Source organism: Silene latifolia, chromosome Y, assembly GCF_048544455.1.
Source record: "Silene latifolia isolate original U9 population chromosome Y, ASM4854445v1, whole genome shotgun sequence".
In the NCBI taxonomy this organism is placed as follows: Eukaryota; Viridiplantae; Streptophyta; class Magnoliopsida; order Caryophyllales; family Caryophyllaceae; genus Silene; species Silene latifolia.
This window is the reverse complement of record NC_133538.1, coordinates 311,279,311-311,351,399: the sequence shown is the minus strand read 5'-3', so window position 1 is coordinate 311,351,399 and position 72,089 is coordinate 311,279,311. Positions and strand designations below refer to the sequence as shown.

Here is a 72,089-nt window from a genome sequence, read left to right as displayed (position 1 = left end):
CCCATGAACTGCACTCCCTTCTCGTACAGACCGAGAAGGACATGAAGTTCAGTGGGAGCATGAAACAAGATGTTCTCGTTGTGTCAAATAAAGGAAAGGGTAAGGGCAAAGCTCAGGCAAACCTAGCAGTAGGTAAGGCGAAGTTCAAGAAGTCGGGCTCAGGTAAGAGTGGTCCTGGTGAGTCGAGTAACTCATCAGGCGCGACAAAGAGCAAGAAAGATAACATGGAATGCCATCACCGCCACATGACTGGGCATTGAGACGCACATGTCCTGTTTATCATGAGGACTTAAAGGCAGGTCGTGTTAAACCCGTTGGTATGTCTTCTTCTTCTACTTTTATTCATATGATTGAGATTAACCACGCAAGTTACGTAACTTGGGTACTTGATACTGGTTGTGGTTCTCATCTGTGTAATCATGTGCAGGGGCTCCGAAACATCGAACCCCTCGTAAAGGGTGAGGTGGACCTGCGTGTTGGGAATGGAGCAAGAGTAGCTGCCATCTCCAAGGGGACATATGTGATCCAGCTTCCTAGCGGATTTGAGTTGTCATTATATGATCGCTATTATGTACCTAGTCTTTCCAAAAACATTATTTCGTTTTGCGCTTGATAAACTTGGTTTTTCATTTGTAATAGAAAATAATGCTTGCATTTTCTCATTACACGATATGATTTACGGCAAGGCAGTCTCCATGAACGGAATTTATGTTTTAGATCAGACCACGGAAATATTACACGTAATGAATAAAAGGTTAAAGGTTGGTGACAAAGATCAAACGTATCTATGGCAATCGCCGTATGGGACACATCAATGAGAAACTCGTAAAACACTCATCAAACATGGAGCTATCTCGGCCTTTGATTTTCAATCATTTGGCACGTGTGAATCATGTCTCATCGGTAAGATGACTCGTATTTCCTTCAAAGGTGTTGGAATGCGCGCTGCTGACCTATTAGGACTCGTACACACGGATGTATGTGGCCCTATGTCAATCACCGCACGAGAAGGCTATAGATATTTCATCACTTTCACGGACGATTTGAGTAGATATGGCTATGTCTACTTAATGAAGCACAAAAGTGAATCCTTTGAGAAATTCAAGGAATACCAAAATAGGGTACAGAACCTATTAGGTAGAAAGATTAAAACACTACGTTCAGATCGTGGTGGCGAGTATCTTTCTCACCGGTTTGATCAACACCTCAAAGACTCGTGGGATTGCCTTACGCTTAACTCCACCTGAACACCTCAATGAATGGTGTGTCCGAACGGAGAAATCGAACACTACTTGATATGGTTCGATCCATGATGAGTCACACGATATTACCTGATTCATTATGGGGTTATGCTCTTATGTCGACCGCTCTAATACTTAAATCAAGTCCGTCTAAAGTCATTGACAAGACTCCATATGAATTATGGAAGGGAACGGTCCCTAACTTGTCCTTTATACGGGTTTGGGGCTGCGAGGCTTATGTCATGTGGAGACACGAGGATAAGCTCGGCCCGCGATCGGTCAAGACATACTTTATAGGTTATCCTAAAGGAACACGTGGTCATTACTTCTATTCGCCAACCGAACAACGCGTTTTTGTTGCGGCTAGTGCGACATTCTTAGAGAAGGAATTTCTCGAGAATGCAAAGAGTGATAGAACCTTCGACCTGTCGGAGATTCCAGAACCAAACACCGAGCAACCATTGGAGGAACCTGTTCCTTCAATCCCGGCTGCGGTGAATATTCCTGAGGAACCTAGGAGGTCGGGAAGAGTCTCTATTCCTCCGGACAGATACATTGGTATGGTCGAGGAACACGACATAGATGACGTTCTACTCTTAACGAGTAGTGAACCCGCAACCTATAAAGGTGCCATGACTAGTTTCGACTCAAAGCTATGGCTTGAGGCCATGCAATCCGAGATGGACTCCATGTATGAGAACAACGTGTGGGATCTTGTTGACTTACCCGCTAAGGTTCGTCCCCTTCAATGCAAATGGCTTTACAAGATAAAGCATTCTGTGGAAGGTCAGCAAGATATCTACAAAGCACGACTAGTTGCTAAAGGCTTCACCCAAGTGCCAGGTTTGCACTACGATGAGATCTTTGCACCCGTAGTCATGCTGCGTTCCATTCGGATTATCTTAGCGATTGCCGCTTTTCATGACTATGAAATTTGGCAAATGGACGTGAAAACCGCCTTCTTAAACGGCTTTTTGGAGGAAGAGTTGTACATGGTACAACCCGAAGGTTTCATCGATCCAAAGACATCCTAAGAAAGTGTGCAAGCTTAAGCGTTCCATTTATGGACTTAAGCAAGCATCAAGGAGTTGGAATCATCGCTTCGACCAAGTGATAAAAGACAATGGATTTACTCGATCGGTCGAGGAACCATGTCTATATATCAAGTCGAGTGGGAGCAAGACTGTCTTCCTAATATTGTATGTTGACGACATACTCCCGATTGGGAATGACATACCTCTCTTAACTTCGGTGAAAGTATGGTTGAAAAACCATTTCCAGATGAAAGATCCGGGAGAGGCACAAAGAATTCTAGGCATCCGTATCTATCGAGATAGATCACGACGGATGTTATCTCTCGATCGAGAGTCTTACATAGACAAAGTCCTAGAGAGATTCGATATGACTAACTCCAAGAAAGGGTTCCTTCCTATGGCTCCAGGGGTGCATTTGAGCCGTCTCGAGCACCAGAGACACCGGAAGAGAAAGAGCGCATGACACGGATTCCTTATGCTTCGGCTATAGGATCAATCATGTATGCCATGATATGTACACGTCCGGACGTGGCATATGCATTGAGTATGACAAGTCGATTCCAACAAAGATCCGGGTGAACCACATTGGTTGGCTGTCAAGAACATTCTTAAGTACCTACGGAAGACTAAAGATTGGGCATTGACTTATGGAGGCTCTCAAACGCTATGCGCAACCGTTATTCTGCAGATGCTAGCTTCCAAACGGATCGAGATGACTCGAAATCTCGGTCTGATTCGTTTTTACTCTTAATGGCGCTGCGATCACCGGAAGAGTTCAAACAAATCTGTTACTGAGAGATTCTACGACGAGTCCGAGTACTATGCCGCGTCCGAAGCTACAAAGGAAGCGATATGGATGCGTCAATTCTTACATGGGCTATCTGTAGTGCCCGGTTCGAATGACCCGATCACCATCTATTGCGACAATAGTGGTGCCATCTTCCAAGCTAAGGAGCCAAAGTCTAGCAGCAAGTCTAGACATGTACAACGGAAAGCTCATCTAATCCGGGATTACGTGGAGCAAAAGGAAGTAGTGATAGAAAAGATTGCTACAGATGATAACATAGCAGATCCTCTCACTAAAGCATTACGACAAGATAAGCATGAAGGGCACGTTAATTCCATGGGAATTAAACGTGTTCCTAAGTTGTAGTACTCTTTTATGGATCAGATTCATTCTCTCTTGTACTCTATACGACATCATCGTTTTGATATTTTATATATATATTTTGTTTGTCATGTGGATTTGTACGACAAATTTTGAACGCCACAAAGTGAACTGAACGAACATTATATCTTTTTCGTCCTTAATTGCCCACATGAGCTGATAACTCGGCAATTATTTTGTGACGTTGGTTGATGGTGGGTTCAACGAGCCATAAGTCAACCGGTTGACCAACCAATCACGAGGCGATTTATACGGATATTTCGTAGGACACAATTGTGACATCGACGTGGAGTCCTAAATGTTCTATAACATTCGGTGCCCGGTCGTGGATAGGACCTCCATGGTGATCCTAAGAGTCGATTCTTTTGACTATCGACTGTCTCTTGAGACTACGGCCGATTTTGGGTGACTTTGGTTTCTTTCTCACGGTCATCCGTAACAGGGGGCCAAGTAGATTTTTTCTGGGTCATTTCATGCTGTGCTTAGATCGGAAGGAGTCGAGTTGAAGGAAATATTCAGCCTTTATCAGGTACTCGATATTTCTCAGGGCCACTCGAGGAGTCAGAATCGAAATGCATGGCCATGCTCGGATACGGATTCGTTTTATCAGTTGAGTTACTCTCTAGTCGGGGAAACCACTCTAGATACAGATCGATTGTAAAATACGACCTTTGTGGATCCGGATCTGCAAATTGTTTTACATTGAGTGGGAGAAATTTTAAATGAATATGAGAATCGGTTATCGCACATACACTTGTACGGACAAGTGGGAGTTTGTTGGAGCTTGTGTCCTCCAGTTAGTGCGGATAACGTCATTGCACATACACTTGTACGGACAAGTGGGAGCTTGTTGGGGTTGGTGTCCTTAACAGTTAGTGCAAGGACTTATAAACCTCTAAAAGGATCAAAGGGCATACTTTTGGTATTATTATCAGTTGATCCACGTTTATCAATAACGGTTGGCTTGCTAGATAAGTTTGACGTTATTGTCATACAGATGGCGGTGATCAACTGGTCCCTAAAAGTCACACCTATAGGATACGTTCGAGAGATGTGACGGTATGAAAATACAGTCATGTAGATGCCAAATCTGACTAATCAGTTAGTCCGAGTTATTTGACTAGTAATTAGTCAAATATGTGATGTTGAGATATTATATTTAATACGGATTAAATATCATGGGCTAAGGCGAATTAACCAGTTAATTCGTAAAATTAAATATAAGCGTTTTATATTTAATTAAATGTATATTGAATATAATTATACAATATTGTTTTGTCGGACACGTATTAATAATTCAGCTAACCTGTATTATTAGCTGATGCCTTAATTTCCGATAACCGATAACAGTTTATAATACAAACCCGTCATATACATTTTAGCATTTTGGCGAACTGGACTTCGAGCTAAAATTAAGAGGAAGTGGAAGCCCACTTCCCCATGCAAACCGTCGGTCCAGCCGAACCAAACAAAAGGAGAGACTCCCTCTCCTTTTGACCTAGACAATTCATTTTACAGAAAACTAGGGTTTTGGAGACACTTTCTCTCTGAAACTCAGATCTCACATCTCGAAAACCTCACAACAAGTTCTCCCAATATTGCAAGGCAATCGGAGAACACGTTCTAGCACAAGGGCATATCTCGGACAAGTCTTGGGTGCAACAATTAGGAGGGAATCTCATTTGATTTCTGTTCTTTACGCCGTGCATCAAAGGACCCGAGGTTATTTCTTGTTCCTTATCGTTTCTATTGTATTTATGTTTTATGACCATAATCACATGTTTAAATTTACGTTATAGTCCTAAATTTAAAGGGTATTATACGGATGTATACCCACAGTTAGACCATGATCCAGACGGTCTATTGCTCGCATAACTCTGTGCCGGCCCCTGAGAATAGCTCCCCTGAGCTGATCTCTTAAAAGCTCCAGGTACACTCGTACACTCATGTCTCTTGTGGCCTACACCGCCACAGCCATAGCAGGTCATTCCCCAACTACCACTACCACTCATACGGCCACGCCCAAAGGAAGCCCCAGCACTGAACCCTAACCCAGAAGAAAACGCTCTAGCCTGATTGTGGGTGCCTTTCTTGTGGCTAGATTGGCTACCACCTTCACTCTCAGCCTTTCTTTTCTCAACCACTCTCTCCTGAGCCATCTCCACCAACCTCTCAGCTCTACCAGCCCTCTCATACGCTTCCTTAACATCGGTAAGGACTCCCACAGGTAACTTGTCCATGATCTTGGGGGTCAACCCTCTCTCAAATCTCAGCGCTAGGTTCTTCTCACTCAAACCCATGTCCTCAGCATACCTAGACTTCTCATTAAACTGCTTGTAGTACTCAGCAACTGACATATCAGATGTCATCCTAAACCCATTAAACTCCTCGCTGAGCTTACTCCTCACATGCTCAGGTACAAACTCTTTCCTCATAGCCCTCCGAAACTCTTCCCAAGGTATAGCAGGTAAGCCCTGCTTCGTATACATCTCTCTAGCACTCACTTTTACCTTGTCCCACCACTCACCAGCTGCTTCCCTCAAGTAGAACGCAGCTTGTTCCACTCTCATCTCATCAGGACAGTGTACCAGGTCTAGTATGTTCTCCATCTCACGATGCCAGTTGTCAAGAAGGTTTGGTTCCCCGGTCCCCTTATGCTCTTTTGGGTTAAACCTCGCTATATAAAGGCTGATCTTGGAGTGATCAACCTCCTTATCCTTTCCCACTCTCTTTAGGGCCTCCGTAAGAGCATCCTGATGCTCCGACATCTTAACGACATCATTGATGTTCATGCTCTCAGCTCTCGCATACAAAGCGTTTCTCTTGGGCGGCATCTTGAAACTATATAAGAAAGGGGTAGATATAAACATACGCACTATAACCCCAAAACACGAAAACAGACTGCCCAGAACACACTCGATCGAGTGCCTAAACCTACTCGATCGAGTAGAGGCTACTCGATCGAGTGACCCCCTACTCGATCGAGTGCCCTATGTACTCGATCGAGTACCCAAAAACACGATTCTGGTTATAAAAACGTCAAATACCCACTCGATCGAGTCAGACCCACTCGACCGAGTACCTCACCTACTCGATCGAGTACCCCCTACTCGATCGAGTCATGCTGACTCGTATATACTACCCGCATGTTATCTCTCATATCCCATCATACTGTACAACTCTATAAACTCAACATTATAATCTAGCTACGCATGCAATTCTACACAACTCCTCATTCAATCATCAAAACAACTATTTCATGTTATCAAATGCCACGTAATAAACAACCATCATGGTTCTTATACAAACAACATATATATATATATATATATATATATATATATATATATATATATATATATATATATTTATATATATATATATAGAGAGAGGCAAGTTCTAATGAGTCCACCTAAAATGGTGAGTCCACTAAGTCCTAATCCTAGCCATTGATCTCTAAAATTGATGGTTGAGATTTTACAATTCTAAGATGAAAACTTTAATGTTTTATAACTGAAACTTTAATTTATTAGTTTAACTTTAATTCTTTACAATTATAAGTTTAACTTTTATGAATGAAATTTTAATGCTAAAAGTTAAAACTTTAATGTTTTTGGCCAATTTCTAATATTAAAATTTGAATTTATTTAATTTTACAGATTTATAAATGTAACTTTAATATTTTACGAATGAAACTTTAATGCTAAAAATTGAAACTTTAATTTTTTTAACTAATTTTTAATATTAAACTTTGAATTTATTTATTTTTACAGATTTATAAATATAACTTTAATGTTTTACGAATGAAACTTTAATGCTAAAAATTGAAACTTTAATTTTTTTAACTAATTTTTAATATTAAACTTTAAATTTATTTATTTTTACAGATTTATAAATATAACTTTAATGTTTTACGAATGAAACTTTAATGCTAAAAATTGAAACTTTAATTTTTTAGACAATATAAAATATAAAAATTTGAATTTAGTTAATTTTACTGGTTTATAATTTTTTTAAATTGTCATTTTTTGAATATAACTTTAATGTTTTAGGACTGAAACTTTAATGCTAAAATGTGTAACTTTAATTTTTTTAGACCATTTTTTAATATAAAAATTTGTTTTTATGAAATAATGTACTTGGGACTAATATTTATTTAATTTAATTTCATTAATTTATGAATATAACTTTAATGTTATAGGAGTGAAACTTTAATGATAAAAATTGAAACTTTATTGTTTTTTGCCATTTGTAATTTTAATGGTTATGTAACTTTAATGCCTGATCATGAAACGTTATTCTTTTACGAATGAAACTTTAATCCGTGACTGATTTTTTATATTAAAAATAGGGTGATTTTGGATATGTTAATTTGAATTTACATAAATTTAGTCCGTTAAAAATTTAATTTAAGTCCTTATCCATGTAATTTCAGTCCATATCGTTGAAACTCTAATCTTAACCACCCCGCCTTTCACTAATAATTAACAACCACCACCTTTACCACTGCCACCACCGTACCCTGCAACATAGATTTGTAAAAAAAAAAAAAAAAAAAAAAAAAAAAAGGGAGAGGACGACAGCCTTCCACGACATCACCGCCACCATCCCAGCAAATGACCCACCACCAACAACCACTTTAGATCTGATAAAAAAAAAAAAAAGACAGAAGGGATAGAGGCGGCAGCCACAACCGCAACCAAAACCTCGACAAACCACCAGAGTACATCGACAACCACCACCGTAACTGAAAAAAAAAACGGAGAAGCGAGAGAGGCGGACGCTCACACCGAGGCCACCACCACAACCACAACCCACGGCCACCGATAACAATAACCACCAATGAAAAAAAATAAAAACCAAACCTCACGGCCACCACCACAACCAAACCTCACGGCCACCACCACCGGTTCTGAAAAAAAAAAAAAAAATAAAAAAAAAAAAGGGAAATGCCGAAAATGACACCAACACAAACAACAAGCAACCACCACCCTACGCACATACCAAATCTGGAAAAAAAAAAAAGAAAAAAGGGAAGGAGGGGCGGCCGACGGCAGAACTGGAGACAGTGAGTAGATGAAGCAGGGGAAGCCGGGTGGTGGCATTGTCCGTGGGGGTATGGCGGGTGGTGGTAGAAAAATGGGAGAGAAGATGAAGAAAAGGAGGAAAGGAGGTGGAGGCGCGGGTCTGGTGGTGCGTATGGTGTCGGCGGGGGCAGTGGTAGGTGGCGGACGGAGGGAGTTGTCGGGGTTGGTGAGATGAGACGGAGAGAGAAAGGGAGGAAGAGAGGGAAAGGGAGGAAGAGAGAGAAGTTGCAGGAATGAAATGAAAAAATTAGGGTTTTTGTGTTTATATAGGGCTTTTATTTTCAGATTCAATCTTAGCCCTTGATTTTGTTCTAATCTAACGGCTTAGATTAGGACTTATGGACTCATCAAAGGATGGTGGACTCATTTGATCCTACTTCTATATATATATATATATATATATATATATATATATATAGAAGAAGGATCAAGTGAGTCCACCCAAATTCATTGAGTCCATGAGTCCTCTTAAGGGCCATTGAAAAGATAGGATGGAGGGTTGAGATTGAAGAGGAAAAGGGAGGGATTAATGCTAAATGGAAGGGATTGAAGCTAATTAATAACTTTCCCTCACTACCATCACTAATCCATCCCATAATTTCACTATATAACCCTTCTTTTTCCACTCACTTCTCTCTCCTATTACACAAAATATCATCCTTCCATCTCTCTAAAAACCAAAAAAAAATAATAAAACAAAAAATCTTAAAAAATTCAAAAAACCCAAAAAAATAAATTCCCTCCTCTATACTCACCACCCCACCCAACCCTGACCTACCATCCGCCCCTACCACAACCCCGACCTCCCTCACCAGCCCACCACCTCCCTCACCAGCCCACCCCACGACCACCACTCAAACCCACGACCACTTATCACCAGCCCACCACCTCCACACTTGCTGCCGCCCTCCATCACCACCATAACATCCTCCTATTTTTTCCACCATACAAACACCCGACTTGCTGGCGCCCTCCACCCTATAAACACGTTTTAAAAAAAAAAAAAATGCAGATCTAACTGGGTTTGCGTGATGGTGTTTGTATGATGGTGGCCGGAAGTAGCTCGTTTTTTGTATGCTTGTTGTTGGTAACGGTGGAGGTGGTGCTGTTGCTCATATCTCTTTTTAATTTTTTTTTTTCTTTTCTTTCTTTCATGTCGGCTGTGTTGTTCTTTCCCTTTTTTTTTTTTTCTTTTCTTTCTTTCATGTCGGCTGCGTTGTTCTTTCCTTTTTTTTTTTGGTATATTTTTGGTATATGTCATATTGTTTGTTTTGGTTTTAATTTTTGTTTAACACGATTTGTGTTTTATTTTTTCTTTTTCCTTTCAAATCTCGTCTTATAATAAGTCGTCTTGTTGTATATTGTTTTTAGATTTATGTTTCAGATCTGGTTTGTTGGGTTCTTTTTTCATTTACACTCTTTTTTATTGTTGTCGTTGGTGTTGATGGTGATTCATATTGTTTTTTGTTTTTCATTGTTGTCCTGCATTTCATGTTTGTGTCGTTTTTTTTTTTTTTTTTTTTTTTTTTTTTTTTTTTTTGGAAAAGTGGTGTTTTAATAATATAAAAAGGTGGTGTTTTGTATTCGTGTACATTTACACTCACATTTCTTAACATTTACACTCATATTTCTTTACATTTACACTCGTAAATCTTAACATTTACACTTGTATTTGTGTACATTTACACTCATATTTCTTAACATTTACACTCAGATTTCTTTACATTTACACTCGTAAATCTTAACATTTACACTTGTATTTGTGTACATTTACACTCATATTTCTTAACATTTACACTCATATTTCTTTACATTTACACTCGTATATCTGAACATTTATACTCGTTAAATTTATATATATTTGCACTCATATTTTCGTGGATATGAGTTGGTGGTGGAGGACGGTGTTGGTGGTGTTTGTTGGTAGTCGGACTAAAGTTTTAATCGTAAAAGGACCAAAGTTACACTTATAAAGGACAAAGTCACACTCAAAGGACCAAATTTACACTCTAAAACCTTCAAATTTACACTTAAAATACTACATTTACACTCGAACATCACATTTACACTCGTAAAATGTTAAAATTATATAAATTCAAAATTTCCGTCACAAAAAATCAAATTTACACTCTTAAAATGTTACATTTACACTCGGAAAACATCACATTTACACTTGTAAAATGTTAAAATTATATAAATTCAAAATTTCCGTCACAAAAAATCAAATTTACACTCTTAAAATGTTACATTTACACTCGTAAAACATCACATTTACACTTGTAAAATGTTAAAATTATATAAATTCAAAATTTCCGTCACAAAAAATTAAATTTACACTCTTAAAATGTTACATTTACACTCGTAAAACATCACATTTACACTTGTAAAATGTTAAAATTATATAAATTCAAAATTTCCGTCACAAAAAATTAAATTTACACTCTTAAAATGTTACATTTACACTCGTAAAACATCACATTTACACTTGTAAAATGTTAAAATTATATAAATTCAAAATTTCCGTCACAAAAAATTAAATTTACACTCTTAAAATGTTACATTTACACTCGTAAAACATCACATTTACACTTGTAAAATGTTAAAATTATATAAACGTCACATTTACACTTGTAAAACTCATACAACATTACATTTACACTTCTGAAATCTAAAACTCAAAACTGATTAATTAGGGGCTATAGAGAGAAAGAAAAATTAATTAGTGTATAGAAATTTGATTAATGGTAATTTTTTTTGGTAATTTTCAATCTCAACCATCCATCTCAATCCAACCATCCACATTTTTTTCCTTTTCTTTTTAATGGCCTTTAATCAAATTCATCTCAACCATTCATTAAGGCCATCCAATGGCCCTTAGAGGGACTTATGGACTCAATGACACATGTTGGACTCATTAGAACTCCTCTCTCTCTCTCTCTCTCTCTCTCTATATATATATATATATATATATATATATATATATATATATATATATATATATATATATAGAGGTAAGATCTAATGAGTCCACCACTTCCATTGAGTCCATAAGTCCCTCTAAGGGCCATTGGATGGACTAAATGGAAGGTTGAGATGAATTTGATTAAAGGCCATTAAAAAGAAAAGGAAAAAAATGTGGATGGTTGGATTGAGATGGATGGTTGAGATTGAAAATTACCAAAAAAATTACCACTAATCAAATTTCTACACACTAATTAATTTTTCTTTCTCTCTCTAGCCCCTAATTAATCGGTTTTGAGTTTTAGATTTCAGAAGTATAAATGTAATGTTGTATGAGTTTTACAAGTGTAAATGTGACTAAAATATAATTTTAACATTTTACAAGTGTATATGTGAGGTTTTACGAGTGTAAATGTAACATTTTAAAAGTGTAAATTTGATTTTTTGTGACGGAAATTTTGAATTTATATAATTTTAACATTTTACAAGTGTAAATGTGAGGTTTTACGAGTGTAAATGTAACATTTTAAGAGTGTAAATTTATTTTTTTGTAACGGAAATTTTGAATTTATATAATTTTAACACTTTACAAGTGTAAATGTGAGGTTTTACGAGTGTAAATGTAACATTTTAAGAGTGTAAATTTATTTTTTTTGTAACGGAAATTTTGAATTTATATAATTTTAACACTTTACAAGTGTAAATGTGAGGTTTTACGAGTGTAAATGTAACATTTTAAGAGTGTAAATTTGTTTTTTTGTGACGGAAATTTTGAATTTATATAATTTTAACAGTTTACAAGTGTAAATGTGAGGTTTTACGAGTGTAAATGTAACATTTTAAGAGTGTAAATTTGATTTTTTGTGACGGAAATTTTGAATTTATATAATTTTAACATTTTACAAGTGTAAATGTGAGGTTTTACGAGTGTAAATGTAACATTTTAAGAGTGTAAATTTGATTTTTTTGTGACGGAAATTTTGAATTTATATAATTTTAACATTTTACAAGTGTAAATGTGAGGTTTTACGAGTGTAAATGTAACATTTTAAGAGTGTAAATTTGTTTTTTTGTGACGGAAATTTTGAATTTACATAATTTTAACATTTTACAAGTGTAAATGTGAGGTTTTACGAGTGTAAATGTAATATTTTAAGAGTGTAAATTTTATTTTTTGTGACTGAAATTTTGAATTTACATAATTTTTACATTTTACAAGTGTAAATGTGATGTTTTACGAGTGTAAATGTAGTATTTAAGAGTGTAAATTTCATTTTTTGTGACGGAAATTTTGAATTTATATAATTTTAACATTTTACAAGTGTAAATGTGATGTTTTTCGAGTGTAAATGTAGTATTTTAAGTGTAAATGTGAAGGTTTAAGAGTGTAAATTTGGTCCTTTGAGTGTGACTTTGGTCCTTTATAAGTGTAACTTTGGTCCTTTTACGACTAAAACTTTAGTCCGACTCCCAACAAACACCACCAACGCCGTCCTCCACCACCAACTCATATCCACGAAAATATGAGTGCAAATATATATAAATTTAACGAGTGTAAATGTTCAGATATACGAGTGTAAATGTAAAGAAATATGAGTGTAAATGTTAAGAAATATGAGTGTAAATGTACACAAATACAAGTGTAAATGTTAAGATTTACCAGTGTAAATGTAAAGAAATATGAGTGTAAATGTAAAGAAATATGAGTGTAAATGTTAAGAAATATGAGTGTAAATGTACACAAATACAAGTGTAAATGTTAAGATTTACGAGTGTAAATGTAAAGAAATATGAGTGTAAATGTGAGGAAATACGAGTGTAAATGTAATGATTTACGAGTGTAAATGTAGAGAATTTTGAAGAAATGAGTTTAATTTTAATAGAGTATAGGTGTAAATCTAAAAAATGAATGTAAATCTAATAAAATAATAGAGTAAAAGTGTAAATCTGAAAAAAAAAGTATATAAAATAAAATCTAAATAACAATAATAAACCACCAACAATATAGATCTAATATTAAATAAAAGTCGGTCAAATAAAAATGAGATTATAAAACAAAGTAAAAAAGATTGGTTGGTGGACTATGATTTAAACTCCCACATCAATAATGTACGAATCTGACTGCAGGGCCACCACAACTTTATTGTTTCCAAACTTTTTCAGACACTCAATCTTCAAACCACGAGAATGCCTAACAAGAGTAACAACAAACAAATCGTCGAAAACGAAAAAGTCTAAATATTTTCTAGATCTCGTGATGTACAAATAAGAACAACAAAAAATCAAAAAGGTGATAAAAAAAAGAACTCGTAAAATAAATAAACAAAACAAAAAAAAAATAAGAAAAAGAAAAAAAAATGCATGCGCGATGGACGGGAGGCGGCAGTAGAAGAGAGGCGGCAGAGGAGGGTGGGTGGTTGTCGGTGGTGTGGATCTGAAAACTTGGTGGTTTGTGGTAGTGGTGGTGGTGCGTGGTGGCAGATATGGTAAGAGGGGAGATGGTGGTGGTCGTGGGGAAAGGTGGCGTGAGGGTGGTGTCGGGTTGTGGTGGTGACGTGCGACAGATCTGAAAAAAAAAAAGGGTGGTGTCGGGTTGTGGTGCGTGGTTGGTGGTGGGTGGTTGGAGGGTTGGTGGTGTCGGGTTGTGGTGCGTGGTTGGTGGTGTCGAGTGCAGGGAGGTGGTGGTGGGTTGCTGTTGCGGCTGGGTTAGAGGAGGGAATTTATTTTTTGAATTTTGCTGTGGTGGTGTCGGGAAATGGCAGGCGTGGTGTCGAGGTGGTGGTCTCAGATCTGGAAAAAAGGAGAAGGGGAAGGAGGTGGATGTGGATGTGGTCGTTTGGTGGGTGGTTGGAGGGTGATGCGGGTGATGAAGGGAAGGGTGATGCGGGTTGTGGTTGTTTGTTGTGGTGGTGGGGTGGTGGTGGCGGACAGGTCGGGGTATGGTGGGGTTCTCTCGGTGGTGGTGAGGATGAGAGGAGGGAACTTTTTTTGGGTGTGTTTTTTGAATTTTTTGGATTTTTTGGTTTATAGAGAGATGAGAGAAATGGTATTTGTGTGATAGGAGAGAGAAGTGGGTGGAAAAAGAAAGGTTATATAGTGAAATTAAGGGTTGATTAGTGAGGTAGTGAGAGAGTGTGTTTTACATTAGTATTAATCCCTTATTTTAGCCTTAATCCTCCACTTTTTGCCTTCAATCTCAGCCCTTCATCCCATCTTTTCAAGGGTCCTAAATAGGACTTATGGACTCAATGTAAAAGGGTGGACTCACTTGATCTCTTCTCTATATATATATATATATATATATATATATATATATATATATATATATACTAACTTTTCAATCACCATATCAATCTTCTACTCCCAACATCCATCAATTCACAACATATATCGTCACATTCACATACAAGCTAACAAACACCACATATGACCTTGACATATACCCCCCAGGTGACCGGTTCAAAATTGTAGGACGAGTTCGCGACTTTAGGACGTCTCCCAAGTCTTTGCATTAGCTCCTACAATCTTTACCCCGGGTTCATTTTAATTGGCTCCCTATATTCATTAGATTCATTGGTTACAGGTTTCAGGATCGTCGCTCTGATACCATTTTGTAACACCCCCATACTCCAAGTGCCTTACCAGGACCACTCAGGTATAAAGATGTTACCATCTCGATTGCCCGAGGCAATGATAATCATAACACAATAACGAAACAGTATTTAAATAGTATAAAGTTAAGTGAAAGGTTACAATCCAAAACCAAATACCAAAATACGGTTACATGTTCTCAAAACTAACTGTCTACTCAACTAATGAAATGTTTGACAACTACTCAGGCTACAGCGGAAGACTCTATCATTAGAAAGTGGCACATCCCAGCTATCCCATGTAACTCGACTCATACCTGCTCAACAACTTCTCACCATCCCCGAATGGATCACCACAGTTTTTAAAACAATAAATGGGGTCAGTACTAATCACACAATTTATATAATCCAACAGTACAACAAACAACACAGCTCAATCGTCACAGATATACTCCAAACTCCATCCCCAACTCCTCAATACTGACTACACACTAAAGTGTGTAGCCCTGCCAGAGTGCCCATCGCAACAGGTCACTCCACGCCGCCAGTGGGGGACCGCAGCCGTTCCCACCTAATCCCCGCTCATCTCCGTTGACCGATAAACCCAAATTCCTTAATGTGCACATCCCTTCTGTGGCGGGTTCCACATAAGGCGAATAATGGGCATGAAGCCTGTAACACCCGAAGTTACTGAGAGTAAGGTTGTCCCACATCGGGGAATTGAGGAGGTTGTGATATGTTTATAAAGGATTCCACCCACCACTTAGTAACAAGGCCTTGTGCTTTTGGGCTTAAGTGAGGACAAATATGGGCCCAAAGGTGCACACCCATCTTATTGGGTTGTGTTACGACGGTGGTGGGTCGGGTTGTTATAAAGCCACTCCCGCAAGTGACTCCACTCAGCCAGGGACGCGCCCCGAAGAACACAGACAAATGCAAATAATCACAACTACTAAACAGCAATCAACACCAACAACCGTCACAATACTCGTATGATAACAATCAACAAACACAAATCACCACCAACACATTATGGGATTAACACTGAGTAGGGAAACCCTACCTGGAAAGAAATACATCAGACGATCTCAATAGTTGTTATTAAAAGGCCTCTTCTACGAATCCTCCTCCTAACATACAATCATACAATTACTACCAAATAAGAAATACAACAAAACCCCCAAATCCTCAAATTAGGGTTTAACTAACTTTAACGAAATACCATAAAAACAGTACGTAGATCTTACCCTCGACGCAAGGATTAAAAAGGTATAAAGAAAGACGAATTCCGACCTTCCAAGTTCCGGGATTTGCCAACAATGCGATTGATGCGAAGAACGTAGATTGTTTTCTCTTTTGAAAGTAATTAGGTTTGTAAAAGTGTCTTAAGAAAGTGACAGAAGTGATTATATATTAAATCGCATTATTAACAAAACCCGACAAATCATCCCCCCGTAAACCGGCTACTCGATCGAGTAGCTGACATACTCGATCGAGTGCCGCCTACTCGATCGAGTATCGAGGTTACTCGATCGAGTACCCAACAGGTAAGAAACTGTTTTAAATCGCAAAGCACCCTTACTCGACAGAGTAAGGCCCACTCGATAGAGTACCCAGAGGCTCATAAAACCGTAGTATTATATAAACTTAAGGACACTGTAAATCAGAAATGGCAGAAGACAGAAACAGAAACAATACCTGGTGTCTGATGGAGGATCTGATCTGTAGTTTGGCTGCTTTCTTGACAGGAAGCTGACTTTTCCTAAATATCGACGTGCCGAAAACAGATTTCTTAAGATGATCAGATTGCTGAACTATTATCATATGGGGTGAAAAGGAAATTTGTGATGCCATTGAATCTACTTCACTAAAATCAGGAAATAAATAAGGATGAATACACGATGAATCAGTAAAAGCTGTAAGAAAACTAAGAAGACGAGAATGTTGTCCCTAAGGTCTTTTATAATAGAAAATTGTATCCCGAAAAAACCGTCTCACAGAAGATTTAGTGACTTGTAACTTCTATAGTATGACCGACCTTATAGGAGACTTAATGACTCAACTTCGTCAAGTGATAGATTAAACACAAATTCAATTCGTTTTAAACCAGAATTTGACAAATCCGTCTTAAACAATAACCGGGTTAAATAGATGGATGAGACAAAAAACAGAATGCCTAGTAAATAACAAATTGTCATTCCATGCACCTAAATGAGATATTTTTAATCTATTTTACACTTAAAACGGATATAACCGTCTTAAAAAATACATGCAGAATCATTAAGAGCCTAATTACAGTCCATTATGTGGGGTAAGGGGGGCCCACATGGATTATCTTGTACTGTGTGCACACAAGAGTCTTCATTGGTTGGTTAAGTACTTAAGTTGGATAGTTCTTAATGCAATTGATTGGTCTAGTAGCTCTTGCTCTTTCTAATTCTTAAGAAAATAGTTGTATAGTGTATAAGATGTGTCACTATCCTTATCTCAATCTACTATTATAATCATACTAAAGATTTTTGAACACATTTAATAGAAGTAATGTTAGATGGCCTACTTATTTGGTAATATTCCTAAAAAAAAGAGTATATTAAACTAAAGTTAAGATAAAAGGTACTCCTTCCCATTCACTCCAAAAAAAAAATTGGTTTTATCACAGTTTTTTTTTTTTTTTTTTTTGATAAGGTAAAGAAACTAGATTGATCGAAATCAATCTATAATATCCTTGCAGATAAGAATGGTAAAAGAAAATCAATGATTTTCAAAATTACCAGGAATCAAGCATAGTAAAAGGGCATCAAAGAGGAAAACTCTTAAAAGAAATTTCACTTTTAATTGCCCAACAAAGAATTAAAGAATAAAATAAAATAAATATACTTAAAAAAATTACTACGAAATGCAAATAATTCTAAAGGGGGGCAAAAGGAGCCCAAACTGTGTTGGAAAACTCTCAGATTTCAGAAGCAACAAAATTCAAGATTCCATTAGAAATCGAAAAATTAAGTGCTATAATTTCCAACCACATAATCTGATAATCATGTACATACATTTCTATAATCAACAATGATATTAGATACAAAAAAAAATTCTTGTAATATTGCTTTTAATTCCTTGATCTAAACTTCTTTAATCTAAGACATATGACTAAAATATGGTTTTATCACACTTCTTTAGTTATACATTATTTAAAATTATAAGAATTTGATATTATTGTAATATTTATGTTGATAAATCAAATAAGATCTCGTATGACTATATTGTCTTTTATAGATTACAATGAATTAATGATAAGAAAGATTCTCTACTACCATAAATAATGCCAAAAACTAAATGTTATCTTTGAAGTGGATGAGAGAAAGTATATCTTAAAACTTTGAACTTTATGTGTGTCTAGCAAAGGTTTTCGAGGTATCTTATTTGTAACTGTTCCAAGACTATACAACTGGATGTACAATGAGCATTGTATATCCAAGGTTATTTTAGTCTCTTTTTTAAATAATTTTGCAAAAAAAAAAAAAGTAACTAATTCAATTTTCAATCTAATCCTCATTCTCTCTCTGACTGTTTCCATATTTTTCTAACTTCTCTTCATCTTCCTCCATCATCCAGTTAATGAATCATCTTCTCCCTTAAATTATTATAATTAATTGATTATGCGGAACTGAGCACATCTTGAAAGAAGTTTTTTATCCAAAATTTATAATGCATGAAAATAGTTGAAGCTCGTATTATTTTTACATTAGCTCGTATTTTTATCTGAATATCTCGTATTCTTATGTGCTCGTATTTTAAAGCTCATGATCATTTTAAGCTTGTATTCTTTTTACGTTAGCTCGTATTCTTATCTTAATAGCTCGTATTCTTATGTACTCGTATTTTTAAGTTTGTGATACTTTTAAGCTCGTGTTCTTTTTTACTTTAGCTTGTATTCTTATCTTAATAGTTTGTATGCTTATGTGCTCGTTTTTTTAAGTTCGTGATCCTTTTAAGCTCGTATTCTTTTTACATTAGCTCATATTCTTATCTTAATAGCTCGTATTCTTAGGTGCTCGTATTTTTTAGTTCGTATTCTTTTAATAATAGTTCGTATGATTGCTGTAGAAATTTACCTCAAAGTATTGTTAGATGCAATTTTCCTTTCTGATGATGATATAAATTGCTTCTCGTTCACGAAATATTGTTAGATGCATTTTTCCTCCTTGATGATAATGTAAATTGCTTCCCTTTCACCATTTTAGAATCAAAATTATGGAGAAGAGAGATTTGTCGACTGTCGTTTAAGAGAAATTTAGATAACAGAAGGAAGAGGGTTTGTCGACTGAAGAGAAATCGGAATTAGGGAAAAAGAAGATGCGTAGAATTTATTTTTATTTTTGTTGGGCTTAGATAGATATATAAAATATATGGGCCTGTTGTACAATGCTACTGTACAACAGGATGTAGGATCCTATTTGTGTATTTGTAAGTGTTTTAGGCGTTTTTGTAAGTTTGGTTTTCATTTGAATGCAATGGGCGACGACAAGATAATTATTGTAAAGTCACCGTATACGGTATGCCAGATTGACTTAGAGGATCTGTTCTTTTACACAAAATTTCAGCTTATTTTAGTTCAGTTCAGCTCTATTCAGTTCAGTTCGAATTTCTTCAGTTCAATTCAGCTCATCTCTTCACAAATTAACTCATACTTTAATTTAACTCAATTCAGTTCAGCAGTTTTCAGCTTGAAAAAAAAATGGCTTAGTTAAAGATTAAAAATTAGTGGGGAAAATCATAGTTGTCTATCTAATAAGCCTAATTTCTGGTAGAGCAAATGTTGGATACTTTGAGCATAACTATGATTAAACCTAATCATAGGATTTTTTGGGCTAAGCAATAAATCTACTTCTTGGAAATTTGAGCTATGCAATAAACTCTAATGAACCTTTTTTTTTTGAAGAAAATTAATTTGGGCTACATTCATTTTTTTCTCATTGTCATCATCAACTCAACAAAAACTATCATAAAGTTTTAACACAAATGGTATTAGAATAAGTGTCCTCCGATAATAATGCGATCACAAATGTCGATCATAATGATCACATGTTTAAATCTCATATTTAAGAAAACATGTGGGAAGTAATATTTTACAGTCAACTGGTCCACACATATCGGTAATGATTGGCTGACTAGAGTTTGACATTATTGTCGTGCGACGGTGGTGATCAATTGATCCCCTTAGGTCATACCTATATGGAAATACTCTTAATTGATTATTTAATTAATCGTATGCCGATACGAGTTAATTAAATTGCTTAAAATTGACGGATGATTTTGTGAGTAAAATTAACCTGTCTCATTGTAATTCGATTAAATAAAATACGTACTAAGTAATCAAATTGTTTTACTACTTAGATAAAATTATTGTTTACGAAACAATTGAAATTGAATGAATAATTTATTATAAATACAAGACGTTGTAATTTATAATTTGATAAACCATTTTGGTACAAGTAATCAAGAATTACTAGTTAAATTTTGTATGTTACATATTTTATTAATATGTTGATTTTTAATATGTTAAAAAATACATTATAGTGTAACATGTCATGTAACATGCGACACATGACAAAATTGACAAATGACAATATAAAATGGACCTTCCATTTTATGTTGTGTGTGCTGAAATGGAGGGAGTATTAGAGTTAAATTGTGTTGATTATTTTAAATAAGGGAAACACAATGATTGTACTCTAGTTGTAGTCATGCAACCCTATTACTTTTGAGAAGAGCAATTTTTCCATGCATTGGCCACAATACTTCCCCCAACCGGTTTTTAGCATGAAAAATGGCAAAAGTTTTTCATATAATTATTCACTACTTCATCATCTATTTTTCTAGTGTTAGAAAAATTAATCAACTCTCTACTTTTGTGAAAAATTTTAAAGAAATAAAACTCACAAAATTCTTCTCTCTTGGCCGAAAATACAAGAGAACAAAATACCATTTTTGTGTCCAAATTTTAAGTAAGATTAGTATTATTACTAGTTCATAATAATATTAGTTATTAAGGGTGTTCCTTGGGTATAAACTTTTGGGAGAGATTCTAATTTGAATCTTAGTTCATCCGTTGTTGGAAAGCTCAAGAACTAACAAGTAGGAGATCTTGTTGGTGCCCAAAATCCGAAACACCAATGTAAGAAGTGACGATTTCTTCTCTACTTTGTTTTATGTTTGCATGCATAAGATCTTGTATTTATTTTATGACCAAATAAATTAATTCATATATGAATATATATACTAATGAGATTAATTAATCCCAAAAAGTGGTATCAAGAGCCTTTGGTTGTTTGCATGCAAATCGGTTTATTGTTTTTCCGAGTTAATCTTATTAACAAATAAAACTTGTAATTTTGTGTTTATTATGATATATCACGAAATCACTTTGCATGTTAAAGTTTCTGGTCCTAAAATGTATTTGGGATATTTTGGTTCATTTATGGATTTTATTGTTTATTTTATATATTATTGGCATTAAAATGTGCTTTTTATGATAAAAATGTCATTTTTGGACGAAAAATAGCTAATCTTCGAATTTTTCAGTGGTTTTTGGATATATTTTCACATATATTATCTACTGATGGCATGTTAAATCTCGTGATAAACTAAGTTATTTTGCATGAAATATGGATTTTATAAGCTTAAATCGAATTTAAAGGGTTTATTAGGTTAATATGAGTTATATTTCGAATATGGTCATGGAAATTTAATATGTTGTCACATGCATTTTTACTCAGTGCGTGTAAAAATATTAGAGGTATTGGACTCCTTTAGCATGATTTATGAATTTTTGAGTAAAAATTAAATAAATAGTGACCAATGTTGTCAGGATCGGGATTCTACTTTGGATCGATGGGGAGGGTAGGATCGAATCGATAAAATCAGATCGTAGAATCGTAAGATTCTACAAACTCACTAAATATAATTTTTTATTTAGTAAAAACATATAATTGAAAATCAAAACTCTTATTTATTAATATTTATTCATAAAATAAATATTGGTAATTAATGATTTTTGTATCATTGTATGAACAATTTACACGAAATTTGGGTGTTACGGTGTCATTATAAAAATATATATTAATTTTTTTTATAATGGAATCGGATCGTAGGATCGTAAAATCGTAGGATCGTATTATGATCCCATCTCTAGAAAGTTTCAAATTAATAGGATCGTAAGATTCTACAACTATGATAGAATCGTATGATCCAAGATCGGTCAAGCATTTTTGGATCGTAAAATCGTAGAATCGTTGGATCGAATCGCGATTCTAACAACAATGATAGTGACTTTATTTAGTATATAATGCTAAAACATATTTCATGACTAAATAAAAATGTCACATGTTGCATTTTATCATATATTTCAGATCAAAAAATGAAAAGTTGATGAAAATAAATTTTCTCATATTTTAATGGTCATATTCGTTAAAAACGATAAACCGCAACATTGTTTTTCTCGATATTTTTCAAAATATTTAACCTAAGTTTTGAACATTATGAGTGTCATGGTATTTTTCCAGAATGTTCATGAGTTTAAATTTCAAATTTTGGAATTATTTAAAATTTTTATAATTTAATTTGAAGTTTATAACATAATTTTGTATTTTTGGTCCATAATGAACAATATTAAGAAATCAGGTTGAGTTATTGTCAAAATATTAGTGAAGACTAAGTTTTGAGTCCTAAGATGGTTAGGGTAATTAACTTGTACATAAATATGAATTTATGTAATTATTGTGATTTTAATAAGTTAAATCACGCAAATCCATAAAAACCGATAAAATATTCGATATTGGCTCTTAAAAGGCGATTTAGCATAAAATTAAGCATGTTCATACATATTATAATGCTGCATTTTATTTATAATTGTCATATTTTTATTTTATATAGTTTTTGAATTATGTAATTTTACTTAGTATGGCCTTAGTTTTTAATTGGTATTACCCGAAATGTATGGGAATATCGATTCGGTTGTAATTATTGTGATCTCGTATCACCGTTTTGTAATTTAATAGATTTAATTTTTATTACAAATGTACAATAGAAAATTATGTATTTTTTATTTATTAATTGTAATTTTCCCGGAGTTTCCATGAAGAAGGTGTTACCTCGAGATGCGTGCCCAGACCGAAGATCAAGAGACCAAAGGAGTTGGTTTCCGAATTTGTAATAGTTTATTAAATTTACTATTTTAGGAAGGTCATACTAGGATTTTATTTTTATGCTTTGCATTTTATTTATATGTTGCATGCATCGCTAAATCGCCATAACTAAACATGCATTTTATATCGAGTTTATCGACTATGTCAATTACAATTATCGTAGTTCACCGCATTAGTTCACTTAAAACGTGATAGATAATAAATTGACATGACCTATCGCTAAATAAACAATTGAGTCTTAGCCTTACCAAAAATTAGAAACCATGAAAACCTATTTCGTGAGGGAGTGCGCTCGGCCAAACCGGGGTACAAACCTTGTTACGTAGGGGAAGTGGGTGATAAATGTCTATCCACCGAATTCATGTTGATGAGGGTTGTATCGCCAAAGCGTGCCCAAGTTAATGTGAATTTGGATCATGGACACATTTATTCGAAATTTGGGTTGTACTCAACAAAAGTATTCTCGACCATAGCCGGATGTGTTTTGGGCTAAAGATAAAAATTAATAATAGCCAGCACCCTCCAAGATCTAAAATTGACTTTTCACCGTCTACAGACTGTAGAAATAAAAGCCCTACTGAGTATAATACTGTACAACATTGACTTGGCTTGATATATCACAAGTACGGTCAGCCAAGACTACAGTTTGTGAGTTGCAATGGTAATACAGTCACAATCATAGTAAGGCCAGTAGAACCTAGAATAAGCAGAGACTACTTTTAGTAGTTGTATCTTGATAATTTAGTCCGAGTTTTATCCGAATCTTGAGGATAATAAGCACTTTGATAGCAAACATTTTCAAATACTGGCTATCAAAACCGACTTGCTTCATGATCCTGAACTCTTTGGAGTATGTGTTGCAATCATTTCAAGATGTGATCCATTGTTTTCTACTTTCTGGTTGGTCATTGAAAGCCTTGATATTTATAAAAGTCTCAGATGAGTTCTTACATTTAATCATTCAGTATTGATGTCAGTGTTAAATGAGGTCCTATATATTGTGGTATTGGTCGCGATCGCAAATCACAATCACGCACTATGATGCAATGGTGCAATCAAGTGTCATGGTTTATCACAAGTTCACAACTTGTTACTGTATAAGTCATGTTAGCTGCATCGGTCTAGTATCAGCAACATTCGTCTAAAACCAGATTATCAATCAAATATCGGCTAAAAAACTGGCGATAGAAGGCAGCCTCTTTATACAATGCCTACAGAGATGACAACACTAACAAATACAAGTACAAATCTTTGAAAGAGGACATAAATTGATATACACACTGCTAATCAATGCTGCAGTCAAATTTTGTGAAACTAAGAAGCAGTCCTAGTATTTCCTAACAATGTATGTGGAAAGATACATTCTCAGTTGTTGTAGAACCCGACTAAGAATGACAATAAACCAATTAGAAGACTGTTATACTTAAGCGAGCAAAACATTGGTCACGCGAAGAGGAGTTAAGAAGAGTAGATCAGATATTTGAGGATTAAGCTTGGCCACTTTGTTAAGGCATCCGTGAAAAGTCAGATTTTGCTGTTCGCAGTTGAATGAGCCTGAGCCCTGAGATCATTCATCAATCTATATTTACACATACCCAACTGCAGCTCTAGTTTTCATCAATAAAACTAGGCTTCTGTCTTTCTCAGAGGAAGTGTCTATCCAGAATCAAAATTTCTAACTTTGATTTCATGAAACACGATGACAGGAAAAAAATAAAAAACCATAAAATCATAGTTCAGGCGACTTACGGTACAACCGAGCGGCTTCGGACAATCTTCAAAATACATCAATGTCTTGGTCAACTTTTTGCCATTTTGACCAGCAGATCCATGGCCCTCGAAACATTTCTCCACATGAAAATGGTCACAATAGCCCATCTTTTGTGCCGAGAGGTGGTCGATAGAGGGAACTATTTGAGCTCCTGTACAACGAGCTATGCGCTCAAGAAGAGGTCTCTTGATGTTGAGGACAAGAGATATGTCCTTTGCAAGAATGTACTCTTGCGCATATCGGGAAACCGACTTCTCCACTAAGAGGAGATTAGGGCGGTGAGCATCTATCTTTGCCACTGCCATCTTTAAATGATCCATTTCCTGTTTAAAAGGGTAAGCTCAACATTATAGGATCACTAAGAGTATATCAAAATTTTCAAGAAACCATTATTTTGCCTCCGAGTCCTCCGTCCAAGCCAATAGTGTATTTTTTCTTTTGGGTCAGTTTCTTATGAAAACACATGCAAGTAGGCTATGGAATCTCACCCTCATTCTCCACCAGATAAAACATGTATAAAAACACAACGTAAACTATTGGGCAAGACAAACCAAAATGGAACATGCGATTGCAAACTATTGGCTGGGATCAAGGGATGGGACAGATACAGCCAATTTAGAGGACTGTAATAAAATAAAAATAAGGTGACCAAGTACCTGTTGTAAGAGAGTATCAAAACTTGACAAAAGATTAGAAACCCGCTGATATTCCAGGGCTCCGCTAAGGATCATAACACGAGGTTTCTCTATTCTTGTTGTCATTCGTCTATGAGCCACATTTTTCTTGCACACTATTCCTTTGATAACCACACTAACACAAACAATACCAAAGTTTCAGGAAAGGTAACAATTCTAGAAATGAGAGCAAAACTTTCTAAAGATTCTGACCACAATATAAATACACTAATGACTCACCTCTCTGAACGACGCCCACTGGCTAGGCACTTGACCTTGACATAGCCACCAGGATCCATACCCCCGCCTCTGCTTGTGTCAGGCTTCAGAAGTGTAGCAGCCTCCCAAGAAAGAGCAGTAATAATTTCTAACCAACTCTCTCTAACATCATCATCACTAACTGGAATGTTCTCAACCTGCAAAAGTTGAGAAACCAGGGCCCTAAAATGGCCATCAACAATGTTCTTCACAACCTTCTTCTGCTCGTCACCAGACCTGTCCTTACCATGATCGCTACTGCTACCAAAACTGCTAGAGGAGCGTAACTGGCCCCAACCTTCTGCTGCATCACCATCTTCATCATCGTCAAACAACCCACTTTCTCTGTCATCCTCTTCGTTTTCGGGTTCCGGTGGAAGCCACAGAAGTCCATTGTTCTCAAAATCAACGGGCTCAATATTAACGTCTTCTGCAGCACAATAAGATGAAGGTGCTTCAGATTCGTCATCAGCGTTGTGAACATCTGTCTTTTCAACCTGTTGGAGTGCATCATTCTGGGCATCATAATTGTCCTGGAAACCATAACTGCTCAAGCCTTTTGCATCAGCATTTTCCATATCAGGAACAAAATTATGTGACTCAAAGTTACTTTGCATGCCACTGAATTCAACAGGGTCATAGTAGTCATTAGCTTGAGAGCTACTTTTAGCTTTGGAATCTGATTGATATACACTATAGGCTTCATCATCGTCGTCGTCACTCCTGACATTGCTGAATACATCCATAATATCAGTGAAATTATGTCCGTAACATGAATAGAATTATGGTAGTTTCACACAGCTCAGGATAAGCTAACATGCAGGTCATCATACAGGAAACGGAAAGAGGATAGTAAGTTTTCAAGGGACTGTGTCATACTCCATACTAACAATAATCTGAGTGAAACCAAGTTTCCAACCATGTTATATAACCCCTACCCCTATGGCCCTATTACCATTAGCGCACCAACAAAGACAAAAGGAAGTCACTATCATTATAAGGGTCGGTTCAGTCTCATGATACATCAGACAGTCTCAAAAACGAATTTTTGTTAAGGAAAAGGTAAGCATCAAACAATTCCAAGCAAAGGCATGTGAATTACAAACAGAAACTCCAATAAAATATTGAAAAATTGCTTAACCCGAAAGGAGAAGAGATGAACCTGTTTGTGCCTGACCCATATTGATTTACAGATGAGTCATCAGCATATGTAACCAAAATATTGCTCTTTCCTGGTCCTTCCCCACCCTGAACATCCATAGAAGGATCCATCACTGCCGACTCATACGGACTAATGGAAAGATTCTCAGAGATTTGTTCACATAGACCAAACGACATTGAACAAATAGTAATAGTGCTACCATAAGCAGTGCAACTGGATTTTGAACTGGCGATGCTAGCCTCTGAGGGAGACCGACAAATACCATCAGTGGTACTATCTCCAACACGAGCTACACCTTGTTGCCATTGCTTAAAGCAGAAGTTGCAAACCCGAACCTTCTCCCATTCATCCCGTAAGTAACTCGAGTTATCAGTATTTGCTGGGACCCAATTGGCTGTACATTTTCCACAGAAGATCCGACCACAAAGTCGACAATGGTGTCTACGGTTGAATAAAGTAAACTGAGCATCACAATCATAGCATACCCTACAACTATCATCTGGCATCCAAAAATCCCTTGACACATTCGCAGATTCTGACCGCCATGGCATCCATGTTTTCAGAATGCCAAATAAATCGAAACTCTTATTATTTGCTTGGTCCATCAAATAACAATCCTCCTTCCCCACTCATTGTGCACTGTTCATTTGGCTGCACAATAACCTTAAGGTAACCTCACACCAAAATGCAAGCCCTTAAAGTAGGGGGGTGGGGTGGGGGGGAGGAGTAACCCTAATTCCCTCGAAAAATTCCTAAACCTTAACAACAATAAATCCGATAAAGAATCTAACTTTCACAAATACGAGTCACACTTCCCGCATCAGAAAGGGCTGCTATCATCCTACAATTACACTCCACTAGCTTACTCCTTCATTCTTTTCCTCACAGCCTACAATTACAATGACAGAACAAAACAAATTCAAAACCCGAAATCCGAATCACTCAAATTAAATCAACTGAAACTTCAATCTCCTGCAATATCAGTATGAACCCAAAACTTAAGAAAACTGATCAAAGATTATCAGATTTCTGAAAAAGATAATCACTCAAAACTCAATTCACTAGTAAACTAAATTAACAATCTATCTATCTATCTATCTATATCTATATTATTAAAGGAAGCTTTTTTCGAGCGATTACCAAGAATCCAAATCGTACGAACTTCTTAAATTTAAAATAAATATAAAAATTTAACAAAAGATATAGTTTCAAATACTCTTATCATGTTAACGTACAATTTAATTGAAACTGCAACTCTAATAATCTAATGCTATTATAATCATCACCTTATATATACCTTGCGTTGTGCACCAAAAAAATACACCTTGCGTTGTGTTGGGAAAAACTCGTATTTTCCTCTTTGTGTAATTACGGGAAAAATAAATAAAGTGAGTAATTAAATTGAGACAAAGACACAATAGAATTTTTGGTTACGTGAAAAACCCAAATAGGTAAACAACCGCGGGACGAGTAGTCCAATTCTTCCACTATAATATTTGTAGTAGGATTACAAGTCGTCACCTTAATACGGTGGATATCTCTCACTATTAATAGTGGCTTTCTTCTCTCACAAAACTCTCACAATAATAATACTAATTATTGTGGATTAATAATATATGTTTTGTATTTTTGATTGATTAAATGAACTCTCTAATCTCACGTATATATAGGTGATCATGAGGAGAGAGTTACTACTTCCTTAAAAGCTTAAATGAATGTTTCACACATTCATTCGATGATGGCGTTTTGAGCATTGAAGAAAACAATGCATCTAACTCACACATTCAATAGATGAGTTTCATCTCATATGAAACATCTTAGATTTAATTGTTGTGTAAATTCCCTCAATTAAAGAGAGAATAACCCAACAAATCTCCCCCTTCTCGACTTAATTGGAGGGCATCACCACACCGGAACCATCACAACAATCATCGAACTTCTTTGTTGATATGGTTTTGGTCATCATGTCGGACCAATTGTCATCAGTGTGAACTTTATCAAGTTGAAGCTTCTTTTTTTCTAACACATCTCAAATCCAATGATATCGAACATCGATGTGTTTGGATCTTGAATGGTGGGTTGGATTTTTAGCTAAGTGAATAGCGCTTTGACTATCACAAAGTAGAACATATTTTTCTTGCTTTTGACCAAGTTCTAACAAGAAATTCTCCAGCCATAACATTTCCTTACAAGCTTCAGCGGCTGCAATATACTCGGCCTCGGTAGTTGATAACGCAACACATTTTTGCAGTTTAGACTGCCAAGATACAGCTCCCCCTGCAAAAGTAGTCAAATAACCTGATGTCGATTTTCTGGAGTCGACATCGCCTGCCATGTCTGCATCACAATAACCTTTTAGCAAAGGTTCACCTTTACCAAAACATAAGCATCTATTGCTCGTTCCCCGGAGATATCTAAATATCAATTTCACAGCGGACCAATGTTCCTTTCCGGGATTAGATAAATGGCGACTAACTACTTCGACTGCATAAGCAATGTCGGGTCTTGTACATATCATGGCATACATTAGACTGCCAACAGCGGAAGAATAAGGGACATTCTGCATCTCGAGCCTTTCATTCTCACTAACTGGACTTTGCTTCTTACTGAGTTTGATATGTCCAGGAAGTGGCATACTAACCGGCTTGGCATTGTTCATCTTGAATTTCTCAAGGACTTTCACAATATATCTCTCTTGGGATAGCCATAAGAGTTTCTTCTCTCGGTCACGAATAACTTTTATCCCAAGGATTTGTCTCGCCGGTCCCAAATCTTTCATAGCAAATGATTTGCTTAGAGCTTTCTTGAGCGATGCAATTTTCAGCTTATCTTGCCCAACAATTAACATATCATCAACATATAACAATAGTATGATGAAATCACCACTTGCGTACCTCTTCATGAAAACACAATGATCAGTCTGTGTTTTGTTAAAACCGTGCTCGGTCATGAAGGAATCAAATTTCTTATACCATTGTCGTGGTGCTTGCTTCAAACCATAAAGACTTTTGTTAAGATGACAGACGAGATTTTCTTTACCTGACTTTTCGAATCCCTCGGGTTGCTCCATATAAATCTCCTCGTCAAGATCTCCATGTAAGAATGCAGTTTTCACATCGAGTTGCTCAATCTCCAAATCTAGACTAGCAGCTAGACCCATTACAACTCGGATGGATGACATCTTCACAATGGGGGAAAATATCTCATCAAAATCAATCCCCTTTTTCTGATTGCATCCCTTAACAACAATTCGAGCTTTGTATCGAGGTTTAGGATTGTTCTCTTCATTCTTGAGCTTGAACACCCATTTACATCTCAACGCTCGTTTTCCTTTAGGCAACTCCACTAGATCATAAGTGTAATTCTCATGCAAGGATTGCATTTCTTCTTGCATAGCTTTCTCCTATTCTTCTTTATGATCGTTGGTTAGTACTTCTCGATAATTCTGAGGCTCCCCCGCATCAGCGATAAGTTCATACTCTTCTTCACTATATCTAGTGGATGGACGTCGTTCTCTCATCGCCACGACGTGGTTCAGGTTGAACCGGAGCATTTATATCATCTGCTTCAAACTGTCAACATTCGATCATGATTTTGTTCTCTTTCTTCTCTCCCTACATCATTTGGTACCACAGGGGATGGTGAAGAATTATCACGAACAATAATATGAGGCTGAGACTTCTCAGACTCCTTGAGGTCTTCTATTGTTTGATCCTCGAAAAATACAACATCTCGGCTTCTCACGACCTTTGTTTTGACTGGATCCCATAATCTATAGCCAAATTCATCTTTGGGTGAGCCAAGGTAAATACATTGCCTGGTTTTTGAATCAAGTTTGGCTCGCTCGTCCTTTGGAATGTGGACGAATGCGCGACAACCAAATACCTTCAGGTGATCATAAGATATCTTCTTTCCCGACCATACTTCATCTGGAATGCCTCTATTTAAAGAGTTTGATGGCGAGAGATTGATAATATCAATAGCAGTCTTCACGGCTTCTCCCCAATATGAGTTTGGGAGTTTTGCGTGAGATAACATACATCGAACTCTTTCACAAATAGTCCGGTTCATTCTTTCAGCTATGCCATTTAGCTGAGGTGTCTTCGGAGGAGTCTTTTCTAGTCGAATGCCAAAAGACTTGCAATAATCTTCAAATGGACCACGGTATTCACCACCATTATCAACACGGACGCACTTTAACTTCTTACCCGTCTGACGTTCCACCATGGCATGAAATTCCTTAAAGGATTGGAGTACCTGGTCTTTGGTTTTCAACAAATATAACCAAACTTTTCTCGAATGATCATCAATAAAGGTGACAAAATAAGATGTACCTCCTTGAGATTTTTCAGTCATAGAGCAAACGTCAATATGAACCAAATCTAGGATATATTTTCTTCTAGATGGCGAACTGGATCTTTTAAATGAGACTCTATGCTGCTTTCCTGCTAAGCAGTGTGTGCAAGGATTAAGAGATTTACCTTTCACCTTTGGTAGTAGGTCTTTTTGTGAGAGAATTTGTAATCCTTTCTCACTCATATGCCCTAACCTTTTATGCCATAACTCCAAGGAAGAATTATCATGAGCAATATTTGCCTCCCCCTTGAATAAGCGCCCATGGGTGAAATATAAGGTACCTTCTTTCTTTCCTCGAGCGACAATCATATTACCATTGGTGAGCTTCCACTTTCCATCACCAAAATAATTCATATACCCAGCATCATCAAGTTTACCAGCTGACATCAGATTAAGCCGCATATCGGGTACATGTCTCACATCCTTCAACATAAGCTTACAACTGGTACTAGTTACTAGTTGAATATCTCCTAAACCAACAATTTTGCTTGTGACTTGATTTCCCATTTTCACAGTACCGAAATCACCTTTCTTGTAGGATGAAAATAACCATTCATGTGGGGTGATGTGAAATGATGCACCTGAATCGACAATCCATAGGCTTTCATCAGAAGCTAAATTGAGATAATTGTCTTCTCCGATTATAAATATATCGGTTTCTTCCTCAATTGCGGCAGTAAATGGTGCTTGGTTCTTCTTTCTTCTTTGGGTCAATTTGATCTGGCTTGACCGTACCATTTTTCTGGTCTCTCTTCAGATTTCGACATTCGGGTTTTCTATGACCCGGTTTACCACAATAATAACAAGTGACACTTGCTCTAGAACGAGATTTGGATCTTCCTCTTGACTTGTCACGCCCCTTGTTTCTAGAGTTATCACGATTTTCACTTCTGCCTCTGTTTTCAACAACATTAACATTTGAATCTGTTGAAATACCACGTTCCTTTCTCCTGGCTTCTTCATTTAGAAGACTGTCAGTAACGACATCCATGGTGAGATTTCCTTCAAGAGATGAGTTACTGAGTGTAACAACTAAAGTGTCCCAACTCTCAGGAAGAGAGCTTAAAAGCAATAGTGCTTGTAGCTCATCATCAATCTTCATATCCACCTTGGTTAACTGGTTTACAAGACCCTTGACATTGTTCAAGTGTTCAATCATGCCTTGACCATCTTTATAATCTAACTTCACCAATCGTCTTACGAGAAGAGCTTTATTTCTAGGAGTTTTCTTTTGAATCATAGATTCAAGTTTTGACCATAATTCATGGGCATTAGTGAAAGTAGCCACATGCTCAAATAAACTTCGGTCGATATATTTATGTATCATAGCGACCGCTTTCCGATTAAGGAGATCCCAATCTTTGTCTGGTTTTCCTTCCGGCTTGTCTTCACTAATGATAGGCTCATATAAATCTTTACAATATAAATGATCCTCCATCATTGGTTTCCAATAGGAATAATTATCAGCCGTGAGTTTAAACATATCACCATCATAATGAGCGATGGTAGTCTCCATAATAATACACAAGAAAATATAATGAGCCCACTAACGTGGCTCTGATACCACTGTTGGTAAAAACTCGTATTTCCCTCTTTGTGTAATTACGGGAAAAATAAATAAAGTGAGTAAATTAAATTGAGACAAAGACACAATAGAATTTTTGGTTACGCGGAAAAATCCAAATAGGTAAACAACCGCGGGACGAGTAGTCCAATTCCTCCACTATAATATTTGTAGTAGGATTACAAGTCGTCACCTTAATAAGGTGGATATCTCTCACTATTAATAGTGGCTTTCTTCTCTCACAAAACTCTCACAATAATAATACTAATTATTGTGGATTAATAATATATGTTTTGTATTTTTGATTGATGAAATGAACTCTCTAATCTCACGTATATATAGGTGATCATGAGGAGAGAGTTACTACTTCCTTAAAAGCTTAAATGAATGTTTCACACATTCATTCGATGTTGGCGTTTTGAGCATTGAAGAAAACAATGCATCTAACTCACACATTCAATAGATGAGTTTCATCTCATATGAAACATCTTAGATTTAATTGTTGTGTAAATTCCCTCAATTAAAGAGAGAATAACCCAACACGTTGTTGCATAACATTATTATTATTATTATTATTATTATTATTATTATTATTATTATTATTATTATTATTATTATTAGTTATTTAGTTAGGCAGTAGCATATATGCTCAGTATAGTTTTATTCATAGAATAATATTATTTGATTATTTGTTATTAACTCATAATTTGTTATTTGATTACAGGTTTTTATGGGGTACATTAAATTGATGATGCTAAAAAAAAAAGATAACGACATTAAGGTTCGATTTTTTAATTATAAATTCCTTAATTGTCTTTGTTTGTTTCATTATGAGATGTGTATAGACACTGTGCTTTTTTAATTATAAATTCCTTAATTGTCTTTGTTTGTTTACTTATGAGATGTGTATACACACTGTTTCGATTCGGTTATCAGCCGCTTCAATTTAATACGATTCTTTTATTTTGCAGGTGTCTAAAATATAATTCAGATTGCACTAATAACGTTCAAGATTACTCCTAATTTGCTTTATGCGGGTGTTCCAAAATTTTTGTCATGCACACTCCTCTCTTTTAAAAAAGCAAAATTTGACTCCGATGTTTCTTTCCTACGTGCAATTTGAGATTGTTACGTTACTTGCATAATTTTCGCTCTTCCATTTACTTACAGATTTGTAATTTCAAGGAAATTAATGAGTACCATGTAGTACTTACTAAATATATATTGTATACTAAAGAAGTAATTAGAACAAAGTCAATCCTATCCGCAGGGCACAACGATAACAATCGTGATAAACAAAGTTGGGGAGTTCATGTGCAAATACAATACAAAGTTAAGAGTAGTGGTATATGCTCACAAGTTTAGTTAACTTATCAACTTATCCTTTTTTAAATTGGAAATAAATATATATAAATTTAATTTAATAATTTATACAGTATATTTTAGTGTTTTTAAAAAGTTACTACCATGTTACAATTTTCTTATTAGAATTAGGAAATAATTAATTATTTATAATTTTTCTATTAAAATTAGAAAATTAATTTGTAATTTTTTACACTTATTATTTTAAAATTATTTAAAATTTTCAACTTTTCTATTATAATTAGTAGACTAGTTGGAAAGCCCGTGCGATGCACGGGGCTCCTATTAGGATTATCTGTAAAAATATATTTTTAAGTTAACCAAAAAGTCCAACTATGTTGAATCATTGATGAAAAAAAAATTCATGGTTGGTATAGTTGATTGATGAATTATCACAAAATCTCATTGAAGACGGCGATATCCGTCACAAGTTTGTGACGGATACCGTTTCCTCTCACAAAATACCCATGAGAGGTGAGTGGGGAAGTACATGGGGGGGTGTCTCACCTTGTCCCCTCTCCCTTTTTGTGAGAAGTCTTCAGCTTGTGACGGGATTAGCCCGTCACAAGCAAGACGCTTTGATGAATTATTAGTGCTTTTACCGTAAAAAAAATTGACATTCAATAGTACTTATAACATCAAGTGATTTAGTTATAATATGTACTTTGCTTTTTCATTGTCGCGGGCACAACTGGTTTTTAATTCAATAAAAAAAACGCTCTCTTTGTAAACATGGTGCAACTCACCAAAATAATCCTTAATAACGGAGACAGACTTTTATGAGTCTTGTAAATTATTTTAACCTACAACAACTACGTAAAACTGAATGATATTACGTAAAACAACTGTTCCGGAATTAATTCCAGAGCAGGTGTTTGTTACCACTCGTAGCTAGTAGAATGATGTCCTTGCTTGAATCCTCCTTGCGGTCTCCTGAAACGATGAACAAACTGAGGGCTCGGCTTTGGCCGAGCGTACTCACTCCGACGCTCAAGTCAGTGAACTTAGAGAGAGGTTGTTGTAACCTGGCTAAGAGTGTATTGTAGAGAGATAAGGAAGATATTACCAGATGAATAGTGGTTATTAGGTCAATTTGTGGATCCTTTCCTCAATGAAGGTTGAGGAGTATTTATAGGCTTTTACCTTTTGTCACGTAGTGGCCAAGTGGCTATCAGGTGAAAAGACTGTTATACCCTCGGCCGATGGATCTGTGGCAGGCTCGCCGAGGGTCTTGGATATGAGTACGCGGATTTGTGTCCCTGGCCGGTTAATCCGCCGAGACCCGTGTGACAGCCGATGGGCTTCACCGGCTAGACTGCTAAGTCGTTGACTTTCTTTGTGAATACCCTTGACCTTGCTCAATGTGTTGACTTGGTCGGCGGTGCGAGAATATGCCCCATCAATTTGCCCCCAGCGTAGTCTATGCCGTGGTATGGGCTTCGATGTATGTGAACGTATATTCTGCGTAAGTATTTTTGCAAAATTTTTGGTATCGGCTTCTTCTGAAGCATCGGCGTGGTTCTTGTTAGGCCGTACCATATATCCCCCCTCCACATGGATGCGTAAAGGGTATCCGATGTGGGAAATAATATGACGCTTGGCCGAGACCGGGCCGAGAGTGCTTGGTTACTTTTGATTGGCCCCGGCCGTGCTTCCCGGCATGGTCAATCATGTGGCCGGCGGAGAGCAAAGCCTAGGAATTTGTTGAGGAGATGAACAGCGAAGAGATGTGAATGGGCGTGTTGAATACGCTTGGTAATCGTAGCATTGATTGACATTCAATCGTGCGTCGATTGACATTCAACCGCTGTTGCATGTCCGACACGTGTCCGCTGGCGATTGGTTGACGCTTCATGGGCTGTGCCCTGATTGGTCCTTCTTCATGGGCTTTTCCCTATAAATAGGGTAAGTACTCCGTGATTTTGGCCATTACTTTCATTTCCTCAAATTTTCAAAAATTCTCCCAAAATCTTCCTCTCTTTAAACTTTCAAGGGCTTTCTATTCTTTCAATCTTCGGTCTTCGATCCGGCGAGTGTATTTCTTCAAGGTAATCAAACAAATTTTCTTTTATTTCGTTAGTAGTTTGTTGTGAACATGTCTTCTGCTGATGCTGGACCTAGTAAACCCGCGTCGGGGGGCCCTAGGTCTCCTTCTCCTGAAGTTGATCCTCAAATTCTTGAGGAATGGGAGGACTCTGATTCCTATGGCGATTTTGGTGATGATTTCGGTGATGAAGAGGAAAGGCCTCGTCCTAACGAAGGGAGGCAGTATGTTATGGATCACGGCGACGCCTGTAAGGTCCGTTCTGACCGTGCTTGGACTCATAAGCTCGCCATTGTTCAAAGCGAGAAATTTTTCGAGGGCCATTTTTTTTCTTGGTAGGGGATACAAAATTGTTATCCCCGAGGAGGGTCAGCCGTCTGTTGCCCTCCACCGGGCCACACCGGCGTGTATATGCGGCATTTGGAGTATGGGCTCCGGTTTCCGTTGAATGAGCACGTTATGGCCATTATTAGAGCCATGAACGTTGCCGTTGCACAACTGCACCCGTTGGCTATGAGGACCATAATCGGCTTTGTCTGGCTCTGTCTCTTCAAGGGAGAGGCCCCAACGGTGAATTTATTCCGCCGGCTTCACCATCTCAAACCATTTTTACGGCGCGTCGGATGGTACAGTGTGGAGATGGAGCCGGGTTATGTCTCTGTCAACAAACTTTCTTCTTGCAAGGATCGGCAAGGCCAATGGGTGTACGTTAAGGTGCTTGGATGACTATCCGCCTCTGCTTTTTCCAAAGACCGAGTTAACTTGCGGTGTGAGACTCGGGTGAGCACGATAGATGGGTTTCCGGAAGAAGCTCAAAATGGATGCTAGCGATGTCTATCTCCCGGGACGATGAGAAGTCGGCGATGAGGCTCTTTGAGGTGGACAAGAGTGGGGTGCCGAAAAGATGGATTCCTCAGACGCAGATCATCCTTCGGATGAGCCGCTCTGCCATGTCGGCCTCATACCGGCCCTAGCACAGGGTGAGTGGGGTCGGTGTGAGGCCCATCGCCGCTCTTAATGCTCTTGCTCCTCGAATTCCGGTTTATTTCCTCTACTTAACTCTTTCTTTGTTTCTTTCGCAGACCACTTTGGAAAGGGCTTGTCTGAGGATCTTCTCCGGAGAATGGGGCTGCACAAAGATGGGACCGTTGCCAACTTGCATCCCAAGGCTCAAACCCACGACCGTAGGAGGTCGCCGGGTGATCTTATGGAGCGGCGGGCCGAGGGGCTTGAGCGTGGAGGAGGCTCGGCGAAGGTTATCGGCGGCGTTGTTCGTCGGACGCGAAAAAAAAGATGTCTTCGGCGGCGAGGGCGTCGACGTTGGCTCCAACTCCCACCCCTCCAACTCCCACCCCCCCTTCTAAAAAGGTGGAGGTTGTTGATATTCCTTCTGAGGGGGACTCCGATGCGGAGGAGTCTCCCCTTATCCGAAAGAGGAAGGAGGTCGCCTCTACCGCTTGGCAAGGAAGTGCCTCCTCCGGCCAAGAAGGCGAAACACGGTACCTATTCATTCCGTGGCCTAAATTTAGCCGAGTCATTGGGTGCTCCCGGTGACAAGCTTCGACATGTCGATATACGTTGATACCGACGTCTTTATTAAATTTTTGTAGGCTAGCCGCAGTGGCTACGCTCTCGTTGGGCGGCGGTGGAGAGGACCTCTGCGCAGGTTGGCGATCAAGGCGTCACCGTCAACCCTTCATCCCGAAGGCTTCCTCCTCCCGGCCCGCAGTTGGGGTCAAATTGTTACCACCGTCCCTTCAACCCGGAAGGCTTCGTCTCCCGACTTATAGAGGAAGGCACGAAGCTAATTAGGGAGCTTGCAAGGTGGAACGTGGTTCTTCTTGCTCGTCTCACGGAGCAGGAGAAGGCCGTGGCTCGAGCTGTTCATGAGCGTAATGCCGCTAAGCGGTGGTGCTGCGTCGGCAAAGCTAGGTCTCCTCAATGAGCGGAAGCTTAGGGGAGATGCTTTGAGAAGGCGCTCTTGGGCCGAAAGAAAACTCGGGAGGACGCCGAAAAGAGGTCCTTCTTTGAGAAAGCCAAGGCCGAGGCTGCGGCGGCCGAGGCCGCGAAGTCGCCGGAGAAGTGTAACCACGTTCAAGGGCGTGCCGACCTCTATCTCCAGCGAGAGGAACGAATCCGATGGCCTGTTTAAGGCCCAGTCGGAGGTGGTTCGGGGCAAAGAGGCCATCATCAAGCAGAAGGAGGCGGACATTGAGATGCTCCAAACCGTCATGCTCCCAATCTGTGCGCTGAATTAGGGACTTGGCCGAAGGAGTCGCTAGGGAAGTGATCGAGGAGCTTTTCCCTCTTGACGGTTCCTTTCCATGGGATAGGTATGACAAGTCGCTTGATGAGAAGCTCGAGGCTAAAGAGAACGCCATGGTGGAGAAGGCCAAGGAGGCGGTGAAGGCAAAGATTGAGAAGGAGGCGGCCGCGGAGAAAGCGACTCTTCTTGAGAGGGCTAAGGCGGCTAAGGAGGAAGTCGAGAGAATGAGGGCGGCTGATGACGCCGAGGCCAAAGCCGAGGCCGCTAGGAAAGCTCGGGTTGCCTATTGAAGAAGATGCGGCTACCACTATCGATGGTAAGCGACACCGTGCGAGGTTGCTTGATGAGAACAAGTTTACAGCAGATCCTTCACTCCTCACACACCATCATGTCTTTGCTTGATGAGAACAAGTTTACAAAGATCTGCTTTGATTGTTCGGGGCCGATCATTAAGCCCTTCCTCCCCGCCATCTTTTGGTGCTTCAAATGACATAATTGTAGCTTTTGCTTTTCTCTTTGTATTTTGTATCCTTTGGTAGGTCATTATCTCCATTCTTTTCGCCTGTAAACTGTTATTATAAATAAGAGTTCGTTTCTTTTGCCTTCGGCATGGCCGAGGTCTTTTCTCGTTTTTGTCTGAGTTGCCCTTTTATGTTATTAGTTGAGCGTCTCTTCTTGTTTGAACCTTGGCTTGGCCGAGGCGGTTTAGAGTGTGCATCTCAACTGTTTTTACGCTTTTAAGGCATTTTGATTTGTTTATCAATCGCTACGCTGGCCGCGATCATCGCGCGTGTCTGCTTTTTGATGGAGATCGCCGCTCTTGTCGATCGACGTAAAGAAGAGTCGGCGTCTGGATAGCGTGTTACGCGGCGTCTACCACTTTGAGTGACTGCCAAGCGTCTACAATTTGGGGTGATCGCCACAAAGACTACATTTCTTCATGGGGAACACCGCTCTTGTCTATGACAAAGTGTGAGTCAAGGCGTCCGGATAGCGTGTTACGCGGCGTCTACCACTTTAAGTGATCGCCAAGCGTCTACTATTTGGGGTGATCGCCATACGCTACATTTCTTCATAACGACGCCGCTCTTGTCGAATCGACAAAGATGAGACGGCGTCGGCTTCATTAACGATTGCCGCTCTTGTCGAATCGACAGTATGAGACGGCGTCGGCTTCATAACGACCGCTCTTGTCGAATCGACAGAGATGAGACGGCGTCGGCTTCATAACGATCGCTCTTGTCGAATCGACAGATGAGACGCGTCGGCGTGCTTTATTAACGCGCGCTCTTGTCGAATCGACAGATGAGACGGCGTCGGCTTCATTAACGACGCCGCTCTTGTCGAATCGACGATGAGACGGCGTCGGCCTCATTAACGATCGCTCTTGTCGAATCGACAGATGAGACGGCGTCGGCCTCATTAACGATCGCCGCTCTTGTCGAATCGACAAAGTATGAGACGCGTCGGCTTCATTAACGACGCTCTTGTCGAATCGACAGATGAGACGCGCGGCTTCATTAACGACTGCCGCTCTTGTCGAATCGACAGTATGAGACGGCGTCGGCTTCATTAACGACTGCCGCTCTTGTCGAATCGACAGTATGAGACGGCGTCGGCTTCATTAACGACTGCCGCTCTTGTCGAATCGACAGTATGAGACGGTGTCGCCTTCTTTATTCCATTCAGTGATTTGTGGGAAAAAATGGACATCTTCATGGGAGACTTGGTCGATTTTACATTTGATATTAACATGCGTCGGGATGCCCACAGCTGTTTTGGGCACCTCCGGCACTATACAAGGTCTATCAGTTTCCTAATGCCTTATCTAGAGGCGCTGTTCCCCGTCGGCCGTCGGTCGCATCCATAAGGTCGCCCTTTCTTTGTGAGGATGAGCTTTTCCCTTCTCCGATCGCTTCGCCACTTTGAGGGATTGCATGTTGCATCCTCCGCGGATATCCGGATGTTGACCACCTCGTCCTTCTCGTCTTTGGAGACGAGCTTATGCGCTTTCCCCCGGTCCGAGACATACATTAGTGTCAGGGCTCGGATGGAGATCACTGCGTCGGCATCGCTCAGAGTAACTCGGCCTATTAGGACGTTGTAGGCGGATGAGCCGTTGATGACGACGAACTCGGCTAGGACATTCTTGGCCGCATTCCCCTCGCCGAACATCACCGGTAGTTTGATTGAACCCGGGGTACCGAGCCACCGGAGAAGTCGTATAGTGGATGGGTGCGGGGGCTCAAGTCCTTGATTCTCGGTAGCCGAGGTTGTGGAAGCACTCCCGAACATGATGTTCGTGTAGGCGCTGTGTCTATCGGACATCTCTTCACTAGGTGGTTGGATATGTCCAAGTTGACTACGAGTGGGTCATTTGTGAGGGGCGATGACTCCCTCGTAGTCCTTCCCTCCAATAGTCATATCGGGAATGTTTGGGGCGGTAGTCGCCGCGTTGGGCACAAAGTTGATGGCCTGATACAGCTCGTTCAGGTGCCGTTTGTGCCCATGAGCCGACCCACCGTTCTCGTTACCTCCGATTACTACATTGATAACTCCTATCCGTTGGAAAACGGATGTCTTATCTGAGCCGCTGGCGTCAGTCTTCTGGCCTTTGGCCACATACTTGTCCAGGCTCCCCTTCCGAATTAGCTCTTCAATGGCATTCTTCGAGATGCGGCGATTGTCGATGAGGTGGCGGCGCAACCGTGGTACTCGCAGTACTGGTTTGAGTCACCGTCTCCTTTCGGCTTGGGAGGCCGTTCCCACTTCTGGCCCTCGTTTCTGCTCAGGGCGAAGACCTTGGCGGCCGATGCGACCAGAGGGGTTTTGTCATGGTAATGCCTTTGGTAAAACATTCCCGAACTCCCCCCGGCGCCCGTCGGGCCCTGTTTCTTGGCGGATCTATCGCATCGTGACTCGTTATTGTCACGGCGTTTATCATCGGATCGTGACATGTTATTGTCACGGCGCCTCTCATCCGGACTATCATCCCGGCGGCTTTTCCTCTCGAGGGCTCGGCCGCGGGGCCTACCCAGTCTTGTGGTAATCTTCCACCTTGATGGCCTGGTCGGCCATCTTCCTCGCAGCGTCTAGGCCCAGGCCCCCGTGCTTGATGAGCTCGTCTTTTAAGTTTCCCTTTGGGAGGCCCTTCATCGGTCGAAGCCGCCGCCGGGATTGATTTCCCGAATCTGCTGGACCTTGCCGTCGAACCTCATCATATAGCTTCGTAGAGACTCGCCCTCCTCCTGTTTGATAGTTAGGAGGTCCGACGTCTCCACGACCGTCCTTTTGTTGCAAGAGTACTGGGCTAAGAAGGCGTCCTTTAGGTCGGCAAAACAAAGATACCGAACCGTCGGGAAGTCCCTTGTACCGGTTTTGAGCCATCCCATGCGAGTCGTTGGGAAAACTCGGCACCGACTTCTCATCGCTTTTGCTCCCATACCGACATGTAAGACTCGAAAGCCTCGGCGTGGTCGGTTGGGTCGCTGTCTCCTTTGTATGTGAACGCCGGCAACTTCAGCTTGGTTGGCACGGCGGTGTCCAGGACATAATCACTGAGGGGCTGTTTGACCACGTGTCGGATGACACGCGGCGACCGACTCCTCGCATTCCTAGTCCGGCTTCTCTCCTCGTAGCGAGAAGGACTTCTTCTCCGGCTCGGGCTTCTTCTCCGCTCTCTGAGTCGGGCTTCATGGTTCTCCGGGGTGTGCCTCGTCGGTGTTGCGGCGGCGATGTCCTCTCCCGAGTACGAGAAGGACTTACGCTTACCACGACCACTTTGGGCTCCTCCGGCGTCTTGGTAGGGTCTGCTTCTCCCAGTGCTCCGTTCAGGTTTCTTGGAGTCACGTTCTGGGCCCTGGTCTCCTGGACGGCTTCCGCCGCTCGTGTACTCCCAATTAGGTCCAGGAGTGTCTTCAGTTTTGCTACGTCAACCACCTGTCCCATGATGGTGACCTGGTTGGCGGACGGCGGTGTGTCCGGTATTATCGGCATTCCGAATTCCGGTTGGACTACTCCGCCGGTGGAGGGTTGTACTACTCCAGAATGATGAAATGTATCATCTTGGTAGAATGTGGCTTCGTCGGTTGCGACTATCTCTTGTTGTTTCGACATCTTAGCTTTTTGGGTGGGTTTTTTGTGTTTTTGTTTTTGTTGTTTGGGAATGAACGTGACTAGCTTCTAGTGTGCCTTCCCCACAGACGGCGCCAATTGTTCCGGAATTAATTCCAGAGCAGGTGTTTGTTACCACTCGTAGCTAGTAGAATGATGTCCTTGCTTGAATCCTCCTTGCGGTCTCCTGAAACGATGAACAAACTGAGGGCTCGGCTTTGGCCGAGCGTACTCACTCCGACGCTCAAGTCAGTGAACTTAGAGAGAGGTTGTTGTAACCTGGCTAAGAGTGTATTGTAGAGAGATAAGGAAGATATTACCAGATGAATAGTGGTTATTAGGTCAATTTGTGGATCCTTTCCTCAATGAAGGTTGAGGAGTATTTATAGGCTTTTACCTTTTGTCACGTAGTGGCCAAGTGGCTATCAGGTGAAAAGACTGTTATACCCTCGGCCGATGGATCTGTGGCAGGCTCGCCGAGGGTCTTGGATATGAGTACGCGGATTTGTGTCCCGGGCCGGCCGCTAATCCGCCGAGACCAGTGTGACAGTGCCGATGGGCTTCACCGGCTAGACTGTCTAAGTCGTTGACTTTGCTGTGAATACCCTTGACCTTGCTCAATGTGTTGACTTGGTCAGCGGTGCAGAATATGCCCCATCAACAACAATTATCATAATTATATATAGTGTGTTCAAAGAAAATGTTAGATCTCTTAAACATAATTTTACCTTGATTACATATCTACAATTAAGAGTATTTGCTCCTTATAAACTTCTCGCAACATCAAATCCAAACTAAATTCTAACAGAATTATTAGTCTCTAAACAACAATAAAAAATACCTGTGATTCTATTGCATAGAATGCACAGGGTAACATCATTTATTAGTTTTATGACATCATTTAAAATTGTTGAGTTACCAAGTTAGTATTTTATGGCAACGCTGAAACGTTGGTTTACCTTACCATGGTCTGGTAATAGAAAACTATTAAATTTAACAAAAAGTCAAACCATACTGAAAATGAGAGCAAACAAAATTTCGGGAGTTGATTTAGATGAGAAGTGATTAATCATCAGTTCCCCTCACAAAAATGCAACAAAAATGTTGGCATTTGGTATTGACTATATCAGTTGTATAACATTCACAGATATATTTGGGTTGTAGAGTTATTATTCTTATAATCTCACGTTTCATCGGTTTTTAACAGAAATAACTATTTACAATTAAAACTACTTGTCCTTAAAAGCGTCATACAAAATATATAATACGACACATAATTTGATAAATTTGTGAAAACTTCTTTGTAAATAATGTCCTTCGTTTGGCCTTGATACATTTGGTCTCTATCACGATGAGAACCTTTAATCCCTTGGATGACGTTATTCTTGACGCTTCTACGTAAAGGTAGTCATTACTAAAAACTGGTTTCAGCACATAAATTCCAACATGATTAAGTGATTGTCCCCGACTCTTGTTTATTGTCTAGCGTAGCATAGCCTCAATGTATATTGTCTCCGCTTAAGAACGAAAGGAATATTTGTGTCCGAGGAAGTCATTCCTATATGCTCGGTTTAGTACCTTTTGCCAACTTTGAAACCCGTGATTATCTTCCTTTCTATTTCGAATTTCCTAAGGCAATTGATAATAAGACAATGTCTCTTTAGATAGACCTCTTACGGAGTTGATGTTCCTCAACAATGGCCGACATACCACACTTGGTAGAACATACCATTATGAGTTATGTTAAAAAATTCATCATGTATACTCCCTTCCCTTCTTAATGAACATCTTTCCTATTGCTTCTCAAGAGTCAAACATCATTTATAACTTTGTACATTAATATGTCAAATATCATGGTCAAACTAATGTATTGACGACTCTGCAAATACAATACATAGGATCATTGCGAAGAGGATGACGTACATTTAGTGTGAAATTCCTAAAAGATAATGAATTGCTCCCAAAGTCTAACGGGACTAAAATACTCTACCAAGTCTCGAATAATAGGAAAAAAACGATTCCTAAAACGAAGGATGTCATACGGTAGGGGACGGAGACGAAGGTAGGCTTTCTCATACCCATATTAATTAGAAAAACTATATGCCTTTAGTTGTGACAGGTAAAAAATTTCAAAACCATAGATCAACTTGTGTAGATCTTGAATTAGTTTGTTCCATATAAATGTTATATTATCGCTTACTCTATAGTTTTCAAATATTTCAGATATTTTATTTACCCATGCCTTGCTAACACCCATGGTTGACATGACTTAAAATTTAGTTTGAGTTTGAAACTTTATTTATATTCGCTGCATCCAAGACAAAAGATATATAATTAGATGGACAATTGTGATAGATTTTCCTTTTGATCAAATTTGTTTTTTCTTAGTGTAGAGTTAACAATTTTCATATATGGAACGCTATTTATTTTGAACCAATTGTTTATTTATTCTATTTCTCATGATTATGATATATACGTACTTTGTGTTACAATGTCTCATTGCTAATATTAATTCTGAACCAATAGCTATTTATTTTATTAATCAAGTTTATAAAATTAAAAATGGAACATGAGATTAACTTCTAACAATAGGTTCAAAAGTAAGTAAACATGGGCAAAAAAAAAAAATAGAAAAAGAAATTAATTTGATATTATGAAGCTCGAGAGATCATGAAATTGATAAACAGTATCAAGTTTAGGCCAAATTTTCATAATTGGTACCAATCTAAAAAAAACTTTTGTAATTGGTACCAGATTGTTAACTCCGACACACAAGTAGTACCAAATCACCAGAAAAGGGTACTTTTCCGATGACTTCTTCGTTTCCTGCCTATTTTGTAACGTTTTCTTCCTATACTACCCCTTACCTTCAATTCAAATGAGACCTATCTCCTTAATTACCATTTAATACGGAGTAATATTTACACTCCTCTCTCCCTAAATTACTTCTCATCACTTAATTCCTTTCCGCCTCTTCTCTTTCTGTAATTGTTTCACAGTTTAGTCCGTCTCAAGGCAGACTCTATGGCTCCATGGGCTACATCGCAATTGTGTTTCTTACGCCTGCAGATATGCTAGACAAGCATTAACAATGGATTGTGCATCCCATTCTCCCTTCCTATATGCACGGCTGCCTATTCTCCACTCTTAGACCATTCCCAAGTAAGGTCAATTGCTAAGTCATGACCTTACTTGGTCACACTAATCATTAATTAACAAAAAAATTATGGTGACCTTTGGAGAGAAGAGGTCAATTTGTGACCTTTGGTGGTCAATTTGTGACCTTTGGTGGAGCAAATTGACCCAACTCATGACCTATATGTGGCGATATGTGATTGGTTGACAATATTAATAATTAATAAAAAAATATATATATGAAAAAGTGATATAATGTGGAGAGATGTAATTGGTTGGAAAGTGAAAAATGATTGGACTGATGACCTAGGTCGTGACCTTCTGCTTGGGAGGGTGAAAGTAGGTCAAGATAAATAAAGTAGGATTAAGAGTAAAACAGGGTCGTGACCTAATTAACGCGACCTTTGCTTGGGGATGGTCTTAGCACAAGCATTAACAATGGATTGTGGTAAAAATAGGGAAGAGATTTATGGGGAAAGTCGTTTACTTTGTTGGGTTAGTAATGAGTAGGTAAGGGTAAATACTTAAATATGAGAAGGGAGGGTGTTATTAACAAGGGTATTATTGTCTTTCTATGTCATTAATTAGACGGAATATGTGATTTGGTACTACTTGTGAGCCGGAGTTAACAATTTGGTATCAATTATAAAAGTTTTTTTAGATTGGTACCAATTATGAAACTTTTGCCTAAACTTGGTAGTGTTTATCAATTCTAGCAATTAAAAATCTCATATTTAGGCTTTGTTTCGAAAAAAAATAAGCTTAAATTTATCTGACCAAAATTTCATTTATCTTCTTTGTTGTAAGTATTTGGTGGATAAATTATTTACCAAAATAAGCGAAACATGTGAGAAATAAGCTACATGATTTTTTTTAATATTTCAATTTATAATATTAAATATGGAGTACTTACTATGTCCTTTTATGCCATAATATAAAAAAAACTATCTTTCCGGTTAGTTTAAAAAGCAGTTCTTATTTAATCGGTTAACTGATCGGCTCCGAATTTTCAGTTATCTTTTAAGCTTGTTTTTTAGATTTCAGTTGATTTTTATAATGAAATATGAGATATAGTATATGAATAATGTGTATGACATTAATATACCATATAATTAGTTACATAGTGTATTTTGAGTATTTAGCACCTATTAATGCGTGAGTCTAGAACCGATCATTGATTCATCATATGAATAACACTATGAGTTGTTCCATTGTTACACAAAAGCTTTGAGTTGTTTAAACCCTCAAATTCTACTTCAGTTTTTCTTGGTTTCATTCCTCCATCTAATGATCTCCACATTCTTATAGAAAATAAATTATTTAAACAAAAATAGTAACATATATAGATTAGTGAAATGTTTTATGTATTAATAACTTGAATGTATATGGAGGCATTTATGTTTATGATTTCTATACACACACTCCAATGATTATTTAGTGATTACATTTTTGATAAAATCGTAACTTATATTTCGTGTAACTACGTAAGATTACACTACATCATCTTAACATAACACTTTAATAAAATAAATTCATCTTTTATCCGTCAGCTTCTTGAATTTTGATGCGAGAATACAAAATAAAAATGTATGAGACCGTAAGTGGGGGAAAATAAATACGATAACTTGAACTATTATGAATTTCTATTATCTGTTTGATAATTTTATACTTATATTAGGATAATTTTATTAAAATATATTTGATCTACTTATATTAGGATAATTTTATTAAAATTTGTTTTAAATACTAAGAAATCTACTTTTATTAGGATAACTTTATTTTTTTAATTTTTTTCGAAATCTACTCTTGTTAGGATTTCTAAAAAAGTTTGACTCTCTAATATCGCTCGAAAATTTTCTGCTTTATATATATGTATTGATTGTTTTTTTTAAAATATGTATTTATAATTTTATATACATGAAAACGTATGAATAAATCAACTACAAAAAATTATAACAATTACTTTTAGAACATTAAAGCAAATTTAATGCAATGCTACGACAAAAGTTACTGATGTTGCCTGGTTGATATAAATGACTTTATATAGCTGAAGCTCCAAACATGATAAGGATTCATATATAAGTCGAAGGAGGCGGATTTGCGGAGGACAACAAGGAATTCAAGGAGACGAAGCGATAAGATAGAGCATCGTACTGAGATGGAAATTGTTGGGGTTGAGTGGAGTATAAAGGAGGAGAAAAAAGAACATACATCGGATGTACTACCTCCAACTTTTTTATTTTTTGAGCATATATGTAATTTTTTTGAGCTTATATTCAAAAACTTTATTTGTTTTTGAGCATATGTGTATTTTTTTGAGCATAATAAAGTTTATAAATTAAATTTTAATATTTTTTCCGTCAAAACACAAATTTAACTAAACTTATATATAATATTTTTGAGTTTTATTGTAATTTTTTAGAGCTGAATGTTTAAGTGAATAAACTAAGAAACTTTATAGTGAAACTCAGAAACTTTAAAACAAAACTCAAAAACTTTTTTATAATGCTCAAAAACTATAGAATTGGAGGTAGTACATCAGATGTATAATCCTCTTACTGAGGAGAGGAGACTTGGCATTTAAGTCAAATTCATAAAATAAAATAATGTATAACTATAATAAAAGCGAGAAAAAAAATATTTATTCTTTTATATATGAGGTAGTCTATGATAGAAGTTGCGTAGAATAATGAATTTAACACAAATATTATAATCCATTTAGATTAAAATGTAAGTTATTAAAATTACTCTTTTCTAAATTTCGTATGTAAATTCGGTTGTACGATAATTTGTGTTTTCTAATCGATCTAACTAAAATTTTGAAGCTAAACCTAGATCATAATAAAATGTAGCATAGGTTTGCAACATAAAATCTCATTGAAGACGACATGTATCTGTCACTTTGGAGTGACGGATACCATTTCTTCTCACAAATGACCCAAATAGAGGGGAGAGGGAAGCACATGGGGGTGCCCCCACTTTGTCCCCCCTATCCGTTTTGTGAGTGACATTACTCGTCACTTGCTCCGACCCGTCTTCAGCAAGACTAACTGGGTTTGCAATTAGTTTATCAGAACATTACTTTTAATTCAGACATGGGTAGAACCAAACAAACAAAGTAACATTGCTAAAATGTTTTAGTTACTACATCATACAAGAAGAGCACTACGATTAGGCCCGTGCATCGCACGGGTATTAAATCTAATTAAACTTAAAATGATGATCACTCAAACTAATCCAATGAATAAAACACCCTAATTCACAAAAATATGAACTTTATATATAACAAACGAAATTAAAAAAAAAATAAAAAAAACACGGTTTCTTGTAACAAACCAGGAAAATCCAACCTGTCATCAGAAATAAATAAAAATTGGATAAAAATAAAAAAATATATCCAAAACAATCACTTAACAGAATTGAACAAATCAAAATTCGATAAAACTAAAATTGGGTATTCCTACTTTCTACAATTTAATCAAATTAACATCACCCACCAACATATACAGACATAAAATTTTGGACCCACATTGAAATTAAAATTCAAAACTGTACTCTTTCCGTCTTCATTTATAATCGAAGGTAAACAAATGTTCAGAACGGGGTTATCTATCTAGATTCTAAACATTAAAATTACAAAACCCAAATCATATCATATCACATAATAATCAAAATCATATAAATATAAATTTCCATACCTTGAGATTTATATAATTTAATTTAAGTAACCCAACCATGCATGATCAACCCACGTAATAATAATATGAAATTTATAAACTTTTTAATAAAAATGTATGAATTTTAAAGAATTAAGTAAAGGGTAACAGAAAAAGGGAGAAAAAATTGATAAGCAAGTGTGAATCTGCGAATTTTATCTCCTTCATTACGTGATTGTGGGGTGATTTTGGGCTTCTTGTGATAATTCATGGAATTTTCTTAATTAATATTTGTTTATTTAATTTTAATTATTTTCCCCCTCTTTACACATAGATACAACAATCTATTAACTTAAATTCGCTAATTACCAAACACTTCTACTGAATCTGCTAATTGAAATATACTAGTCAAACCTGTCAATCAAATCTGTCATTTATAATCTACTTAACCAATCTGATTCTGCTAATATTAATCTGCTGAGTACCAAACAGAGTCTAAGTATAAATTGGTATTTTTGTACCCAAAAAAAATTACTCCGTATAAAAAATTGGTATGCTTTTTGTACTTTTCATATTTTTAATTTTCAAGATCATATGTGATTAGGTTTTTTTAAATATTTTTTTTTTGGTAACAAGGGAACCCGCAACCGCTATTTTTGGTGCGCTTAGGGTAATCCTCGGATATACGCAATAGCGTGCAAACCATGTATATCAGGTAAGTCCCCGAGAGTGACAGACTCGAAATCGAGAAGGCATGGACTCAGACTATAAATACATACTCCACAAGATTGCTCTTGAGGAGGCTTAAACCTCGGTCTCCTGCAAATTTCACCCAAATTTTAACCACTAGACTCCACCCTTGAGGGTTTCATTTTTATAATTCGTGAGGCTTGGATAAAATTCGCTCAATTCTATATTCACATATTTGATTAATTTTATTTTGGCAATTGATATTTGACATAAGTATATAGTATTTTTATCATTAAGGTCCGGGTTTTTTCGGCTTAATTTTAACTTTTATTCAGCTCACTTCAACTCACCTTAGCTCACTCTAGTTCAACTTATTTCAGCTTTATTTATCTCAATAAATTTCAATTCAATTTAGCTCGAATCAGCTTAGTTCAACTCATTTTAACTCAATTCAGTTCAGCCCAAAAGAACATGACCTAAATATACTTCATTGTTCCATTCATTTGATTACCTTTAATAATTTTTGTAAGGACTACTTTAACCAAAGATAAACAAATGATCGGGAGGAAAAGAGTAACATTGATTCTACTCCATAATAATAAACATTTTAAAGTTGAAAACACATGCTTAAATTAGATAAATTTGATTATTATTGTCAGTCAACATAATATTTTGTAAATATTATGTGAATATTTAGTCTCCTAAGTTAGTTGTATTCTATCCTTAGATAGTATATTATATTCTTGCTTATAGCCTTGTATTTAGGTCTTCTGTTGTATCTCTAACTATATATATGAATATCACATAACAAACCCTTCTCAAGGGATTACGATTATTGACATTACCCAACTTCGAAACTGCTCGGAGCATGCTTGAACTCGAAGTTCACCGCAAATCTGCCGTGAAGACACGGCAACTGCCCTCGCTGCTCCCACTGCCTCCCCTGCTGACACCTGGGTTGAACCACCTCCACCAGCCACCTCTGGTCCTCCCCGTCAGTCGCCCAATAACAACAGGTATCACCGTCGCCATAACAATAATAATAATTCTAATTCCAATGGCAATTCTCGACAGGGAACAAATCGTCAAAACAGGGATTCCTCTGTCTCTGCTCCTGCTACCCCCACTGCCCCACCTCTCCAGTGGACCCCTCCGACGGCGTGGCCTTCCCCCTGGACCCCTCCTCCCTGCCCTTATCCAACCTTTCCCGGCTGGGCTCAACCGTGGCCACCATATGCTACCCCTCAGCAACGGCCCCCTTCTTATCATCGTGGCTCCTCATCCCGCACTCATGGCCACGCATATGTTATGGATAACGAGGCACCACAACCCACTGACTTGGCTCAGGCTTTTCAAGCTTTATCGGTTCAGCAGAATGTCGACCCATGGTACATGGATACGGGCGCATCGTCGCATTTGACTTCGGACCTAGGTATGATTTCTGCTCCGTTTAATACGAGTAATATTCGCTCCATTTATGTCGGAAACGGCAATAGTATTCCAGTTATGTGCTCCGGTACTTCCACCATCGAAACCAATACCCGTACTTTACACCTTCACCAAGTCCTTCACACACCAAAAATAATTAAAAATCTGATTTCAGTGCGCCAATTCACCAAAGATAATAACGTAAGTGTTGAATTTGATTCGTTTGGTTTTTCTGTGAAGGATATTCCGACTGGGACACTGATCTTCCGGAGCGATAGTAATGGCGAGCTTTATCCCGTGTCCACCAATTTGTCGCCAAAGCAGCCCAATCCTCCCTCCTCTACGCCTCAAGCTCTCATTGCCCATAGCCACGACACATGGCATTCCCGTCTCGGTCATCCCAGGGTTTCCATTTTGCGTTTATTGAAGTCTAATAAAAACATTGCTTGTAATAAACAATTTGATTCTCAAGTTTGCTCCTCCTGTCAAGTTAGTAAAAGCACTAGACTCCTGTTTCATGACTCGCATTCACAAACTATTGCCCCTTTCGATATAGTCCATAGCGATCTTTGGACGTCACCAATCTCAAGCAAATCTGGGTTTAAATACTACATGGTTTTAGTCGACAATTTCACCCAATTTGTTTGGGTTTATCCCATCAAATTTAAATCGCAAGTCTTTGAAAAATTCCTTCAATTTAATCAATTCGTTATTACCCAATTCAATCGTAAAATTAAAACTTTCCAATGTGATATGGGTCGCGAGTTTGACAATAATAAATTTCAGGACTTTGCTCACAAAAATGGCCTCACTTTTCGTTTTTCATGTCCTCACACATCGTCACAAAATGGAAAATCCGAGCGTATGATAAAACGTTTAAATGCCATCATGCTTGCCCTCTTACATCACGGCTCAGTACCCCCCGAATATTGGGTCGATGCCCTCCATTCCGCCGTTCATCTCCACAATATTCTCCCTACATCCACCCTTCATTTTCAAACCCCAACTTCAGCTCTATACCTCAAACACCCGTCATATGACCATCTCCGTGTTTTTGGGTGTGCTTGCTACCCCAATCTATCCGCCACAATGCCCCACAAACTTGCCCCTCGTTCCGTCAAATGTGTATTTATCGGTTATCCCCCAAATCAGCGTGGCTATCGCTGTCTTGATCTGTCCACGGGCCGTGTCTTAATCTCTCGTCATGTTATCTTTGATGAACAATGTTTCCCTTTCGCGGGTAATCCTCACAACTACACCTTCCTTAAACCCCCTCCTGATGATGATAACCCACTGCTTGTTCAATCCCTCACTGAACCCAGCCCTGCCACTCCCGACAACATCCACCACGATTTCACCCCTTCCCAAATCACCCAAAACTGCCCTTGAGGACCGTAACTGGAAACTAGCTATGAATGACGAATTTACCGCATTACGGAACAATCGTACTTGGGACTTGGTCCCTCGCCCTAATGATGCGCCTATTATTCGTTGTATGTGGTTGTTTCGACATAAATTTCATGCAGATGGCTCTCTTCAGCGATACAAAGCTCGTCTTGTCGCCAATGGCAAGACTCAACAAATTGGAATCGACTGTGACGAAACTTTCAGTCCTGTGGTGAAACCCACCACCATCCGTACCGTCCTCAGTCTCGCCGTCTCCAAATCATGGCCTATTCATCAATTGGATGTTAAAAACGCTTTTTTACACGGGAATTTGGAAGAAACAGTGTATATGCATCAACCACCGGGTTTTGTGGACCCCACTGCTCCTCATCACGTGTGTAAACTCCGTAAGTCCCTTTATGGTCTCAAGCAGGCTCCTCGGGCCTGGTATCATCGGTTTTCCACGTTCATTATGTCTCAAGGGTTCACTAACAGTGTTTGCGATTCCTCCCTGTTCATACACAAAACAGCCAATGCCACTGCATACCTACTCCTATATGTTGATGATATCGTCGGAACCGCGTCATCCACTACTCTTCTTCGGTCCATTATTGCTCGCCTCTCTAATGAATTCGCTATGACCGATCTTGGCACGTTACATCACTTCTTGGGTATAAAGGTTAGTAGGACTTCTCATGGTTTATTTTTATCTCAATCCCAATATGCCAAGGATATTGTTAAACGTGCTAATATGACGACTTGCAAGCCCAGCACGATTCCGGCAGACCCCGGTTCTAAATTAAGTGCCTCATTAGGTCCCTCGGTTGAGGACCCCGCATTATATCGCAGTTTAGCCGGTGCGCTTCAATACCTTACCATTACTCGTCCCGACATCGCTTACGCGGTACAACAAGTCTGCTTGTTTATGCATGATCCCCGAGCGCCCCATCTTCAATTTTTAAAGCGGATTATCCGCTATATTCAGGGCACCCTTGACCACGGTCTCACACTGCGTCCCTCTCGGTCCCACGCTCTAACTGCTTATTCCGACGCCGATTGGGCAGGCTGCCCAGACTCACGCCGTTCAACATCCGGGTATTGTGTGTTCCTTGGTGATAATCTTGTTTCCTGGTCTTCAAAAAGGCAAGCTACTATTTCCAAATCTAGTGCCGAAGCCGAATACCGCGGTGTTGCTAACGCTGTCGCTGAGACCAGCTAGCTACGCAACCTTTTGCTTGAGCTACACATGCCCCTAAAGCGATCTACTATTGTGTTTTGTGATAATATTTCAGCGGTCTATCTTTCGGGAAACCCCGTACAACATCAGCGTACCAAACATGTCGAAATAGACATACATTTTGTCCGTGACAAAGTCAAAATTGGAGAAGTTCGTGTTCTACATGTGCCTTCGGAATATCAATATGCCGATATATTTACTAAAGGCTTGCCTCGACACTTGTTTACTCGGTTTCGTACCAGTTTGAGCGTCCTTCCGCATCCCGCTCCAACTGCGGGGGTGTGTCAGTCAACATAATATTTTGTAAATATTATGTGAATATTTAGTCTCCTAAGTTAGTTGTATTCTATCCTTAGATAGTATATTATATCCTTGCTTATAGCCTTGTATTTAGGTCTTCTGTTGTATCTCTAACTATATATATGAATATCACATAACAAACCCTTCTCAAGGGATTACGATTATTGACAATTATATATTTTTCACTCATGAATATCAACCATTTTACTTTAAATTCGAGGTATATATATAGTTTTAGATACAAAACCGCCGTATATAAGAATTTCTGCGAAAGTGGTAATCACTCAAAAGTCGAAACCATTTCGTTGTCCCTTTAACATCTATGTAATAATGTGGTGGTAATTTAGATTATTTTTTATATATTCGGTTTCGAAATTCAACTATACAAGTATGTTTAATGCTCTTATACGCAAAATTAAGTGTCATTGGCAAACGTAACACTTCAATCGTTTGCTAAAATAGTAAAATAGGAGAGCTTGAAGATAAAGGCTCGTGGGTAAATGTCATTCTCCGATCATCCAATGTGGCTATTATGTGCGTTGCAATTTGACTAAAATGATGACCAAATAATGGATAAAATTTCATATTTAATATTTGCGTAAATGACGAGACTCACGTAGATTTTACAATCTCATTATTGGGGGGCTAATTAGTTTTTATTTGTGACAATTAAATCTAGTAATAAAGTACGTAGATAAGACGAAGAAACGGCTAATAATTTGATATTAAGGGTGTGTTTAGATAGTAAAAGTGGAGGGAAAGGGAGGGGAGGGGGAAGGAGGGAAGAGAAAGGGAGGTAAGGGAAGGGGAGGGCAAATGGGATGTGGGTGTTTGAATATAATTTCCTTCCAAATCTTGCCTATTGTGGAGAGATTTTGATTTACCTTGGAGAAGGGAAAATGAATCCCTCCAAATCTCTCCCCCTCCATTTTTCTCCACCCTTATTTTATATCCAAATAAGAAATTTTAAATCCCTACTTTCCCTCTCTTTCTTTTCCCTCCAAATCTCTCAATCCAAACATTGGATAGCAAAAGTAGAGGGAAAGGGAGGGGAGGGGGAAGGAGGGAAAGGAAAGGGAGAGAAGGGAAGGGGAGGGGGAATGGGGTGTGGATGTTTGGATACAATTTCTCTCCAAATCTTGCCTATTGTGGAGAGACTTTGATTAGGCTCGGAGGAGGGAAATTGGATCCCTCCAAATCTCCCACCCCCCACCCCACCATTTCCCTCCACTCTCACTTGCTATCCAAACAAGGGATTTTAAATCCTCTACTCTCCCTCCCTTTCTTTTCCCTCCAAATCCCCCAATCCAAACACACCCTAAGAGATGTTACAGAAAACAATGAGTTGAATAATAGTTATCGTGTTAAATGCGGTCATTTTTAATTTTCAGCTATTTTTTCAGTTAATTTTACTAAACAGAGTTTTAACTAAGGTAATGAGATGTGTCACATGAAATCTCATTAGCTCACACGAAGATTATATCAAAACAATTAGTCTCTCTTGTGACGGAGTATATCCGTCACAAGGTGAAGACGGGCCAAATCGATACCAAATTGAGTAATGTGGATACTAGTGGGCCATGTGTAACTTATTATTTAATATATTGCATGTTGGGAAAGCAAAAGGAAAAATAATAAAGAAATGGGAAGCTCCCCATATTTCGTCTACTGTCAGACAATAATTCAACCTCAACTTCTCTCATCTCTCATCACTCTCAGTAAACACCATTTTTTTTCACTCTCTCATCACTCTCACTATATCATCTATAATAATAGACATTTTGCCATTAAAAATCGCCATTTTCTCAGTCTTATAGCTTCGAAAGCTCCGTCCATCAACTTAATCTCTTCAATAATTGAATGTTCGATGGGCAAGAAACAAATGGCGATGAGGACACCCCCGAAGAAAAATATGGAAGGTATGATATTATTGAATTTGTTGAATGTTGTTTGTTGTTGAATGTTTTGTCAGAAAAGATAAGGTAAAAAAATGGTTTTTATTGTTAAATATTGTTGATGAACCGTGCATGCATGAGTAGATTTAAAAAAATGCAGTTGTTGAAATTGGTGATTTTAATTTTCTAAAGGATGGTATGGTTAATGTATTTAAAATCAGATCACGTTTTGTTATTAAGGATGGTATCATGAGTGTAATGGGAAAAAAAGTTCAGATCTGGTTTTGTTAGTGTAGTTTAGTATGCAATAATGTCAGGTGAAGTCGGGTTTTGTTTAGAAATTGAAATGGTAGTCAGATTTGTCAGATTTGTTGAGATTAGTGTTATTGAATTTGTTTTTGTTGGTAAAATGAATTAATTAGACGTGTTTTTGTTGGTAAAATGTTAGGGGTTTCATTTAGAGAGCCGATGGAAACAGATGAAAGGGAAGAAAGTGATGCGTCAGACGACATCTCAGAGGATACAAAAAACACTGATGAGGAGGGAGGCAGTGGTGATGGTGGTTTGGCAGAGGTGCTGAATAAAGTGGTGAAAATGGCCGCATTTCTTGGTGCAAAGAAGATAAGCAAGGAAGAGAGGAGCACGGCAGATGGTAAGCTATATATGTGACCATTTTATCGCAAAAAGTGACCACTTTAACTGATAAATGTGACCCTGTCATGTTTGTTAGCTGTAAAATATGACCAATGTGGGTATTAGATGGTAAATTAGTAAACTTGTTTGCATTTGTGATAACATCATAACATATCTATCAATGACATAGTGACATTTGGAAATTGTGACCAATTTATGCAGAAATGTGACCCTATTAATATATACGTGAGATTGTTATCTGCAAAAACAGTGACCAATTTGGGTGATTTGAACTAACATTAACAGGGTAACAGCTATAATTATCACATGGTGACATTTTTGTTATGTGTAAAATGTGACCCTGTTAATATATATGTGAAATTCTTATCTGCAAAATGTGATCAATTGAATTTATAAATGTGGCCATAACATATTTCATATATTTCATATCTTTAAAATGTACCTATGTTTGAGCGTGTTGCACATTTTATTTATGTTTGTTTGAGTTTAAGATGAATCTTAATTTGTTAACATAAATCAGTAAATATGGTGACATATATGTTAGTGTTCAAAATGTGACTACCTTAACTGAGAAATATACCTATGTTTGAGTGTGTTCCACATTATATTTATGTTTCTTTGGATTTAAACTGAATCTTAACCTATTAACATAAATGAGTAAACATGGTCACATATGTGTTGGTGTTTAAAATGTGATCAACTTAGCTGAGAAATGTACCTATGCTTAAGTGTGTTGAACATTATAGAAATGTTTGTTTTGATTAAAATAAATCTTAAGATGTTAACATAAATGAGTAAATATGGTGACATATGTGTTATTGTTGAAAATATGACCACCTTAGCCGAGAAATGTACTTATGTTTAAGTGTGTTGCACATTATATTTATGTTTGTTTGAGTTTAAATGAATCTTAACATGTAAACATATATGAATAAACATGGTGACATATGATTTATGTTCAAATTGTTACTACCTTAGTATCGAAATGTAACCCTGTTTGAAATATTGTCTATTAATTAGAATGTGTGAATGAATGTTATGATGATAACATCTATGAATAAGCATGGTGACATAAGAAAATGCTACCACCTTAGCTGGAAAATGTAACTATTATACGAGTTAAGTGTTTTACCTCAAAACCTCTTAAAAAGGAAACATATATGACAAAAAATGTGACATGGGGGTTTTTGTAGCAATGTTGTAACCTTAGAACGAAATGTAACCATTATACACTATGTTTGTTTGGATTTGAATGAATGTTATAATGAATGATAACATCCAAGAATAAACATGGTGACATATGGTTTGTGTTAAAAATGTAACCACCTTACTCCGAAATGTAACCGTGTTTTAAATGTTGTCATATAAGTTAGTATGTGTGAATGAATGTAACAATGATAACATCTATGCATAAACATGATGACATATGATTTGTGTTAAAAATGTTACCACTTTAGTATCAAAATGTAACCATGTTTGAAATGTTGACGTATTAGTTAGAATGTGTGAATGAATGTTATAATGATAACAATTATGAATAAACATGGTGACATATGATTTGTGTTATAAATGTTACCAGTTTAGTATCGAAATGTAACCTTATTTGAAATGTTGTCAGACCTCAAAGAGAAAGTCAACCGAGCTAACAACAACATCCACCGTCATTTAACTTGGGCATCATGCTAGAGGACATCGGCATTTGGAAATTGCGAGGAGGTACAACTACCGCCACTGAGAATGCACCGTTAGACACCAAGTACAGTCTTGAGTACACCCGTGCTAGAGAGAAACTTGAAGCAACAAACTTAGGCGGTCCTCACAAATAGGGTGTTACCAAGAAAAAGTAAAGAAGGGGGCATGGGCAATTTATGGACTATGATATGTTTAACTGTTAGTTTGTAATACGACTTATGTTTAGTACTTGATGGTTGGTTATAGGATATGTTATTTTGGAACATAATTTTAGTCTCTCATGTCTCAGGGATGTAAGAGATAGTTTGTTTTGTGACCACCTCATTATAAAATGGCATTACTATTTATTTAAATTAAATGTGCAGATTTCTTCTTAACAATATTAAATATGTCACCATAAACGTCTAAATATGTTATAATTCTTAATGAATAGGTGATTACTAAAATTATAACAAATTTTATACATTTAAATTACAAAATGTATGTTAGTTAACTGATGACATACTGATGTGAAATGGTAACATTTAGTTAAACGGGTGACATACTAATGTAAAATTGTAACAATTTAAGCACTTCTGATTACAAAATGTACGTTCACGATGTTATCACAGCCTTGCAGCACTACATAGCATGTACTACCCAAAAAGTTTTCCACCCCAAAAGTGAGATATGGCGTTTTGTTGAATGTGCCACTAACATAGTCGATGTCTCTTTGTTGGGTAAATATGGACACATTGTCAGCATATAAACTTAAAATGTTTAAACATTAACATTTAATGTAACCAGTGAATAGTTAGAATGGTTCCATCTAGTTGTACAATTACAATCTAACTAAAATAGACATCAATGATGTTATTTTATAATAACGTGCACACAAAACAAACATTATCTTAGATCCCGACATCATGAGGGACTAAAATTGTTTCCAAAATTAACATATCTTCAAAACAACTATCAAGTACTAAACATATGTCTTACTTATTACAAACAACTGACATTAATACATAACAAAGTCCTCAAATGACGTCTGCCATCATCCTTATTTTTACTTGGCTGCACTGCCACCTTTTGGAGGACCGCCCAAGTTAGTTGCTCCCTTCTTCACTATAGCACGGGTGTACCGAAGATGGTACTTGAGGTCTAACGCACTTTATTCTAGCCACGTTTATCGGCTGCGGTTGCATATGAACTTCTGCAAAGCATGAGTATCAATATGTTACTATTATATTGCATTTATTTTAACACCAATAAACATATGACAACGACACATTCTAACTAATATTAAAACATTTGAAGACGAACTTATATGCAACATTGCTGATTCATTCCACACAGACCAAAATGTAACCATTTTTGCCATATATCAAATTGTAAAATGGTTACATTTACTAACTTATGTTGTCTTCCTTACCATGGTTCCAAACTTCCAGGTCCTCATGTCGCCAATGGTAGTACGATATGTTTTCATTTTAAGAGATTTGAAATGGTTACATTTCCAAACAAAGATGGTAACATTTCTACACAAACTGAGATGTCATCATGTTTATTTATATATGTTATAGTTATAAAATACATTCAAATTCAAACAAACATATTGTATAATGGTTACATTTATGTCTAAGATGATAACAACGCTACACAAATACATGTTGATAGTTTGATACCATTTTTAGTCATATATGTTCCCATTTTAAGAATCTTTTAAAAAAAATCACATATTCTATAAAATGATTGCATTTACCCACTAAGATAGTAACATTATAACACAAATTCATATGTCACCATGTTTCTTCGTATATGTTATCATTATAAAATTATTCAAATCAATGAACATGCTGTAAACTTGTTACATCTACTTACAAAGATGATAACATTCTACACAGACCCAGTTATCATTTGTATTCATATATGTTATCATTATGAGATTCATTCAAATCCAAACAAATATATTGTAACATTTAAATGATATCATCTTAATCTGAAATGTAACAATTATACAATATGTTATTTTGAAATTAAATGATCTTTAATAATAACACATAAACATGATGATATATGAGTTTGTGTTAAATATGTTATCACCTTAAGTTGAAAATGTAATAATTTTCCGAGATGTTTGATTTGACAGTCACTTCCAATGTTACCATCATTTGCTTTGAAGGAATAATCTTATAGTGATAACATATATAAATAAACACAGTGACATGAGTTTGGTATAAAAATGTTACCTGCATTGTCAGTATGTGTTTTATAAGCTCCATTGCCATTTGGCTATGTATGCGGGAGATCAACTCAATCTACCTCATCGTCGGCATCCATTTCAATCTACGGACTTACACATTTTAGACCAGATATGGTAACATTTGATTACATCTCCTAACATGACAACACACTCAAACTTGTTCTTATATGTTTTTTAAGATGATAACATTCTACACAAATACTCATATCACCATTTGTGCTGTTATATGTTTTCATCTTAAGGGGCTTTAAGGCAAATTAAAACATCTCATAAATTGTTACATCTCCAAAATAAGGTGGTAACATTTGTATACAAACTCAATTGTCAGTGGAGTTGGTCATGTAGATTGTCATTATAAGATTCGTTCAAATCGAAATAAACATAATACAATGGTTACATTACGATAACATTTCTAAAACGACCCCAATGTCACCATCTTAGTTCATATATGTTTTTATGTCAACAAAAATATAATAGTAACATTCTGAATATGGTAACATTTTATTACAGTTTCTAAGATAACAACACACTCTAACTATGTTACCATTTCAGATATCAGTGTTACCACTGCATACTCCTACATACATAGATATGAAAATCGTACCATCTTCCTCACATGTTCAAGCTGCAAATATATTTTTTGATGATCAAGCATGTGGACATACAAAATGATCAAATTGAAACAAATAAAAGCAAATTTCTCCCCTGAATTATGACTCCAAGCCTCTCTAATTTGGATAGAAACCTCATATTTTGCCATAACAACCCCAGATCTCTATATCAAAAAACAAAAGATTCAAACTTTTAAAAATAAATCAAACAAAATCCTACTAAAGTTATCAACTTTGAGTTAAAAAATGACATAGAGACTGGAACTTTTTAAATAAATAAAAAAAAACCAACACAATAATCAAATTAAAGTAATAAAAAAAACACAAAAAATTCAATCTTTTTAACAAAAATAAAACAAAAACCCAATAAAGTAATCAATTACCGTCAAACAATACACCATCATCGTTCTCGAAAACATAAATTTGCTCCTCTAAACCGTCAAAGTAGCAGCCTCCTCTTCCATTTCTGATTTTGTTGTTGTTGTTGTTGTATTTGTGCAATTTTAGATGACGATTTGGGAGTGAATTGGTTGGAAGAGGGAGATGAAGATTGTGAGATTTTAGGGTTTTTAGAAAGAGGGAGTTGTTTGGTTTTAAAAATCAAAATGAAACTGTGTAGAAGAAGAGAGAAGTTCACAGAAAAACAAAAAAAAAAGAATAAAGAAGAAAGAAGGTCTGACGCAAATGTGAAAAAAGTGTTGATGTAGTGTACTACCTACATAATATAATAATACTCCCTACACACCTATAAAAGCTACAAATAATAAACAAACCAGCCACTTGCTTGTATATTCGACCCATTTCCTTGTAAAGTGATACTATTCGACCCGTCTTCACCTTGTGACGGATAGCATCCGTCTTCAATGAGAATTTGTGATATCAAAATCCACCTATTCATCTTATCGAACATTTTTTTTAGTTTGTAGAGTGATATGAGTTTGAAATTGGAAAACAAAACAGGGTGGTATTGATATACACCGAGCACTATTTTCTGATAGGCTAATATAGAGTGTTTGGTTTGTTATTGAGGTGAATTAGGAATTAAAACAAATATTCTAACCGTTGTTTGAAGAATTTTCAAAATTCCCTATTTACTAAATGAATAGGTCAATTTATATTTTTTCCCCCTAAAATATTACCTTTTAATTGGACTTTTAATTTTTGCATTCTACTATGGGCTAAGTCTAATGTAAAAAATGATTCCAAAAAAATATCATGTATAACGTTTTATTCTACTATGTGCTAAATGTAGATCATATCAACGATCTTACTCAAAAATAACGTAAAATTTGGTTGCTACATATATTATTTGATTGCCAGAAAATGTAGATCATATGCCATATTATTTGATTGCCAGGCTAATAATTTCAGCAAAATATAACTTATTATCTTGCCCAAGGATGATTATTTGATTGCATATATTATTCTGTAAATTATAGTTGCTGAAATCATTATATGATATCAGAAAATGTAGATCATATCAATGATCTTGCCCAAAAATAACGTAAACTTTGATTGTCAAAAAATAAGTATAAAATCCTCAATCATTGCCAAAAAAAGAATATACCATCAATCATTGCTATATTGCTACAAGTAAAAAATCCTCAATCATTGCCAAAAATTTGGGTTCATATATTACAAATCTCGAAATATATCTTTCACTAATCGAAATATATAAAATCATTGCCAAAAAGAATATACCGTGAATCATGCCTAATATTACACGTCAGATAATATATCTTCAAAAAATATCTTCAAATTACCATTACTCATAAGACCATCTTTCACTAATCTTATATGACTAAATATATTACAAATCTCGAAATCTTGATATTTTGCATATATTATTCTGCAAATTATAAGATATCAAAAAATCACTGACAAAATCCCCACTAAACTAAAAGAATAAGAGTTGTTCACAGTTTTCCCGCTCAATTGATTGACAAATATGGTGGACGTACATTAAAATTATGACTTTTAATTTATTGACTAAATATTGCATCCACCGAATAAAATATTACAATAAAATCAAATGCCAACTAAAAATAGGCTTAACACTGCCATTATTCACGCTTAATATACCCGTAGTATACTAACTTGTTCTTTTTTAAGTTGGTGGTTGGAGTTGATAAGGTTTCAATTTTATTTGCTCTTTTTTTTTCTAAAATAAATTGTCCTTTTTTTTTAAGTTAATAAATACTTATTAATATGGGTTGTTCTTAATAAAGGATAAGAAGTAAGAATCAATAATTCTAATTTTTCCTATTAAAAATAAAAGAAAAAAGAATATAGGGGTAATACTATTTTAAATTATTTGTAAATCGTCCTTCTAGATGTGTCGTATATTGTTTATATATGTTTCTGTTATAAGGTTAATATGCGCTTTATAATAACAGAGTACTGACCCTATATTAGATTATGTTATTCCATCCTAGTAAGCTATCATTATTTTTAATAATAAAAATAAGTTCACACAAAAATAAGTTAATTTAAGAGTCCTTTGAAAAGTAAACCTTTTTTTTATATAATTTTACTAACATTATAATCAGTACATTACAACATACTATTATAACTACAACTCATTTATGTAATTTTTTTTTAATTTTTACAAGCTCAATTAATTTAACCCTCACAAATGCTGTGCCTTAGCACGGGATCTCAACTAGTTATCTTATTGAGTCAAATATGCATCTTCTTTGTGTCACGATCAATTCATATTCATATATATGATGTTTATACTAATTCCGCAACTGTAGTTGGGATCATTGTTTTACCATGTGATGGGGCATATTCTGCACCCGCTGACCGAGTCAACATATTGAGCAAGGTCAAAGTCAAAAGACAGCAAGTCAACGTATTAGACAGCCTAACCGACGCAGCCTGTTGGCCTGTCACTTGGGTCTCAGTCTCGGCAACTAGCCGGCCGAGAAGCATATCCGCGTACTCACATCCAGTCCCCTCGGCATGGAGTCAACCAGGCCTGCCGTCCAGGCATGGGTCCCTCGGCCGAGGGTAAGACAGTCTTTCCACCTGCTAGCCACTTGGCCACTACGTGACAAAAGGTGAAAGTCTATAAATACTCCTCAATTCCCATTGAGAAAACGATCCCAAAACCAACCGAAAATCTGCATAAAACTCCCTTATCTCTCTACAATATACTTTGCCAAGTTAACACACAACTTAAATCTCTTTAAGTTTACTGACTTGAGCGTCGGAGCTCGGTACGAAGCCGAGCCCTCACTTTGTTCATCTTTACAGGAGAGACCGAAAGGAAGAGACAAGCAAAAAGACGTCATTCATCAAGCTTACGTGGTCACAAATCCTGCTCCGGAATTACACTCGGAACAATTGGCGCCGTCTGTGGGGAAAGATACTAAAAGCTAGTCACCTCCCTTACAAAAAAAAAAACAAAACAAAACAAAACCATTCAAAGAGCTAAGAAGATGTCAAAACAACAAGAAATAATTGTGAGTGACGAAACCGCATTCTACCAGGATGACGCGTTCCCTAATTACGAGATCGGGCGCCCCCACCGGCCGAGTCATTGAGCCGGTGAAGTACGGGATGCCAAGAGAGCCAGAAACACCGCTGCCGACCGGCCAAGTCACTATCATGGGACATGTGGTCGATGCGGCCAAATTGAAGCTATTCCTGGACCTGATGGGTGGTACGCCGGTTACCCCTGTCACGACGATAGGGACGGCAGCGCCTCCACAGGTGACCAGGGCCCATAAAATGACTCCGAACAACTTGACCGGAGTATTACAAGGAGCTGGGCATGCTAGGACGCCGGCGGAGCCCGTGGTGCCAGTGGCAGACCAAAGTCCTTCCCCCACTCGCGGGAGGACAGCGTCGCCGCGGCAACAACGAGGCCCGCCCCGAAGAAATGAAAGAAGTCCGACTCTCATAAGTCGGACAACAAGAAGCCCTTCCCGCCAGACGGAGAGAAGCCGGACTAAGGTTGCGAGGAGCCGATCGCCACGTGTCATTCGACACGTGGTCAGACAGCCCCTCAGTGCCTATGTCCTCGAAGTCTCTGTGCCGACTAAACTAAAGCTGCCGCCCCTATCATACAAAGGGGATAGCGACCCAACCGACCATGCCGAGGCTTTCGAGTCGTACATGTCGGTATGGGAGCAGCCTGATGAGGTATGGTGCCGAGTCTTCCCAACAACCCTTCATGGGATGGCCCAGAGTTGGTACAAGGGGTTACCTAATGGCTCGGTATACTACTATGCCGACCTGAGAGACAACTTCATAGCCCAGCATGCTTGCAACAAGAGAAGGGACGTGGAGACATCGGATCTACTCACTATCCGACAGGGGGAGGACGAGTCCCTCCGAAGCTATGTGAAGAGGTTCGACGCAAAAGTTCAGCAGATCCGTGAGCTGAACACCGAACTGGCGGCCTTCGCGCTGATGAAAGGCCTCCCGAAAGGCGAGTTCAAAAACGAGCTGATCAAGTGCGAGGAACTCAACCTCGACACCGCTAGAAAGATGGCCGACCGAGCCGTAAAGGTGGAGGACTATCACAAGACCTGGGTAGGCCACAGTGAAGCTGGGCACCCAGAGAGGAGGAGCCGTCGGGACAACGTAGATGAAGGACGCCATGGCGGGAATCGGTCACGGCCTGAGAGATTTAATAGGAAACAGAACTCGGCGGGCGCCGGGGGGAGTTCGGGACCATACACCCAGAAGCGGTACAGCAGTCTCACCCCCTGGTCAAATCACCGGCCGAGGTCTTTGCCCTAAGCAAGAATGAAGGGCAGAAATGGGCAAGGCCCCCCAAGGCGAGGGGGGACGGCGACCTTAGCCAGTTTTGCGATTACCACGGCCAAGCCGGCCATAAGACCGACAACTATCGGCATCTGAGGAACGCCATCGAGGAGCTAATCTGAAAGGGGGCCCTCAGCAAGTATGTAGCTGGAGGCCCAGAAACAAGCTCCGACGGGGCGAATAGAAAATCAGTATTCCAGCGAATGGGTGTGATCCAGGTTGTCATCGGGGGGAACGAAAACGGTGGGTCAGCTAATGGGCACAAACAGCACCTGAATGAGCTATACCAAGCCATCAACTTTGTGCCTAAAACAGCGATCCCCGCTTCCACAATCCCCGACATAACCATCGGAAAGAAGGACTACGAAGGAGTCGTTGCCCCGCACAGCGACCCGTTTGTAGTCCACCTAGACATAGCCAACCACTTGGTCAAAAGGTGCCTGATTGACACAGGCGCCTACACAAACATCATGTTCAGGGAGTGCTTTCTCAATCTCGGTCCTCAAGATTGAAGACCCGAGCCCCTGCACCAACCCGCTATACTGACTTCTCCGGCCGACCTGGTACCCACAGGGTCAATCGATCGCTAGGTGATGTTTGGCCAAGCCGATGCGGCCAAGAATGTTTTATCTGAGTTCGTGGTCATTGATGGTTCGTCTGCCTACAATGTTCTCATAGGCCGAGTCACTTTGAGCGAGGCCGATGCAGTGATGTCCATCCGGGCCCTGACATTGATGTATGTCTCGGACCGGGGGGAAGCGCAAAAGCTTGTCTCAAAGGACGAAAGAGACGAAATTGTCAATGTCCAAGTATCTGCCAGAGGATGCAACATGCAATCCCTCAAAGTGGCGAAAAAATCAGAGAAAGGGAAGAACCCATCCTTACAGCAGGAGGGCGATCCGATGCACACCAACGTCGGCATGGTCGAAGGGGGGACCGAGGAAGTGGAAATTGACCCGGGGCGCACCGTAGAATCGTCGGTGTCGGTGAGCCAACATTCGAGCCGATCTCCCGGACTGCCGAGGAAGAACAAATATGTCTTCGCATACTCGGCCGCCAAGATGCCAGGGCGTGAGCGGGAGGTGATCGTTCATAAGCTGAACGTACTCTCCACCGCTCGCCCTGTCAAGCAGAAGATGAGGAACTCCTCGGCCGAGAAAGATGAGGCCATCAAAGCTGAAGTAGACAAACTATTAGAGGCAGGCTTTATCATACCCTGTACTTACCCTGAGTGGCTAGCAAATGTTGTAATGGTGAGGAAGTCATAGGGGCGTGGAGGATGTGTGTTGATTTTACCAATCTTAATAAAGCGTGCCCTAAAGATTGTTATCCCTTGCCTCGAATAGATAGTTTAATTGACGCAACGGCAGGCTACACCATGCTAAGCCTCGCTAGACGCCTTCTCGGGTATCATCGGTGTTTATGGCCGAAGAAGACATGCCTAAGTGCGCATTCATCACCGGAAACGGCACATACATGTATAAAATGATGTCGTTCGGTTTGAAAAACGCTGGCGCAACTTACACTAGGCTGGTGGACAAAGTGTTTCAAAATAAAAAAGGGCGAAACATCGAGGCTTACGTCGACGATGCTATTGTAAAAGCAAGTCCGACGAGCACTTGGCCGATTTGAGCGAAACATTTTGTTCACTAAGGAAGTATAAGATGAAGCTTAACCCAATGAAATGCAACTTCGTGTCCGGGCGTGCAAGTTCCTCGGCGTGCTTGTCGGCGCCGGGAATTGATGCCAATCCGAGAGAAAGTCCAAGCAATACTAGACTGCCGGAGCCGAGAAATCGAAAAGAGGTTATGATAATCTTGTGGGAAGGATGGCGGCTCTCGCCCGCTTCATCTCTCGGTCGGCCGACAAGAGCACCCCATTCTTTAAAGTGCTAAAGGGGAATAAAGACTTTAGCTGGGGGGAGGAACAGAGCACGGCTTTCAAGCAACTGAAAGCCCACCTTCTAACTCTCCCAACCCTGTCCAGGCCGACGCTGGGGGAGACGCTATATCTATACTTAGCAGTTACCTCGGCCACGGTCAGTGCCGTAATCGTCAGTGAAGAAAACAAGCAAAGAACACCTAATCTACTTTATCGGCCATACACCGGCTGGCCGAAAGAAATTATCCACTTATCGAAAAATCAGCCCTCGCCGTCATCGTTGCCGCAAGGAAGTTAAAACCCTACTTCGACGCACATCCCGTGACGGTCTTAACCGACCAGCCATTGGAGAAAGCGTTGGAAAAATTCGAAAAATCCGGCAGACTTATCAAATGCGCGGTGGAGCTCTCCGGCTTTGGCATTCAGTACAAGCCGAGGCCTTCGATAAAGGGGCAAACACTTGCGGACTTCCTGGCTGAGTGCACATATCAAGAAGAATCACATCTCGGCGTATGGGAAGTGTATACCGACGGGTCCTCTACGGCGAATGTCGGAGTCGGCATCCTTATCACCAACCCTAACGGGGACGAGTTTGAGTACGCCTTGAAGTTTACCTTCTCGGCCTCAAACAACGAATCCGAATATGAGGCGGTGATAACTGAGTCGAGTTAGCTAGAGTCTGCCGGGCGGAGCATATTGTGTTAAAGACATATTCACTCTTAGTGACTAATCAAATTCGAGGAGAGTATGAGGCTCGAGACGATGGGATGGTAAGGTACCGGAAAGGGTCAAAGCGATACCGCAAAATTGAAATCTTTCCAAATACGGTGCATCCCAGTGTCCGAGAACAATCGAGCCGACGCTCTCTCAAAACTTGCCGCCAAGCATCAAGAATATCGATCGAACCGTGCTTTGTGGACATCGGGAATGCTAAAAGTATCACTGAGACCGTCGACATGGTGGGCGACATCGAAGCCGAGACGACGTGGATGACTCCGATAATGAAATACAAACTAACAAAAGAGTTACCGGAGGACCGCAGTCTCTCTCAGAAGATAAGAAGGATCGCCGCAAGGTACTTGGTATTTGAAGGAGAATTGTACAGAAGGTCCGTAATAAGACCACTCTTGAAATGTGTCGGCCCAGCCGACGCGGAGCTCATACTGACAGAGATTCACGAAGGCATCTGTGAATATCATATGGGGGCGAGAACGCTAGCCCACAAAGCTCTCCGAGCCGGCTACTTCTGGCCTACCATGTTGAAAGATTCTAGGGTAAAAACCAAGAAGTGCAAGAATTGTCAGATGCATGCTCCGGTAACACATGCACCTTCCCGAGACCTGCAGCCAGTACTTAGTCCCCTACCATTTGCACAATGGGGGATGGATTTACTAGGACCATTTCCGACGGCCCCCGGAGGAAGGAAGTACCTGATCGTCGCCGTTGACTACTTCACCAAATGGGTCGAGGCTGTCGTGGTACCTGCCAAGACCACGGCGGCCGTAAGAAAGGTGATTTGGGAGAACATCATAACTCGTTTTGGGTTACCCCAAGTCATGGTATTTGACCACGGCCGAGAGTTTTGGAGTGACATGGTGATGAACTGGCTGGAAGAGCTCGGTATCAAATTCGCATACTCCTCCGTCTGCCACCCTCAGAGCAACGGGCAGGCGAAGGCAGCTAATAAAACAATATTGAACGGGTTGAAAAAGAAGGTTGAAGATCTAAAGGGAAGATGGGTTGATGAACTACCCGGCGTCCTGTGGTCACTTCGAATCACGGAAAAAGAAGCAACAGGGTACAATCCATTCCACCTAGTCTATGGGTCTGAGGCCGTCACGCGCAATTGGAAGCGGCGGTCTGTGCCGACATTTAGAACGTAAACCTTTGACCCGAAAAATGAGGAAGGCCTGAGAGCCTCCCTAGACCTGGTCGAAGAAAGTCGAGATACGGTACGGCTCAACTTGGCAGTATATCAAAACCGAATGAGAAGAGCATACAACCGTAGGGTCCACAAAAGGGACTTAAGAGTAGGAGATCTAGTCCTGAGAAAGTCGGCCACAACAAACAAAGGAAACATCCATGGTAAAATGACGGCCAACTGGGAAGGACCCTACAAGGTGGTTGAAGAAATGAGGCCGGGGACATACCGGCTGACAGACATGGAGGGTGTTCCTCTAATGAGCCATTGGAACACAGACAACCTTAGGAAGTATTTTGTATAGCGGCGGAGGTGTCCGAGACCGTTGTGGGCACCCCAACGCGTGATTATATCTTATGAAGAATGATCCAAGTTTTTCATCAAAATGCTCGTCCCCTCCGTAGTCGTACCAAGGTAGACGCCGCGGCAAAAGCCGGGCAGTCACCGCAATGGCAGTTGATACTCGCGAAAGCGACCAACAGGCTTAGTAGACGCCAGCCGGGCAGTCACTACAAATGCAGTTGATACTCGCGAAAGCGACCAACATGCTTAAGAACGTATGAGTACAGTTGAGAACGCAAATCGATCGCCTTACCAATCCGAGAGTGGCAGAGGAAGCGATCAATATGTTTATAGATACGAACGCTGTCGAGCCGTAACCTCGATTGCCTCGGCCAAAGCCGGGAGTGACGGGGAACAACGACCGATACGCTAACATGTTCACAACGGCAGTTGGGAAGCGCAAATCTGACTGTCTCGGCTAAGACCGGGAGTGGAGGAGGAAGCGACCGACATGCCAACATGTTTAAAACGTTTAAGTACAGTTGAGATACGCAATCTAACTGCCTCGGCCAGGCCGAAGGTAAAAACGAAAAAGCGCTCAATATGTTAAAAACGTAAGAAGACAACTCAATGGAGAATGAGATAAAGCCTCGGCCAAGCCGGAGGCAAATAAACAAACTTTATTGAAAAATGTTTACAAGGCAAAATAAAGTCGACGGCCTTCCCCATAGGGATAGCCTAAACACAACCTACCAAAGTTTATCCAAAAAAAAGAGAAGGTACAACAAAAGGTTACAAACATAAGACTTGAAGCGCCAAAAGGATGGCAGGGAGGAAAGGCTCAATAGTTGGCCCCCGAACAGCTGAAGCTGTCAGAAGGGCCGGGTGAATTTGGTGACGACCGCCCGTCTCCCTATGCTTGTTGCTCGCCACCGGCAGTGCAGAAAAAGATCACCAACGGTGGGCGGCCCAGAGGAAAGCTTGGCAGCTTCACTTGCCTTTGCCCTCTCAGCCTCCTCTCTGGCCTCCTTCACCTTAGCATCCCGGGCCGCCTTCTCCGCAGCCTCCTGAGCGTCCTTCGCCGCATTCGCCTCATCCGCAGCCTTAGCCTCCGCAGCAGCGGCCTTCTCATCCAAAAGCCGGTCAAATTCTTGCCACGGGAAGGAGCCTTCAGGAACGAGCTCTTTAAATGCATCCCTGGTAGCATCTTCAGCTTGGTCCCGGTACTGGGCACACATGTCAGGGATGATGATGGTCTTCAGCGTCTCAATGTCCTTCTCTCTCTGAGCAAGGATAGCCTTTGTGTTCTTATGCTCCTTCGCCTCAGCCGAATGCAGTCTCTTCCATTCCTCCTTCTGCTCAACCACGACCTTATAGCCGCCCTCAAATTTGTCTTTCTCCTCCCGCAGCTTAGCGCGTCAGCCTCCGCAGCCTCAGCCTTAGCTCTCTCG

At 38.7% G+C, this 72,089-nt stretch overlaps 2 protein-coding genes across 2 annotated transcripts; one reads left to right on the top strand and one right to left on the bottom strand.

Moving 5' to 3' along the window:
* Window positions 1-24,453: 24,453 nt before the first annotated feature.
* LOC141633459 (1-phosphatidylinositol-3-phosphate 5-kinase FAB1B-like) lies at window positions 24,454-28,358 on the bottom strand. The gene is made up of 5 exons (XM_074445926.1): window positions 27,148-28,358; window positions 25,968-26,717; window positions 25,710-25,863; window positions 25,032-25,376; window positions 24,454-24,843 (listed from the first exon to the last, which is right to left on the bottom strand). The coding sequence occupies exons 1-5, from the start codon at window positions 27,750-27,752 to the stop codon at window positions 24,706-24,708; spliced, it is 1,992 nt and encodes a 663-aa protein (XP_074302027.1). The 5' UTR covers window positions 27,753-28,358; the 3' UTR covers window positions 24,454-24,705.
* A 28,008-nt stretch (window positions 28,359-56,366) lies between these two features.
* LOC141633056 (uncharacterized) lies at window positions 56,367-59,252 on the top strand. The gene is made up of 3 exons (XM_074445543.1): window positions 56,367-56,603; window positions 57,028-57,231; window positions 58,852-59,252. The coding sequence occupies exons 1-3, from the start codon at window positions 56,552-56,554 to the stop codon at window positions 58,917-58,919; spliced, it is 324 nt and encodes a 107-aa protein (XP_074301644.1). The 5' UTR covers window positions 56,367-56,551; the 3' UTR covers window positions 58,920-59,252.
* Window positions 59,253-72,089: the final 12,837 nt, after the last annotated feature.

Coding starts and splice junctions, on each gene's coding strand:
- LOC141633056 (XM_074445543.1), top strand. CDS start 56,552: ATGGGCAAGAAACAAATGGCGATGAGGACACCCCCGAAGAAAAATATG. Junction 56,604..57,027: donor CCCGAAGAAAAATATGGAAG/GTATGATATTAT, acceptor GTAAAATGTTAG/GGGTTTCATTTAGAGAGCCG. Junction 57,232..58,851: donor AGAGAGGAGCACGGCAGATG/GTAAGCTATATA, acceptor AAATGTTGTCAG/ACCTCAAAGAGAAAGTCAAC.
- LOC141633459 (XM_074445926.1), bottom strand. CDS start 27,752: ATGGACCAAGCAAATAATAAGAGTTTCGATTTATTTGGCATTCTGAAA. Junction 25,864..25,967: donor AGTGGGCGTCGTTCAGAGAG/GTGAGTCATTAG, acceptor TGTTTGTGTTAG/TGTGGTTATCAAAGGAATAG. Junction 24,844..25,031: donor CGAAGCCGCTCGGTTGTACC/GTAAGTCGCCTG, acceptor GAATGATCTCAG/GGCTCAGGCTCATTCAACTG.